The sequence below is a fragment of the Nicotiana tabacum genome, chromosome 10, assembly GCF_000715075.1.
Source record: "Nicotiana tabacum cultivar K326 chromosome 10, ASM71507v2, whole genome shotgun sequence".
In the NCBI taxonomy this organism is placed as follows: Eukaryota; Viridiplantae; Streptophyta; class Magnoliopsida; order Solanales; family Solanaceae; genus Nicotiana; species Nicotiana tabacum.
In genome coordinates, this window is record NC_134089.1 from 157,747,628 (window position 1) to 157,819,716 (window position 72,089).

Below are 72,089 nucleotides of genomic sequence, written 5' to 3' on the forward strand. Positions count from 1 at the left end.
TTGTCTTTGATACTTGAGTAGGTTTCACTCCTTTTTAGTCGATCTTTGACATTTCATCACTTTGTCGATCAAACCTGCAATCAAGCACAACTTATGAGCCTTTTGGGACTATTTTGTAATAATTTATAATCAAAGCATAGGCAAGAAGGAGCATGAAACATGTTAAAATCCCTACTTATCAACTCCCCCAAACTTAAGCCTTTGCCTGTCCTCAAGTGAACAAAATAAGACCCACCCCTTAAGGGAAAATCCAAGTATTTCCAACTATCCTAAAGTAACCTCAACAAGCATCAATTGGGATTAACAATTGCCCTCAATACAAATGAATCATTAACAACATTTAAACTTTGAAAAACTATGGATCAAGTGTGACACAGAGCATCAAGAGTTGACTCATTACATCAAAGAACTCTCTTAATTACTTTGGTCATTGTGGAACCCAAACTCACACATCCTCAATTCTACCTAAGCAAACCTCACCTTTTAGAGTATTAGCACACAAACCGAGGTTAATGGGAATTCACTCATCTCTCTCAAGGAAAGGCCACAAGTCCGGCTCTAAGTATTATATGCTTGCCCCTCATGTAAGTATCCACTAATGTAAGCGTCATTCAACTCAAGATCATATAGGGCTTTTGAGGAGCCAATGTGAAGGTTTTTGGTTCAGGGTAAGAAAAGTTTTTGGTCTAAATGGATTTCATCTTCCCTTAAGCACTTCTTTTGATTCATTTGGCACAATTCTCTCGACTCTTTGAGTATCTCACTTCTTTTTAAGGGGTTAGAGAGACATAATGTCACTCTTTCTTATGCACTTCAAAGCGTTTCTCCTTTTTCAACTTTTTTCACACCTTTTTCTCTTTTGTTTTTCTTGAATCCTTTTTTTATTCTTTTTCACATTGGGCTTTCTTTTTGTCTTTTTCTTTTCTTTTCTTTTCTTTTTCATTGCCTTCCCTTTTTTCACTTTTTTACCTTTTACCACTTTGTTCCCTTTCTCGTCTCTCCCTCAAACTTAGACTTTTGCCATTACTCAAGGAAAGATCGGGTGCTAAGAGAGGGTATATTTTCGAATGGGTATAGGCTTATAGCATTGGTTTTTGGAAGAAAAAGGTTTAAGGCTCAAAAGGGTTAACTAGGGATTATATCATTGGTAGGCTATGGAATTGTTCAATTATCATTTGGATCAAGGAGAGCCTATAATCATTTCTCAAGTCAAATTTCACTTAAGATTTTGCCTCAACAGATATTCAGGGCAAGTTCTAGACCATTGGCTCGGGACTTGGACTCACAATTTGATTTCTCACCACACAAGCTCAAGGATTGCTAAAGACATAGAGTCGGGGGCCCATAACAACCTTAGACACGATTGAGCACACAATAGTCCCGAAAGACCATATGATGATTGTTTGGTCAACACAAGAGTCTCAAGGTCACGACTTTTACCATCCTAAACACAACAACTTGTCTTTGACCATGGGATCAAAGGCAAATGTGTTAGACCCAAGTGAAGCTTTGCTTGATGTACCCTTAACTACAAGCTACCAAAAATAAAAACAAAAACGGACTCAAACCCTTAAGAAGGTTGTCACGCCATCCATCATCGGAAAGAGCCACCCGGTTCACACAATACTCCACCTTTGGAAAGAACTGTGGCATTAAGAAAACCAAAGACTTATTGAAAGCGCCAAAAACGAAACAAAAAGCTACGAGCCTATCTAAGAAGCTAAAACGAAAAAAAATTACGAAAATAGAAAATAGAATGAATATGTACAATAGGGGATTTGAATATACAACGGGGGATGAATATATACAATAATGTAACTTTATATACAGACCAAAGGGAAGATAAAAAATGCGATAAAAGTAGCTAAATGTTAAGTTATATACAGACCAATAGATAAACAAAAAGGCATAAACTAAATCAGTATATATATACAATCATCCAAAAATAAAATGTAGGGCGCACCCACTCAAATAAAAGCTGGCATTGGGGAAATAAGCACCAAAAAGTATAAGGAAAGGATATGAGGACTCCCTAAGCCATGTCCGTCTGCATAGGATCATCAGTGGTCCCCGGGTCCTCTATATGTGCGGGAACCTCAGACTAGTTCCCGGTATCTGCTGCTCAGCTGCTAGGACTGGGGCCTGGACCTGGAAAGGCTGTATATCACGTACATCCTGTGGCTAACTGGAGGAGGCCTCCGGTGGGTCCGCCAACTGGATGATGGCCTCATCTGCACTAGGGAGCTTCCTCTTCTTCTTTGGAGGCCTCTGTGTCTGCTCCTGTTGTGGCTCTATTGCTGGTACTGTTGTTGGAGCTGGATCCTCAAATAGCAAGTCTAAAGGCAGCTGGTCTGCCTTCAGTTTGTCCACATCCGCTCTAAGCTCCTTCACAGACTCCTTGGAAGCCCGTGTTTTGCGTAGCTTCTTCTGCTCCCTGGCAAGCTCCTTCAATGCCTTGCCAAGTGAATCCACTGCCTTAGCCAAGGCAGCCTGAGAATCAAGGATCTTCTGTTGGTTGGCAAGAATCTCCTTAAGTGAATCCTCGATAGATTGGGGCACCTGCACTGGCTGTGGTACCGACTGAGCTGCAATGGTGGAGGTTACTGTAGACAACTTGGACGAAGCAGTCGCCATCTAGTTATTCAAGCTATGAAGTGTATGGCTCAGCTGGTGGGCAGTGATAGGATGGGCCCAGGAAGATGGAATCCCCGGGCCAGCTGAAGTAGATGGACCAGCAGTAGTGGAAGGTCCGGGAGGCATGTTAGAAACTGTGGAGGCAGGCTCAGTGGAGATAGGCTCAGTGGAGGGCTCTATCACAACCGGTTCTTCAGACTGGCCAGTTGGGGCAGAAGCAGGCGGCTTATAATTCTTGTCCTTGAGGTTGTCTGTCCCCTTCAAACTATACCATGAAAATGGAGCCATAGGTTTGACCTTGATGTCAAAAGGTCTCTTTCCACCTTCAGGTCCCGAAAATACATAGTGAGGGTGTTGGGAAAAGGGTAGTTCCGGTCATGCTCAACCCCCACTGCAGAAATGACGTGGGACATCACATTGCCCACGTTGATAGGGTATCTCGCCATAATAGATGCAACAAGAATAGCCCAGGCAAGTGGAATAGTCTGATCATGGGTAGTGGGGTCAAGCCGACTGCACACAAAAGTCAACCACCCCCTAGCCTCAAAGTTAAGGGTCCTCCAAAGGATTTTGTCCCCTGTTGTCAACCACTCTGGAACAGTACCCGGGATTTCCAGGTATGAAGCTAACCACGGACGAACCTCCTCGCCCATTGCCAACTTTTCATTGTAAAGGGACTCATCTTTTTCATTGAAACCTAGGTATTCATTCAGCGCCTTCCCGGTAAACACCACATTTTTGTTTCGCACCTTGGTCACTTTGGTGCCCTTTAAGATGTGGTCCATATTGCAATAAAAATCCTTGACCAAATGCTCATTCGCCTTCACACAATCATCTATAAAGTGCTCCCAACCCACTCGAGCTCGAAACTGTCTATGCACATTGGGGTGTAGGGGTAGAAGGTCTCTGTCAATGAAGCTCCACTCAAGAATCAACTTTCGTGACGGCCACCATTCCCTAAACTTGTGGAATGCCACCTGGCTGACGAATCTATATTCCCAAACAGCGGGATTTCTAGTCCGGTCAACACCCCCAACCTGAGGCACACCACCCCCAGCTACCTCCTCATCTCTCCCATCCTCTCCGTCTGCACTCTCTCCGGATAATGAAGTTGTAGGGGAAGTGGAGTAATCACCGTTGTCAGCTGCTGAGCCCTCAGACGACTTAGAATGTATATGCTCTAGAGCTTGGGCAGGGGGTAAAGGAGGAGGAGAATCATCAGTCAACCCAAATTTGGAAACGAAGTGAGTTGGCACTAAGTCGGAGGAGATGTCTTGAGAAGGCATGTACTCACTCCCCAATTGGTCACAGGCTCTATCAGCAGCTTTGATTGCTTTCCTCATGTTCTTTATGTTTTTTGTAGCCTGGGGAGTGAGTTTTACCAACCTTTACTTCCTTCCCCGGGAGGAATCACCTCGGACGGGTTGTTTCGAGCATTTGCCTCTTTGTTTGACCATTGTATGCAAGCACAAACATCTAGCTTTGTTAGTATCAGCACAGACAGTGAAATATATGTGGAAAATGAATTGCAGAACAGAAGCCACAAGTTGCAGAAAATGTTGCAGAAACAGTGCAGCACGGGCCGCACAAAAAGGAGTGCGGCCGTACTGGGGGCACCGCAGACCACATAAAAGCAATTGCGGTCTGCACTGAGGCAAGGTCTAGAGAACCACTTCTCTGAATCTAACCACCGCGGCCGAGGTGAGCCAGCGCGGACCGAACAAAATGCATTGCGGTCGCGCTGGGCAAGAGGTCAATTTCCTGAAAAATCCTCACCGCGGTCCGCACAAAGTGTTACTACGGACCGCATCACAGCACCGCGGACCGCACAAGGATGACTGCAGTCCACAGAGGGTGCTAAGTCAAGGCACTGAGTTAGGGTTCTCAAATCTTGCAATTAGTTCAAGTTTTTGCCTCATTAATGTCCCTACTGAATTACCCATTTCATTACACTCACAAAGCACACAAAGATTAACAATTAAACCAAACTAACCTAGAAATTTAAGAATTACAGGAAGAAGAAGAAGCTACATGCTAATAAACATGAAAATAACATGAAATTATAAAATTAAACAAAGAAAAATGAATGAAATGTTACCAGATGTGAAGATGGAATGCAAGTAATCAATCTAAGAAAGGATTTACGTGAAAAGAGATGATGAACAGTAGATTTTAGGTCTCTGAGAGTCAATTTTTCGAAAAGTGTAACCGGTGACCCCTGAGGTATATTTATAGAAAAACACGTGGGACCCAGCCTCACCTGCCAGCGCGGCCACACAAAATGAACTGCGGACTGTGCTGGGTTTGTTCAGAAGAAATATAAGAAGGCAACCTTCGCGGTCCGCACAAAACAGACCACGACCGCGGAGGTCCACCGCGGTCCATACTAAATGGAATGCGGCCGCGGTGGCAAACTTCAGAGAGTACCTCACTTGTCCTTCACCAGTGCGGACCGCAAAAAGTGCAATGCGGACCGCAAAAAGTGCAATGCGGACCGCAAAAAGTGCAATGCGGCCGCACTGGCAACTTCAAAGACTGTTCAATTTTTTCCTCATATTTTTGCACTGCATCAACATAATCCCTGCAACATCTCACAACCAATTAGTCCAAAAAACAAACCTAAACTACAAACAAAATCAAAGAAAACAAGAAGAAAAAGACATGGGTTGCCTCCCAAGAAGCGCCTAATTTAATGTCGCGGCATGACGCATGTTACCCGCACATCACTTTAGATGAAGAAGTTCCACCACGTGGCTGTCATCAAATTTTTCAAGATAAAGCTTGACCCAGTGCCCATTAACTCTGTAAACTTCACCATTTTTGTTCCTTAGATCAAGATCACCAAATGATGTCACGAACACAACTTCAAATGGCCCACTCCACTTTGACTTGAGCTCCCGGAAATAGACGTAACCGGGAATTGAACATGAGAACCATATCTCCAACCTTGAACTACCCTAGTGCCTTTCTACCCATTAGATTCAACAATAGCAATTTTCTTATTAGCATAATTTAGTTCTAATTAGTAATTGATAATATTAGTTTGTTAAAGAAAATTCAAAAGATGTTTGGAAGTGACATTTGGAATAATTACACAACTCTAGTCTAGATAGATACTCGACTCCATTCCTAGCTCCCTGTGGAAATCGATCCCGACCCTCATATCGGGTAAAAGCTATTGCGACCCTCTCTTCCTACTTTTTAGTAGTGTGGAGTTGGCTGCGATCACTTTTTGGCACCGTTGCTGGAGAGATAACGGTTTTGGCTATCTGTTTAGTTAGTTTTGTGTATTGTTTTCTTTCCTTCTTTGTTACTTACTTGTTTGTGTCATTACTCAGGTACCAACATGGCTTTAAACAACGTTAATGATCCTCTTGGAAACATGATAGCGGGGGAGGAGGTAGATGATCTTGAGCAAGATGAGGTGCCTCTTGCACCTCAAGGTCAATGGAGAGGCCGGAATGCCAATGTTAATCCAAATGACAATATTCCAGACCCTCCCCCGATTCCTCCAAGAGTGGTTCCCAGAGTATTATCGAACTAGGGCTACACAAGTGCTATTGTCCCACCCCGAATCCGGGCGGGCAACTTTCAGATAACCAATGTGATGTTGACCTTACTTGAGCAGCGTGGGTACTTCACGGGCGCTGCAAATCAAAATGCCTACAAACATCTCAAGGGGTTCGTAGATACATGCTACGGGAGCAAACAAATGAATGTGTCCGAGGATGCGTTGAGATTGAGACTTTTCCCGTTCTCACTTCGGGGAAAGGCATTGGATTGGCTCGAGAGACTCCCCAACCATTCCATCACAACCCCCGATGAGTTGGCGGATAAGTTTATTGCCAAATTCTTCTCTCCTAGTCATATGGCGGCACTTCGAGATGAAATATTAGCCTTCAAGAAAGAACCAACGGAACCTTTTCATGAGATTTGGGAGAGGTATAGAGCGATGGTGAAGGAGTGCCCAAATAATAATATGACCGAGGCCATGATCCAAAAAACCTTCTACCGGGGCATAAATACTACAAATCAATGCATTGTTAATCAATTGGCCGGGGCAATTTTATGAAACTTTCTTATGAGGAGGCATTTGATGTACTTGATGAAATGGCGGACACTTCTTCAGCATGGCAAAGTAGAGCAAATATGTCTCAAGGTGACCCTACGGTTATCCATTTGCACAAGGAATTACATGATCACGGGCAAGCGATAGCTGAGCTTACAACTACTATGAACCAATTGGCTAAGGCACAGTTGCAACAAGTTCAGAATCCTCGCCAAGTGAATGCCATGGAGGGTGTTAGTATGCTTGTCAACAAGAGAAGGCAAGGGAGGAAACAAAATCAAGGAAATTCTGAGCAATTTGTTGATGAATATGATGGGTGTCAAAATGATGGTTATGATGATCAAAGTGAAGAGGTACAATATGTCAACAACTATCAAGGCAATAGAGCCAACTCTTCAAACCAACAATGGCCACCCCAAGGAAATTGGGGCAATCAACAACAAAGTGGTGGCAATTGGAACAACAACCAAAACAACAATTGGGGTAATCAAAACAACAACCAAGGCAATTGGAATGGAAATAACAATAATTGGGGCAACAAAAACAATCAAGGCGGGTGGAACAACAATGGAAACCAAGGCATCTGGGGGCAAGTCTTTCAAATGCCCCCAATGTACCAACAACCGAATAATCCACCCCCTTTCCCTCCTCAAGGTCCTAGTTCTTCTGGTAATGATATGGGTAGAATTGAAATGATGTTCGAGTAGATGATGAAGAGGAATGCGGATTTGGTTGCACAGTTAGCTTCTCACAACACCTCTATCCGAAACTTGGAGGTGCAATTAGGCCAAATCTCTTAGTCATTGAATACTCGCCCAAATGGTGCTCTACCAAGTGATACGGTAGTGACCCCAAAGGGTGGGAACAATCATGTTATGGTGGTCACAACAAGAAGTGGGAGAGGCGGTGATGTGAATGCCTCTAAGCAAAAGCAAATCGTGGATGATGATGTTGAGTTGCAAGAGGATGAAGTCCCTTTGGTAGTTGAAGATGTGATTGATGAAAATGTGAACAATGAAGTGAGGATTGATATTCAAGAAGTCGAAGTGGAAACCCAAAATGATGTGAAACCGTCTAGGGAACACATAATTGACATGCCGGAGCCGGTTGTGCCAAAAGAAAAGGCTCCTTTGCCAAGACCACCTCCACCTTATCCTCAAAGGCTCGCAAAGTAGAAGAATGATAATCAGTTTAAAAAGTTCATTGATATGATGAAGAGCTTATCTATTAATGTGCCTCTGGTGGAGGCACTTGAGCAAATGTCGGGTTATGCAAAATTCATGAAAGACTTGGTTACAAAGAAGCGTTCTATGAATTGTGAAACTATAAAGATGACTCACCAAGTTAGCGCTATAGTGCATTCAATGGTCCCGAAGCTTGAAGATCCCAGTGCTTTCACCATTCTTTGCACCATTGGGAGTGCGGATTTTGCCAAAGGTCTTTGTGACTTAGGAGTTAGTATCAATTTGATGCCCTGCTCGGTTTTCAAAACTTTGGGTATCGGGCAACCTAGGCCAACTTCAATGAGTCTTCAAATGGCAGATCGATCGATGAAGCGACCTTTGGGCATTATTGATGATGTGCTTGTCCGGGTGGACAAATTCATATTGTTGGCCGACTTTGTGATTTTGGAATGTGAGGTGGACTATGAGGTTCCTATTATCTTGGGCATACCTTTTATTGCAACGAGGAAGGCATTGGTTGATGTTGAAGCGAGTGAGCTCACTTTCCGAGTGGGAGATGAAAAGGTCATTTTCCACTTTGCAAATCTATGAAGCAACCCAATAGCACCGAGGTGTGCTCATTTGTAGACCTTGTCATAGCTGTGATTGTGGATGATACCAGTGCTATGATCAATGTGGAGGATCCTCTTGAAGCAGTGCTCTTAAAAATGGATGTCAATGATGATGCTAGTAGAGTGGAGTACCAGAATGCCCTACATGGGATGAGATCTTATTCTTATGATCCAAGGAAATTATCTTTGGATCTTGAAAATCGGAAAACTCTACGAACAAAGCCATCAATTGAGGAGCCACCAGTGTTAGAGTTGAAACCACTTCCTCCACACCTCAGGTATGAATTCTTAGGCTCAAATTCAACTTTACCAGTTATTCTTTCTTCTTCCCTTACTAACATGCAAGTTGAGGCCACTTTGGTGGTGCTTCAAAAGTGGAAAAGGGCAATTGGATGGACTCTAGCTGACATTCGGGGAATAAGCCCCGCATTTTGCATGCACAAAATTATCTTGGAGGAGGATCCAAAGCCTTCCTTGGAGCATCAAAGAAGATTGAACGAGGCTATGAAAGAAGTTATGAAGAAATAGGTGATCAAATGGTTGGATGCCGGGGTTGTGTACCCCATTTCTGATAGCTCGTGGACTTCTCCGGTGCAATGTGTACCGAAGAAGGGTGGTATAACTGTGGTGACCAATGACAACAATGAACTTATTCCTACTCGGACAATCATAGGTTGGAGAGTTTGCATGGACTACCGCAAGCTAAACAAGGTGACCCGAAAGGACCATTTCCCATTGCCATTCCTTGACCAAATGCTTGATCGTCTCGCGGGGCGTGCTTTTTATTTCTTTTTGGATGGTTACTCGGGGTATAATCAAATCTTAATTGCCCTGGAGGACCAAGAGAAGACCACCTTTACTTGTCCATATGGAACCTTCGCCTTCTCTCGAATGTCGTTCGGATTGTGTAATGCTCCGGCGACATTCCAAAGATGCATGATAGCTATTTTCACCGACATGGTGGAAGATATATTGGAGGTCTTCAAGGATGATTTCAGCGTAGTTGGTGATTCCTTTGAAGAGTGTTTGGGTAATTTGGATAGAGTGTTGGCCTGGTGTGAAGACACAAACCTCATACTCAATTGGGAAAAATGTCATTTCATGGTTGAAGAGGGTATAGTGTTGGGTCACAAAATCTCAAAGCATGGAATTAAAGTTGACAAAGCCAAGATAGAGGTGATTTCAAGGCTTCCTCCCCCTATTTCTGTCAAAGGGGTGAGGAGTTTTCTTGGGCACGCGGGTTTTTACCGGAGGTTCATAAAAGATTTTTTCAAAGTGGTACACCCTTTGTGCAAGTTGCTAGAGAAAGATGCAAAGTTTTTGTTCGATGAGAGTTGTATGCAAGCATTCGAGCTTCTCAAGATCAAGTTGACTTATACCCCCATCATTACCGCACCAAATTGGAGATTGCCTTTTGAGCTCACGTGCGATGCTAGTGACGTTGCGGTTGGGGCTGTTTTGGGCCAAAGGATCAATAAGATGTTTCATCCGGTGTACTACGCAAGTAAGACCATGAATGAGGCTCAAAGGAACTATACAGTCACCGAGAAAGAGTTGTTGGCTATTGTGTTTGCTATGGAAAAGTTTCGACCTTATCTTATGGGGGCCAAAGTTATAGTGCACACCGATCATGCCGCCCTTAGGTACTTGATGACAAAGAAAGACTCCAAGGCAAGATTGATGAGATGGGTGCTACTACTCCAAGAGTTTGATCTAGAAATTGTGGACCGGAAAGGTAGTGAGAATTAAGTGGCGGACCACTTGTCCCGTTTGGAGGAGGAGGGGAGACCTTGTGATGGCCTTGAGATAAATGATTCATTTCTCAACGAAAAACTCCTTTCGGTGTCAATGAATGATATGCCATGGTTTGCCGATGTTGCCAATTACCTTGTGACCGGAATAATTCCGTATGAGCTCTCTTCTAACCAAATGAAGAACACTACTAAAAAAACCAAGGTTTAGCGATGGACAAAATCTGTAGCTAAACAAAAAAATCCGTCGCTAATCTCATTTAGCGACGGATTAGCAACGGATTATCAAAAGATTCTTCTAGCAACGAGCATTTTAGCGACAGATTAACGACGACGTTCGTAGCTAAATCTAGTTTTTTTTGTAGTGGAAGCTCAAGCGGGATAGCTTGGATTTTTATTGGGATGAGCCATACTTGTTCAAGATTTGCATGGATGGTGTGATTCGTAGATGTGTCCCGGAGGAAGAACAATTGAGTATCTTAGAGGCTTGCCATTCTTCAGCCTATGGTGGCCATCATGATGGGGTAAGGACCGCCTCGAAAGTTCTTAGTTGTGGATTCTATTGGCCCACCTTGTTCAAAGATGCGAGCGATTTGGTGAAGAGGTGTGATGAGTGCCAAAGCATGGGCATAATTTCAAAAAGGGATGAGATGTCTCTCAATACCATTCTTAAAGTGGATATCTTTGATGTTTGGGGCATCGATTTCATGGGTCCATTTGTTAGCTCTTGTGGGAATACTTACATTCTCGTGGCGGTTGAATATGTCTCAAAATGGGTTGAAGCCGTGACTTTGCCTAATAATGAAGCCCGGAGTGTTGTTGCATTTCTTAAAAAGAGCATCTTCACAAGGTTTGGCACTCCTCGTGTGATTATTAGTGATGGGGGGTCTCACTTTTGCAATAAAGATTTTGACACATTGCTTTCCAAGTATGGTGTCAATCATAAAGTTTCGGCCCCTTATCATCCTCAAGCTAGTGGTCAAGTGGAAGTCTCCACCAGAGAAATTAAAAGTATCTTGTCAAAGACAGTCAATGCAAATAGGACCGATTGGTCGAAGAAGTTGGATGATGCTCTATGGGCTTATCGGACGGCTTACAAAACTCCGATTGGGTATATCTCCGTATCTGTTGGTGTTTGGAAAAGCTTGTCATCTTCCGGTTGAGTTAGAGCACAAGGCCATGTGGGCTTTGAAGAAGTTGAATTTGGAATGGGATGTTGCGGCAAATCTTCGTGTTGAACAACTCAATGATCTCGATGAGTTTAGATTCCATGCCCACTCAAGTTCATCCTTGTATAAGGACAAAATGAAGTACCTTCACGACAAATATGCTTTCACCTAGGTGGCTAATTGACAGATAAATGCTTCTAAAGTTCGATTGACATGATTGGGGAAATATGCTATAACCGTTGCACAATTTTACCCACTCTCACACCTCTCGGTAGAGAGAGTGATTTTGTCTAATTGACTCTCGAAAGACCAAATGGGTAGGCAAATTAGCTCAAGCAACTAGGGTTCAAGTTGGGTAATTACTCTCTCGAGGTTTAACCCTTTAATTGGGACTATCAATTCTCTTGAGTCCATCCCAATTCCTTGTTGGGTCAATTTTGGAGACTTAGGTTCTCTTTCTCAAGAAGAGCCAAGTCAACTTAGTACAAACCAGTGTTTGCAACCACCAATTCATAGATTAAACCATAAAATTGACCCAAATAACAAACACCCATAGTCAATCTAACAATAGTTGGCAACACCCATCAATTACACACACTAGGGTTGAGCCACAACCCTAGCTAATGGGTTTAGCTACTCATGCTTGAAGGAGAAAATAGAGAAATAGATGAACAACAAGACATATTAATTTAAAAGCTAATGTAAATACAGAGAATCTATCGTAAAATCTAAGTTAAGATGCCAAAAAATGGCTACACAATATCTTCTCACGAGCGCAGCTACGTTCTGGAAATAACTGATGACCTAAAAATGGTAAAATATTCTATTTATACTAGGCTAGAAAAACTGGACAAAATTACCCCTGCAGGGTCAGTGCGGGCAGTATAAAATGGACAACGGTCGCACTAGGCTCTTGGACTTCAATTCTGGGCTCTCTGAGCTTGGGCTACGCGGACTGCGTAGAATGGACCGCGGCCGCAGAGGCAGCTGGCGCGGTCTGCACAATCATGACCGCGGACCGCATGGCTTGAACTTTGGCATTTTCCATCTCTCTGAATCTCTCTTCCGCGGACCGCTCAAAAAGGTAGTGCGGCCGTGGAACCTTTACTGCGGACCCCGCAATGTATACTGCGGCCGCGTTGCCTGAAGCCTGGTTTTGCCATCTCTCCGAATCACCTAGTGCGGCCGCATTCGACTTTGTGCGGTCCGCACTAGGCTTGTTTGCCGTCATTTTACTTTGTCTGTGATACTTGAGCAGGTTTCACTCCTTTTTAGCCGATCTTTGACATTTCGTCACTTTGTCGATCAAACCTGCAATCAAACACAAATTATGAGACTTTTGAGACTATTTTGTAACAATTTATAATCAAAGCATAGGCAATAAGGAGCATGAAACTCGTTAAAATCCCTACTTATCAGGCATATAGAGGCTTTTACATGCTTTGGCATAACAATCTTTATTCAAATTGACTTGAAGTCTAGGCATTTGTAGCGCATATTCTGTATTTTAACACACCTTCAAATAATAAGATAACATGATGAAAGCCTTGGGACATATATGTTTTTCAACACAAGAACATTTCGAAATAGTAATTTCTTAACGAGCAATTTGGGACTTACACTAATAGCATGAACACCAATGGGTGCAATTCTAAGAAGAGGGATTTTTAGCCATACATACCTCAATAGAGCTTTCCTTAAATTCTACAATAATTCTGGAACTCTTAGAACCTTCAATCTTTTTTAGGAATATAACAAGTTGATTCAAGAATTAGAAGGATAATCAAGATTCTAGATCATTTCAGCACATTATCAAACACTAGGTGTGCATTACGTTTTAAGACCCTTTTGTGCAAGATTCCATCATTACACCTCCCATCTTTTACCATTTTTAGCTCACAATCCTCCCACATTCTTGCACCACACATCATGCAAAATAGACAACCCTCAAACCCATGAACCATCTTGCTAATTACCCATTTTTAGAAGAAATTTTGAAATTAAGAGCTAGGGCATAAATTCTTACCTTTAAGATGAAGACTTAGTGAACTTTACTTGACAATCGTCAAGGTTTTAAGCAAGGATTGAGTAATTTTTTTTACGAAGAACCTTTCTCCCTCTAGGACCCTCTTTTTCACTTTAAAGGTATCAGAAAATAGGCTCAAAATGAGCTATAGCATATGATATATCGACATAGGATCGGGTCTGAAAATTAAAAATTTGGAGCTCCGACACGGATCTGCGGTTGCATATGCGAGCGCATAATGGCTATGTGGTCCGCGAAAAATGGCCCTCAGGGACTTGAATTTTCTGCTCCGGTTTGCAACAAATATGCGGTCTGCAGACCTGTTCTACGTTCGCATAATGTGCCGCAAAACCTCCCTTCGCAAAAGTTCAAGGACGATTATGCAACCAAAGTGTGCCGCGCGAAATGGTTATGCGTTCGCATAATTGTCCACGAAACTGACCTCAAAATTGGGCAAAAAGACTGCCTCACTCTGCGGGCCAAAATGTGACCCGCAAAGTTATTATGCGGCCGCATAATGGCCCGCAAAAATGTACACTTCTGCAAAATATTTTTCTTTAACTCTGAAGTGTACTGTTCTATCCAAAAAGTCCGAAGAGTTTCTACTTATTATAACTCATAAATCTAACTTTGCACCACGAAATTCCGAATTTTAAGTAAAATTTTACGGAGCCTTACAAAAAACTTAAGGTAAGACTTTCAAAATTTGTGATTTAAAATAAGCTATAGACATTTGTATAGTCATAAATCATCTCATTACGAATAAAATAAAATTCTAAAATTAAATTATTTTTAAATAAGGAAATTAAACATTCTTTTTTACGACCAATTAAAAAAAGTATGTCACATAAATTAGAATAAAAAAATAGTTGTTTAGTGGTCAATTAACATAACAGTTGGTGATAATTATACATGGTGAGCTAACCTTCTAAAGAAAGAAAAGCGAAAAGAAAACGGGTGAAATTTAAAAATAGCCATATTTACGATTGGTAATTGAAAAATAGCCACAATTTCAAAAGTAATCAAAATTTAGCCACTTTTATGTAAAGATAAATCTGAACGAAAACACTATTCGAAATATAGAAAATATTCCAGCATAATATACTAAAAATTTAGCTGACCAACCGAATATGTTAAAGAAGAATTAACCCAAATAGTCGTCCACCCAACCTCTTAAACTAAAAATAGCCGGTGAAGGTATAATATATACATAATTTATATATTATATGTGTATAATTATGTATAATAAATTTACAAACTATGTACATGGCTAAAAAAAGTAAACAGTGAATATGGACGGCTCTTTGTGTAAAGATTCCTGCTAAAAGCCCCCAACTCCTCGATAAAAATAGCACGGTATAGCCAGTTTTCGGACTGGTCATTCAAAAATAGCCAGCATTTACGAAGTCAATAAAAAATAGCCACTATTTTGCTGCAACAGAGAACGGTCCAGCATAATATACTGGAGTTCGGTGCACCTGTGTATGAACTCCAGCATATTATGCTGGACCAATATACTTTGCTGGCTCTAGTATAATATACTGGAGACTGGAGCACCGATGCTCCAAACTTCAGTATATTATACTGCACAATTATACTTGCTGGAACTCCAGTATATTATGCTGGAGTTCTAGTGCACTTATGCTGGAACTCCATCATATTATGCTGGAATTCTCATACTTATCTTGGAACTCCAGCATAATATGTTGGAGTTCAAGCATACTTATGCTGGAACTCCAGTATAATATACTGGCGTATTTTTCGGGTTTTGAACAATGTTTTCGCTCGGATTTATCGTTACATGAAAAGTGGCTAAATTTTGATTATTTTTTAAATTGGGCTATTTTTAAACGACCAGTTATAAATCTGGCTATTTTTGAATTTCTCCCCGACCGGTCTGAAGTGAGTCAGCCCAGGAGGGAGACTAGTGGGCCTCCCAGCCCAATTACAATTAAAGTTTTTTCTTGAATCTGTTCGTTAGCTAACCGCTACAAAACGGACATTTTGCAAAGATGGTCGTTTTAAGTTGTTGGCTAACGACCCTATATATATAAAAAAAAATATACATTTTGCTTGTTATTATTTTGAAAGCAGCTATTCTATGTAATTTTTCCAAATATTTAGCATAAATATGCATAGGTGCCAATACTACGTACAAACTTTCAGGGCTTAATTAATTAAGTAGTTAAAGCTTTTGGATTAAATAGGGAATTAATAAGTATTTGGTTCCTATTTCGACATTGGTCCAACATAATTTTTATCATTTTATTGATCATTACGCCACAATCTTTTGTACTTACATATTTATACTTTTTATTAATGTCAATGAATTAATATCCTTTTTTACAAGGATAATTTCGATAAAGTACTTAATATAAAAAAGTTAGGTAATAATTTCTCTTTTATATTCCTAAAACTAAAATTTTATAACAAAAAGAAGCACATGGAAGCTAAGATGCGAACCACATGTTCCCTTAAATTGTACGATATAATTGATACTTCTAACTTTTTTTCGTAATAGACGCATTCAATAATTGAAACAAGACACTGTAGTACAAGAAAATAAAATATATATATTTATAGGCAAGACTTCTTAAAATATATAATTCGTAATCTTAAAAATAAGACGTCATATAATTTTTATAGTAAGGTGGGTTAAAACATTTTTACATTCCTTCCCGTCCGTCCCTTTGTTGATTTTTATATGTGAAAAGAGTGAGAGTATGAGTTGTAAGGAGAATAAAATGAACACGTCAGAGCACCAGTAACAGTCAACCAAAAGAAATAAAAGGAAATTAGGTGGACAACGCAATGGAAATGGTGGTGGTTATTCATTTCAATATCCCATTTTCTCTTCTTTGTCTGTTAGTTAGTTCCTTCACTGAAAATTGTCAAGTTTATGATTTTGTGAATAAACTGAAAAGAAACAAAAATATCAAAAGGAAGTGCCAAGAGTGCACGTTAAGTGTTTGCTCTTTTTTCAGCTTTTCTTTTGAGAGCAAACAGACCAAACTAAGTGACCCAACAATTTGGCAGCAGAAACTATAACCAAACTCACTTCTTTTAAAAGTGTTCAATTTTTTTTTATAGAAGATTGATTAACAATTTGAAAGGCTCTGATTGTGATTCTTGTTCTTCTTCTTCTTCTTCTTCTTCTTCTTCTTCAATTCACTGTAAGTGCTTCTGCTCTCTCACTATTTTAGATCCTAATGCGTATTTTGGTAAGTGGGGTGGGAAAAGTTTGACTTTTTATTAGGATTGCTATGATGGGATTTGTATGTGAAACTTTAGAGTGTGAGTTCAAGATTGATGTTTTCCCTGCTTTTGTTGTTAATAGAATCTATTATTCCCTTTTTCTTGGATAATATGTTTATTGGTTTCACTGACTCTGAATTATTCATGGCTATGTTTATTTTGTCATGCCACTGTCTGTTATTTTGTGTCAAATACAACTGACCAAAGTGTTGATATGCGAATGATAGGCCCGCCGTTTGTCTGTGTCTTTTTGTTCTGGTTAGAGGCTTGTATGTACATGAGTTGAGCGTACATGGAGAAATGAGGATTCATATAGTCAACTCCAACTTGTTTGAGACTAAGACGTAGTTGTTATTGTTGTTGTAGAGGCTTGTATGTCCATGTAGGGTCAGTGTGAGATTTAAAGATCGAATCTTATTTTCCTTAAAAGGTCAGGTACTTAGAATTGGGATGAAATGGTCCTGAATAGAGCGGAATGGATATCGGCGATTCATAGACAAAACCAAATTAATTCAGGATTGAGGAGTAGTTGATTGACTAGATTGTGTCAAGGGGATGCATAATTTAGTTCCTGGGGATAGGGGCTGATGAATCAGAATGTGCAAAGGAATTTCTTAATATTTTAAATCTAGCTGTTCCTGAACAATTGTGTTTGAACAAACTTGAGTGATCAAATTAAAGATAGGAGGGAAACAATTGTTGTGGTTATAAAGGAGGCAAGTGATTTGGTAAAGAATTTGATGTTGGTTCAACCAAAAAAAAACCAGTGAATTCTCACAAGTGGGGTGTGGGGTGTGGGGTGGGTGAGATGTACGCAGCCTTACCCCCTACCCTGGAAGGCAGATTGCGCAATACTAATATTCTCATGCAAATTGCTCGTAGTTGTAGATGTAAAATGTTTTATGAGCTACCATGTATGACCATTTTGTTTAATTATATTGATTATAGTTTCTTTATTCTTGATGTAATAGCTCTTTCTTTACTACTCCTAGTGAAGGAGTTGAAGTTTGCTTATTGCTGGCTCTAATAAACATTTTTGATCTCTTAATTGGCTCATGTTCAGGTTTCATATCATAAATGGCGGCAATGTTAGCTTCTCAAAGCTGTTATTGCCGCAGAGGAGAACTGATAAATCATGGAAGCAATGTAAACAACCTCAGTTCTTCAGGCTCAATCTCTATCCTATTCTTGTCAAAATTTGATAGACAATATGGTAAACCACCTAGAAAGATTCACCGGCTAAAAGTGCAAATGCAACAAACTGAGTCCCCTGAAAAAGTTGGTATAAATGGTCGTCCAGTTAAAATGGTACCTACGAGTGAAGTCACAAAGAGAAAAGTGCAGTCGGTAAATGGTGCTGAGATAGTCAATGGTTCCACACAAAGAATTAATGGCGCAAGTATAGTTAAGCGAGTTGCTGCTCCAGCCCCTGTGAAGAAACAAAAATCTAAAGAACTTCCGCCCGTTGAAGGTCTAAAGGTTTTACCTTCAGATGAAGGTTTCAGCTGGGCTAATGAGAACTACAACTCAGTCCAAAGAAGTATAGATGTGTGGTCCTTTGTCCTTTCATTACGGGTTCGTGTATTCTTGGACAATGCAAAATGGACATATGTGGGAGGCTTCACTGAAGATAAACAGGTTAGTTTTTCTCTTCTCTCTATATTCAATTTGAATTGATATTTGAGGGTAACACAGCACCAAGTCCGGAGAAGAAATCATACAATCATACTCTCACATCACTTCCTCGTCTTCTCGGATTATGTGGTTTTATGAGTATTATGAGTTACAAGCTTTGTACCTGCAGAAAATCAGAAGACGTGGAACTGCGTCATGGTTAAGAGAATGTGTGCTGCAGCTTGGTCCTACTTTTATCAAACTTGGGCAGTTATCCTCTACTAGATCGGATCTATTTCCTCGAGAATTTGTTGACGAGCTTGCTAAGTTGCAGGTATAGCGTGGCTTCTCTCTGAGAAAGTGAACCTGCTCTCCTCAATCACTTGCAAAATTATCTGTGTATTAGTTCACGCTTGAACTGAATTATCCGAGCATGACTTTGATTTTATATTTCATTGTAATCATTCAGGACAGAGTACCTGCCTTCTCCCCGAAGAAAGCAAAAGAGTTTATTAAAAAGGAGCTGGGAGTTCCAGTTGATATTTTGTATAAAGAGTTTGAAGATCAACCCATTGCAGCAGCTAGTCTTGGTCAGGTGTTTGATTTATTTATATTTTTCTTTTGTATCTTAGAAGTGAAATGTGTTCTTTAAGCTCTGAATTGATGTTATACATTCCATCAAATGGTTAACCGTTTATTTAGATTGTAGCTAGACATTGTGCAACTAGTCTTCGATGTGCTGCAAGTAATTCTTCCTGATTTTCATGTTCCTAAAATGCTGTTAGGTGCATCGGGCTATCTTACATAATGGTGAGAAAGTTGTTGTAAAAGTTCAGAGACCCGGCCTAAAGAAACTATTTGACATTGATCTGAGTAAGTATTATGCGCTAAAGTTAGTCAATCTTGCTTAATATTTACTGGAAATTCAAATCATTCTTCTTTTGATGCAGAAAATTTGAAGTTGATTGCGGAGTACTTTCAGAAAAGTGAAACTCTCGGCGGTCCAACTCGGGACTGGATAGGAATATATGAAGAATGTGCTAAGTAAGCCAGAATTTTCTAATCCATCCTCTTAAGAAGCTAAGACTAATTGGCAGTAGCTAGAACAAGCAATTTTCTCCCCTTTATGCTATTTTATTACTCATCCCACTTCCCTATCTCTTGTTGAATTAGTTAAACAATTCAACCTTTCTTTTCATTCTAGCCAATGAAGTCATCTAGTTGTCGAACCCCTTCCATTGATATTGGTTTTCACATTATTTAAAAAAAGAGGAAGTTTCAGAAAAGAAGTTTGAGGGTGAAAATTGCGCAAGACCATGTGACCTCAGGGACGATAAAGGTTCAGAAGTCAAACTTAAAGAATGCACATCTGTTATCTGGCAAGAACTGCAGACCTTGATTCTCAGTTAGAGTTGCTTTACTCAGTATTCTATATCCTCTACTTATTTTCAGTATTACTTCTCATAAGCTTATCTTTGTTTTTTTGGATAATTCAGTGTCCAACAAGTCACCATTTGGTTGAGATTCAATTAGAATCCTCCAATGTTATGTTAAAAAGAAAGGATAAATGTCTTCTAAACTTTGTCTTCATGAAAACTTTCAGGATATTGTATGAGGAAATCGATTATATAAATGAAGGGAAGAATGCTGATAGATTTCGTCGAGACTTTCGCAATATAAAGTGGGTCCGAGTGCCTGTATGTTTCCTTCCAAGTTCCAACAATAATTTATAATTTTCTGTTTTTGTTTTTCACATTAGCAGTTAATTATTCGGCCTCTATTTCATCAATCATTTTGTGGGGAAAGGGTGAAGGAGAGGTGGGCAGTGCAAACAAAAGAACATTTCTGTCAATCTGGCATTTTTCGTGACAGTTTCTTCCTTCTATTACTGGTTGTTACTATAAGTCATTTTGTAATACTTTCTTTCTTAACTTTACCTTTCTCTGTTCCAAAATAGCTGGTATACTGGGACTATACAGCAACGAAGGTTTTGACTCTGGAATATGTCCCAGGTAGAATTCTCTCTGTGCTTTCTCCTCCTTTTTGTTCAATAAATACTTTCATTTGATTTATCTGCTTAAGATTTCATTACCGTAATGAGCAGGGATAAAGATCAATCAATTAGATCAAATAGATGCACGGGGTTATAGCCGATCCCGAATTGCTTCACGTGCCATTGAAGCCTACTTAATTCAGGTGAGTTACTTAATTTTGTAAGCAACCTCCACTTCCAACCAAGAGGTTGTGAGTTCGAGTCTCCCCAAGAGCAAGGTGGGAAGTTCTTCGAGGGAAGGATGCCGGGGGTCTATTTGGAAATAGCCTCTCTACCCCAGGGTAGGGGTAAGGTCTGCGTACACATTATCCTCCCCAGACCCCACTAAGTGGGATTATACTGGGTTGTTGTTGTTGTTGTTACTTAATTTTGTGATCATTCTAAATTAGCAGGATAAATGCGAATCAGCTACGTAGTTGCTATTTTCCTGTGTTTGGTACTACTTTTCCTGACATTACCTAAATGCAGATACTGAGGACTGGTTTTTTCCATGCTGATCCACATCCGGGAAATCTTGCAATTGACACTGACGAAGCTTTAATCTATTATGACTTTGGTATGATGGGAGACATCAAGAGTTTCACAAGAGAGAGATTGTTGGGTCTTTTTTATGCTGTTTATGAAAAGGACGCGAAAAAGGTCAGTCTAGTGTTTCTTTTGTTGGATTATAACAACCCAGTATAATCCCACTTAGTGGGGTATGGGGAGGGTAGTGTGTACGCAGACCTTACCCCTACCCTGGGGTAGAGAGGCTGTTTCCAAGTAGACCCTCGGCATCCTTCCCTCCAAGAACTTCCCACCTTGCTCTTGAGAAGACTCGAACTAACAACCTCTTAGTTGGAAGTGGAGGTTGCTTACCATCAGAGCAACCCCTCGTCTTTTGTTGGATTATACTTTAAAAAAATTAGGAACCCAAATGCTGAGCTAAGCTTATACGCTTTAGTAGTCTTAGTCCAAGCTGATGCAAAAACACCACCTGCTATGGTTATGGTCCCAACCAGCTCTATGTTTATACATATTTTTATTAAAAATTATTTTTTTTCTTTTTTGTGTGGTTTTCCTCCTGTCTGTTGAAGGACATTTACTTATTTTTCTTGCGTTCGGAGATTGCTAAATGCTATGGAGTAGATAGAGCCAATCCTTTGTATACATTAATAAGACAAATATTATGTCTACACAGGTTATGCAAGGACTTATTGATCTGGGAGCACTTCAGCCTACAGGAGACATGTCAGCTGTATGCTATATATCCTGACCCCCAATCCCTGCAAAGAAAAAGGAAAAAAAAAGATCGAATAAATTTAAGGTATTATCTAATACTGGCTATCTATTGACACTACCTAAAACTTTTTGTTCTTCTTAGGTGAGGAGATCTATTCAGTTTTTCTTGGATAACTTGTTGAATCAAAGACCAGATCAACAGCAGACTTTGTCTGCAATTGGTGAGGTACGCAGAATTTGCAATTTTTTCTTTAAAATAACAAAGTTTCTTAGTACTTCTGGCACATTAGGATATCAACTAGAATAATATATGGTGGATTATATTTGCTTCAAATATTTGTATGATTCACTCGTTCAAAAGGTGCTTACGTCGATTAGCCCTAGTTTCTCATGGCATCCCTTTTTGCTTGAAACTCACATTCCCAAGATCCTAAATCGTCTTTTGCAAAGTCTACATCAGAAATTGGAAAATGGTTTAAGAACTTAGACAGACGTGTTGCATTGTTTTTGTTCCATGTCTAGGCACTTACTTTTTGACATTTTTTTACGCGCTGCTATCAAATAAGAAGTTATATTCATAGCTGAAGAAATTCTTATTCGCACACGCCATAGAGGCTTGCATTTTTTCTTCGTCCGCTATTAATAGTTAGTATACCAGTATTCTATATTACATATTAAAGGACTTGAGAGGTTGTTAATAACTGTCAAGGATTAGAACTTAAGAGGTGGCTAGTAAAATATAATCTAGTTGGCCAACAAGTCAAGCAAACAAAACAAAGCATTGATTAAGCAAAAAGAATTAGCTGGTGTTGGCATTAGTTCTAATGGTTTTCTGAATCATTAGCTGTTTTGTGAAGCCGGTTGGATCACACACACTAGACTTTTCAACTAACTTGAAACTTGAACTCAAATAATTAATTGCGTAGCTCTGAAATTTGAAGAACTAGAGGTTACTTTCATTTCAAACTACCTTTGCATGTTTCACAAATGTAACAAGAGGATGATATTGCAGGATTTGTTTGCTATAGCGACTGATCAACCATTCCGTTTTCCGTCGACTTTTACATTTGTGCTCAGGGCATTTTCCACACTTGAAGGTGCTCTCTCTCTCTCTCTCTCTCTCTCTCTCTCTCTCTCTCTCTCTCTCTCTCTCTCTCTCTCTCTCTAGAAAAGAGCAGGGGAACTTCCATTAGTTTAATATAAATGTCAAGATTTCCTCATCTTTTATCAATCTTAGACTTGATACTGAATGTTTCCATCTGTTGTTGTATTATTGCAGGAATCGGCTATATATTGGATCCTGATTTCTCCTTCCCTAAGATTGCAGCACCATATGCACAGGTTGATGATCAAACATCTACACCTTCAGACAATAAAATGCAGCCCCTTTTATCATCTAATGTTATTGGATTTACTCTGCAGGAGCTATTGGACTTGAGACAGAAGCAGCGCAGTGGTCCTCAGCTTGTTCAGGAAATAAGGAAACAAGCCGATGATGTACCTTGTCAAACCTTAATTTGCTTCTTGCTAACAATTTCTTGTTTTAAGATCCTCTCACATAAGCATCACTGATGTATATACCACCTTATGTGAAATACTTTCAGGCACGGACATACACTATTTCCATGCCTTACAGAGTTCAGCGGATAGAAGAGATCGTTAAACAGCTTGAATCCGGAGATTTAAAACTCAGAGTTAGGGTCCTTGAGGTAATTAGTCCAATAGAAATTAGTGTGACTTGCATCAATTATTCGATTTGGTTAACGAGCTTATGGTCTTAGACTGCGATCTACATTGAATGAACATCTCTAACAAATAGTCTAATGCAAATCATTTCATTTTTCTAATACTTCTTGAAATTGTGACCTTTTTAAGTCTGAGAGAGCAGCTCGAAAAGCTACAATTCTTCAAATGGCAACCATGTACACAGTTATAGGGGGTACGCTCCTAAATCTTGGTGTCACATTTAGCAATCAAGGAAGTCAAATATTTGCAAATGGATCTTTTATTGGTGCAGGTGATCTTTTAAAGACTATCTTCAGGTTTAGTAAATTTTAATTGCACTTGTTTTTGCTGCCAAATATTAACCTTATCTTTCTGTATGCAGGTGTTTTCCTTACTCTCTTTATTAGGTCCATGCAAAGAGTGAACAAACTTGATAAATTTGAGAAAATGATTTAAAGTCATTATACATTTCCTCCTTTTCCCCCTTTTGGCTTTTGTCTATTTTATTTTATTTTAATTATTATTTTTGTGGGGGAGAGAGGGAGGGGGGAGCTGAAATGTTCCTCAAATTTGTAACCATGTCCAGATTTATGTATAGCAGTAAATTCATATTTTATACTTCAAAATTAAGGAATGCATCTTTATCTCCAGACTGGAATTACTCTCTCACAATGGTTAAAAAGCTGATATTCTAAAAACATCAGAATAATGTAATTTGAATTCTAATGTTCAGAGTCCTGATGTTGTTGAGAGGAATGATAGGTCATATCCTTTTCAGAATTCCAACATATCAAGAATTCTGTGATGTTCTATCTCATTTTATTTGGCTTTATTCAACACTTACTCTTTGTTCCAACAAAAAATAATGAGAACACTTTAAAGTCATGTCCATACTATGTAGATATTTGTAAATAAGATGAAAATATGAGAAATTACTACTCCAATAAAAATAATTAAAATAGGACAACACTAAGTAGGCAAATGTGAAAACAATTTAATCCAAGAGCTACGGGCCTTTAGCTTTAAGAATGCCTAGTCAATATGGAGAACCAACAAGCTGCACCACTTAGCACTAACGCACGTTAAAACCTGGGCGTGTTGGGCTGGTCAAATGGGTTTGGGCTACTTTTGCCACCCCTAAGCATATACATTGCAACAAGATGTTGCTATGGTTAAGTAGCCTTCTTCCTCTTTTTGGTGAACTTCAAGAAGAGTAAGAAAATGTAACAGCAAGTTAACTCTATTCTTTACTTTTCTTGTTTGTTATGAAACCACTCCTGAAGGGTTTAGGAAACTCTCTCCTTAACTCGAGCGGAACAAAATATGCTTCCTCTTGTCTGAGCTAACAGGTCCGGTTGTTAATGGAGACCTGAAAAATGGTAAAGTTAAATGGGGGATGAGCTCAAGGTAAGCTAACAATACAGTAATGGTTAAACAGCTCTTATTCTAAAAAAATCAGAATATGAACAAGACTAGTCACTTACCTCATGAAGTGATCAACATTTTATGTACTAGAAGCTGCCATTCATTTTAGCCTAGAAGCCTCCAAATTGAAATGGTTCTAGTGTAGCTACGCCCGTGGTGAAATCTCTTGCTGTCTTCCACTTCCAGAGAAGCAGCTGTTCTCATCGCCTTATGAACACACAGCATTTAACCAACTTGCTTCAAAACATTCTTTGCATCCTCTGAAGAAGCAGTACTTTGGTTTCTCACAGCATGCTCCTCGGGCGAATCATTTTCATCATCATCGGTCACTAACGAACCTACTTTACTATCCTTAAGTAAATCAGAGAAAGTAGTGGAGTCTGAAATCCAACCAAATCTTGCCATAGCCGTGATTACCTGGCATACTACGTCTGTATCAGTATCACCTTTCAGCGAAAAACTACGAGCTATAGCACTACAGCTCATACGACTGAGCACAAACCCTTTCTCCCCCAACTCAAGAAGAAATTCCAATGCTTTATCATACTTCCTATCCAAGCATAAAGCTTCAATCAGTAACTCACAGGCACTTACGCTTAGAGGCATGCCCTTCTTCAACATTTCTATAAATAACTCGAATGCATCAAGTAAGTTCCCTTGCTTAGAGAAAGCATCCAGAACAACAGAATGAGTGCCATTCTCAGGATGGACACCCTTTTTCACCATTTCTCGAAACAAGGCACAAAGTCTTGATCTCTCACCTATCACATGATAGCCATGAAAAATTCTACTGTAAGTTGCACTGGTAGGCAAGAGATGCCTTTGTTGCATTTCTGATATCAGCAGTTCTGCTTCCTTCATCAGTCCATCCTTGCATAGGCGCTCAACGAGCATCGCATACGTGTCCTGATCAATTTCAACGCATCCCTCTATCATATTTTCCAGCAACTGCATAGTTTCCAGCACATTTCCATTCTTCAAGAGTCTATCAATCAATGTGTTAAAAGCTTTAGTAGAAGCTATTCCCATTTGCAACATTTCCTGAAGCAAGTCCTGAGCTTTCTGCAAGTTCCCAGTCTTACAGCATCCATCAAAAAGAGCATTATAAATGATCCTACGTGGAGAGATCCCCCTAAGTATCATAGAGTCAAACAGGCCAAATGCCTCGGACAACTGTCCTCCTTCAGCTAAACCAGATATCACAGCAGTGTATGTCGCTCTATTTGGTCTTGAACCTTCTTTAAAGATGACATCTAATATCATTTTAGCTCTCTCCGTTTGACCTGCTCTAAAGAGCCCAACAATTAAGTGATTGCGAGTACGTAAGCTGGGACGGATACCTCTCTTTTGTGTTTCCTCATAAAGGGTAAAGGCCATTTCAATCTCACAGTGTTCAACGAAATAACAGATGAGAGCTTCATACGAGGAAACGTCAGCAACCAGATGCTTGCCGTGAAGTTCTGAAATGACTTCAGCTGCTTCTAGCATTTTTCCATTCACCAACAGACTACGAAGGAGGACAAGGTAGGTGTCACGCACTTCCAAAACCCCCAGAGCAAGCATACTTCTAAATACCCCAAAAGTTTCACTTATCTTACCTCTTTTGCAGTTCGCACTGATCAAAGCACTATAAATAGATTTGTTGGGCTTAAACCCATGATGTAGCATCTGAGACAAGTAGCTACCTGCATTTTGCAAGTCCCCCGTTCCACAATATCCAATAATGAAGGCTTCATAAGTATACTGGTCCGGTTTCAGGCCTCTATCCAACATTTCAACCAAGCAAGCGTGAGCAGTTTTCATCTTCCGTGCCCTGCAGAGGCCCTTTATAACAATATTGTAATGGGGAGTCGCTGGCTCAATCCCCTGCTCGTGCATTGCCTCCAAAGTCATCCTCAACCGTTGTGAGTAGCCTTTACGAGAATAAGTCATTAACAAAGTTCTCCAGGTATGAGCATTTCGCTTCCAATTCTCCTTTATCAAGTCTTGAAGAAAAGATCTAGCCGTGTTCAGATCTTTATTGCGGCAGAGACAATCAATTATCAAACAATAACTTGACTCAACAGGGGCCAGATTTTTCTTCTTCATTTCTTCAAGAAGCTCCAAAACAGTAGCGACATTACCACCTTGACAACAATGTCCCTCAATCAACAAGGTATAAGTTGTCAAATCAGGCTCGATACCTTCTTGAGTCATCTCATCCACAAGTTCTTGTGCCTTCTCCATCTTACCACACTTGCAAAGCCCACGAAGAAGTGTATTACACAGGGCTAAATCAACGCCCTTAGCGTCCTTTATATCCTTCAATTTGAAAGCCTTGCCCACATCATCATGTTTCAAGTAATAGTTAAGTAAAGCTTCATAAACAACTGTATCAGGCTTCACTCCCCTCTCATTCATCTCAGTTAATACCATAATCGCCTCTCTAAATCTATTCGCAGCACAAAGGCCATCAATAATCGTGGTATAAACATAAATATTAGGGACTAACGACTTGGCTAACATGCAATTTTTAAGCTCAATTGCCTCATCTACATGTCCACCTCTAAACAACCCCTTCATCAAAAAATTGTAAGTAAACATATTCGGACAATGCCCCTTCTCTTCCATCTCAGCAAACACTTTCTTGGCCTCGCTAACATTCCCCTCTCTACAATGAGCATCCACCATGTTCGTATACGCAAAGGCATCGAACTTAACATCCGCTTCATGCATTGCCTTACAGACTTGCCAAAACAATTTTAAGTTGCTAGCTTTCAACAGATCAGTCAATAAACGATTAGAATACAACAAACTAGGCACATAACCAAGATCTTTATGAGCAAAAACAACACTAGAAGCTTCAAACAAGAACCCCTTTTCCCTATACTTATCCATCAACAACCCAAATATCCCAAGATCAAATTTTTTTCTTGACCCATCAAATTCTTTTTTACAATTATGAATAGAACTCAAAACATCTGAAGGGGGCAAACCAAAACTTATCACAAGTTGAAGAACAGTATTAGCAGGACCATACAAGCTATTACTACATAAAAGAGAAGCTAAAAATGAGTGAATATTCAAATCCGAGTCAATACCAACTTTATGTTTTGACCATTGGAAGAAGCTGAGGAGACGTTCAAGGTGGTTAGTCAATTGATCTTGACCAAGAACAGAGCGAATTACATGTGGGTTTAGATTCTTGCGTAGGTTTGAGTATGAGGAGGATTCAATGAGGCTTTTCCATTTCTTGTGTTTGAGAATTTGAGTGAGTTCTTGGACTAAGATTTGGTTATTCTGAGGAAGTTGAGGAGAGTTGCAATAATAATTTGTGTTGTGAAATGTAGTTTTTTGTTCAATACATCTTGTGATTTTTCTATGCAAATTCCTCCACATTGTTTTTGGAATTTTTCAGTTCCTACTGGAGAATTTGGAAGATGGGCTTTTATCTTTTCCTTTTTCGTTAGTAATAGAATGCAGCAGAACTAACAGTGAGATAGTGTAGTGAGAAATGGAGTAGCTCCGCATCAACTGTTATTGAACCCTAGAAGTGTAATTCCAAGTTTCCTAGGGTGTTCATCATTGCAGTTTTAAAAGGTTTTATTTGGTATTTTTGGCTTTAAAAAATCTATGTCAATATTGGAGGGTGTTTGGATTGGCTTATAAAAAATGCTTAAAAGTAAAAAGTCACAAGTTGGTAATACACAACTTTTGTGCTTATTTTTTTACTTTTTATTTGCTTGAAAGTGAGTGTTTCTTTTTATTATTCTCAAACACCACACAAACTAAAAAAGTTTAAACACTTAAAATAAGTCAATTCAAACCGCATCTATTTCATATTAAGCTAGTGTTTGACATAAATTTGATTGAAACTTCAAAAAAAAGGTTTTTAAAATTATGTTACAAAATAAATTTTGGAAATTGAAGTTATATTTAGACATGTATTTTATTTGAGAAAAAAAATTGAAGTTTTATGAGTGAAAGAAAATTTTAGAAGTTGAACTTGAATTTTTTTTTTTTAAACTGATCATATTCTACGCACAAATAATATTTTTAGTTTTTTTAGTTCCGTCCAATTCGATCTTTTCTTTTCGATTCCCAGTAAATTCGTTACGCACTTAAAATTATATTTTGCCAATCAAATATAGATTATACAAACAAATTGTGAAACTGGCCGAGAATTTATCAAAAACAAGTGCACAGATAATCATTCTTAGGGATACTATTAAGATATTATCTTGTACTTATTTTGTCGTGAACTTTTAAATCAAAAATATTAACTTGGGATATTTTTGTCCTGAAAATTTTGAATTGAAAAACTGAAATTCAATACGCGCTAACTAATTCCTAAATAGCAGCCCTCTAAATTAGCTTCGTGGTGTCATTTCTACTCCTCTCTATCCTATAAAGTAGGTGTAAGATCCGTTTATACATTATTTTCTTAGACCATATACTGTGAAAATATACTAGGTATATTATTGCAATCAAATTGTGAAACTGATTTTTCACACTTGACGATTAAATCAAGCAAAAAAGAAAACAAAGCTACAATAGTTAAAATTAAACCGCAACTTTCTTCCTTTGAAAATAAGCAAAGAAAAAACATGAGACACAATATTATTAGAAGCCAAATCATGAACTATCAATTTAAAGTGAATAAAATTTGTCGATATTCAACAAATTAAAGATCTAAAGAAATGCATCTCTGTAACTGAAACATTTCGGAACAAAAAAAGTAATAAAAGACGACTAATATTCGAAATGGAAGTAGTAAATATCTACTCCCTTTGTCTAAAATTATCTATCGTAATTTCTAAAAATAGTTATCTCAAATTATTTGTCATTTAGAAATTTAAGATAAAATTAATTATTTTATTTCTATTTTACCCTTAATAATAATTGTTCTTGAAGATGAAGATATCACATAAATAGAGTAAAAATTCAATGAAAAGAGATCATATCTTAAGACATAAATAAGAATAAAATAGTCTACAACCCTTCTAATTAATATTTTCTCAAGGGACGTGTAAACGAGAAACACGACAAATAATTTGAGACGGGGCAAGGACAGCCCGGTGCACTACGCTCCCGCTATGCGCGGGGGAGGGGGCGGTGGGTCCGGAAAAGGTTCAGACCACAAGAGTCTATGGTACGCAGCCTTACCCTGCATTTCTGCAAGAGGCTGTTTCTACGGCTTGAACCCGTAACCTCCCGGTCACATGGCAGCAACTTTAGAACACCACAAAACACAGACTGCCACTTAACTGCTTTCTTCAACCAAGCTACTAAACTTTACTGGGGTAAACTTAAAGAGGACCCTTGAATACCCATACCATGGTTATGGATACAGTATAAGCAGAATCAATTCCAACATAAAATCAAACCTTTAAGAAGGAAATATTATTCTTTGGCAGGGAGAAAGTTAGAAGAAATGAGAATTGGGAAAGACATTTCAAAGTCTCACAACAGAATGGACAGCATGTTTATGATCTAGTACAAATCTAATATTCTTTTCAACATACATCAAACACGAAAAGATAGATAGATAGCTTTGCCCCTATTTGAAGATCCATCTATCTGAATTAGAACTCTGTAATATCATATAGTTGATCTAATGCTGAGAAATTGCCCCCAACAAGCTAAGTGTGAGTAGTTGTGGTCATTGCTTCTTCTCTTCTGCCTTCTTTGGCTGAAAATATGAAAATAAAGTTAGAATGATAACCGTATAAATCATTACAAATAATAAATTTTCAGATAGACAGACTCGTTGTTGGTACAATTAGCTAGCGAAAAGATTCAACACTTTCCTCTTTATCTTCAGAACTGGTCTCTCTCTATCTTTCTCGAATAGGCAAGAGTTCGATATGGAACAAGGTCTTTACAATGACGAATAATTTCAAATTTTTGGGCAGCAGAATATTATATGTGCTAGACATAATTTTCTTAGAAAGCTTAATCATTTCTAAAAAAGAAAAAGAATAGAGAGATGATTTACAATTCACATCTCTGAAGAAAGAAATACATGTAATTTTAAATGTCCAAATCTCTTTCATATTCAGAAAGAAGCACAGTTTTGGGACAAGCAAAAAAGAGGAGAAAAAAAGGAAGTGAAGAGCAGGGAAGAAGAGGGAAAAGATGAAGAAACCCCAAAGCAGCCCGTAGCAATAGCCAAACTCGGTGTACAAATGGTCCAAACATAGGACAATGCGACCAAAAATTCAGAAATACAGAAAATACACACATTAGGCTAGTGTTTAAGTCATTTTCAAGACGTAAAAGTATTGATTGACTGTGTGAGTTTAAATTTGGCATCCGTGCTTCATGGGTTTCAACATCTAAAATCGCAGATCTTTTCCTAACACTTCCTATTGCCTTTTCCTTTCAAGAGTCTTGTCTTGTCCTCGGGTAACTTGGCCTTTTTTTTCTTTTGCGAAAAAGACCTCGGGTAACTAAACCTAATCAACCACTATATGGACATAATAGAGAGTTCCATTCTGTTATGAAGAAGGAAGTGCTCCCAGACTGCATCACCTACTTCATAAATGTGCTATCTTTCAGTAAGCAATGTCTTGCAAATTTTCTAATAAATGATTCAAAAGCTGGGCCCCAAGTTTTCACAAAATCTAATTTTTTTTTCTTCCACAATTTCCTATCTGCCATACAGCTAAGAGTGGAACTCCTTAAACATAGCTGAGTCTGAATCAGCCATGGATATTTTTTAAACACACATGTGATCTTACATAGTTTTAAAACTTCACAATGACATTCTTTAGTCTCAGTCAAGCTCTTCAAGAAACATTTAAGTACAAGTGCCTAGTAACTCATAAAGCTTGGAAGCCCCCGTCCTCACCTCACCATTCATATCCTATCAAGATGTCGGCAGCCTACATATTGTTGGCATCACACTTCAGCCCTGTGGCCATGTCTTGCTCATTATTTGACACTCTGCATCAAGCAATTAGCTGTTATGACAGGAGCTTCTAAGGTACTCGCCTTCATAGACTAGTAACTAGCAATTGATCTTGAAGCATCCCAACAAGAGTAACTCTTTTGATGACAACAAAATACAGTACAACCACCAAGAAATAAATTCTTGCTCTTATCAAATGATCGGCTTAAACACAGAAAGCTCCTCGAAGTCTCTTACACATTTATCATCATTTTTCCCAAGGGTCTGGTTTTAATCCACAAAGACCCTCAAAACCACTACATTACCTGCATTAAAGTAATAAGGGAGACATAGAACCCCTTTATTGCACTTTTAGTCACAACTCTGGACATCATCTAGAGTCCACTGAAACTTGTGGGACCAACTGATTAATGCGATTTTAGATCCATCTAAGGTAGTGTCTACCAAATGCCGTACTTATGGTCCACCCACCGTATTAGGAGGGGAATATAAACATACGCCTGGCCTCCGCTGCCTAACAAAGATGAATACCTTGGCTGCATCTCCTTAGACCCCGTTGTTAATGATGGTTGATTACTTCCCACATGATAAACATACTTTCAGCTCTCTAAAAAGTGCTGCTCCAACACCTTTAATACTACAAAAAGTTTCACTTTTTCATCCGATTTTGACAAGCCAGTAGAGGATCTCACATATAAATTCTCGCATATATAAAACAAAACAATAAATTCTCTAAAAATCAGAAAAGATCAGATTTTTCTACGCATAAAATAAACATAAGCAGGTCTAAAAGCTATGCAATCAATCTGTTTGACGAATTGCCTCAACCACATCAAAACGAAAATCAAATAGCAATAATGGAAAAGGGAAAGCTTGCACCTTTATACCAAGAAATGGTTGTTGGAGCTCTTCATCAGGAATAATAACAGGCCACTTCTCACCAGCTTCACGGAACATCTGTTCAGTCTCAAGATACTGACCCTTTTCAAGAATCATGGTACGGATGTTCTGTGCGGGTGTAGAAGTGGCATCATAGGTTTGCTCGATTCCGTTGACGAAGGTGACAGTGATTTCGGGAGGTTGGTCATCCGTGCGGCGCTTGACCTGTACTTGACAGCTTGGATTAGATTCTTTGGCTTTAGGAGCATTACACTGAGCCAAAAACTCCATACATGAAGCTGTGCGTGGGTCTAGGGCATTGAACTGGATCTTCACCTTTGACAAGAACTTCAACATCTTCTGTTTTGCTTCCTAGATAAGTTAGAAGAAAAGCTCAATAATCAAACCCGTCAAGATTAATTAAATCTTTCAACATGGACAACAAAATAACTAAAAATGCAACCTTTATTGTACAACCAACCTAAAATAAAGCATACATCAAGAATACTGAATGTAGATATACACTTTTTTTTTTTACCTTCAAATAATTATATATGTTTCAAGAAGAATGAACAATACCAGATAAAGCTGGACATAATACAGTGAACAGAAAAGAGAATGCAATACTAAAATATGTTACAAGAAGAAGTCGAGATTAATTAAATCTTTCAACGTGGGCGACAAAATAACAAAGATGCAACCTTTATTGCTATAAGTCTATAACCAACCCAAAATCAAACATAAACCAAGAATACTGAACGCAGCAGGTATACACTTTTTCTTTGAGATGGAAATGAATTATCATAACAGCAGGTATACACTTTTTAACTTCAGACAATTATATATGTTTTGAGAATAATGAACACTACCAGCTAAAGTTGGACACAATACAGTAGCAGCAAAGAGAATGCCGAGATAAATTAAATGTTTCACGTGGACAGCAAAATAACCAAAAGATGCAACTTTTATTGCTACAACCAACCTAATTCAAGCATAAATCAAGAGTACTCCAAAAGATGCAACCTTTATTGCTACAACCAAACTAAAATCAAGAATACTGAATGCAGGTATACTCTTTTTAACTTCAAATAATAGTATAATATAGATTTCAAGAAGAATGAACAATCCCAATTAAAACACACAATATAGTGAGCAGCAAAGATAATGTGATATCAAAAATCTAGGTTTGGGGTTTAAGGAACAAATACAAAGCAATTAAAATAAAGATAAACTAAAAGCACAAATCACAAGCAATAAATGTGAAATTGATGAGATCAGAACACCTGATATAAGAGGTAATTCGATTTAAAAAAGTTTGCATCTAAAACTGCAAAAATCCTAGTGATGCTTATTCATACCGGCGTTGGGCTCCGGAGCTATCTCCCCAACGATTAACTACTTCTCCTCGACAGCTTCTTCTCTGTATTGGAACTGAAAATGCCAAGGTTGCGGGAGTTTTGCAGAAAATATATTGGTAAATCTTTCCTTATTCAGTAGCATAAAAAATAGCGGATGGAAGGGTATCGTTTGGTCTATATTTGCAACATGTTTAAAAACTGTGTTAGAATTATATTACCAACTCGCAACAGGAACACCTCGTGAAATTTTCGTAAAAATAGCACGGAATAGCTAGTTTTCGGACTGGTCATTCAAAAATAGTCAGCATTTCCCAACAATGAAAAATAGCCACTATTTTGCTGCAATAGAGACCGGTCCAGCATAATATACTGAAGTTCGGTGCACCTGTGTATGAACTCCAGCATATTATGTTGGACCGGTATACTTTACTGGCTCTAGTATAATATACTGGAGACTGGAGCACCGGTGCTCCAAACTCCAGTATATTATGATGGACCGGTATACTTGCTGGAACTCCAGTATATTATGATGGATCGGTATACTTGTTGGAACTCCAGTATATTATGCTGGAGTTCTAGTGTACTTATGCTGGAACTCCATCATATTATATTGGAGTTCGAGCATACTTATCCTGGAACTCCAGTATAATATGCTGGAGTTCAATTATGCTTATGCTGGAACTCTAGCATAATATACTGCGTATTTTTCGGGTTTTGAACAGTGTTTTAGTTCAAATTTATCTTTACATGAAATGTGGCTAAATTTTGATTACTTTTGAACTGAGCTATTTTTGAACAACTAGTTGTAAATCTGGTTATTTTTGAATTTCTCCAGAAATTTTCTGGCTGCCAATGGACTTACATATGGGCGAAAGTCTAAGCTAGCATTTGGTCCGGAGAAATTCAAAAATAGCTAGATTTACATGTAATCATTCAAAAATAGTCATAGTTTCAAAAGTAATCAAAATTTAGTCACTTTTCATACAAAAATAAATTTGAACGAAAACACCGTTCAAAATCCGAAAAAATACTCCAGTATAATATACCAGTTCAGCATAATATACTGGAGATTGGAACACCAGTGCTTGATCGGCTCCAACCCTATACCACTATAGAATGACAAGAGTGGTCGATGCAGCTTTTACTCGAAAGGCCGGGATCGAATCCACAGAGAGTTAATATTGATTTGAAATCGGGTTTCTTCCAATAGAGCTATGTGTGTTGTTCTTAATTACACTTCTAAACATGTTTGAGTTTGTTATATTCTAATTTAATGCTAATGAACGCTGAAATGAATCTAAGTATAATATTTTTGTAAGGTTTTCTCAATTGGTAAAAAGGCACTAAGGAAAATGAATTACACCTAGGTGAGTATCTAACGGGATCTAAAACTTAGGGCGAACTTGTTATAATTGAGATAACCATTGCACATAATTACTCACTCTATACCTCTCGGTAGTTTGAATGACTTTGCCCTAATTGGCTTTCTCAAGCCCAATTGGGTGTTCAAACAATGCAAGCAAGATTGGCTCAAGTCGAGTATTACTATCTCTAGGTTTAACCCTTTAATTGGGGCTATCAATCTCTTGAATGCACTCCAATTCCTTGTTAGCCTGAATTTCCTAGACTTAATCTCTCTTTCTCAATAAGAGCCTAAGTAAAAAAAAAGCACAAATTAGTGTTTGCAACCACCAATTCAACAATTAAAGCATGAATCAAGCTAAATATCATTAACTCATAAACAATTTAGCCCTAGAATTGAAGACTCATTAAATACCCACACTAGGGTTGGGTCACAACCCTAGATAATGGGTTTAACTACTTATAATTAAGGAAGAAATCAAAGATGAAGATGAAATATAAGCCATAAAAAGTAATTACAGAAGTAATATCTTAGATTAGTTGCTAAAGATGTTCTAAAATTACTCTAAAAAGCAAAAAACGGTTGTTCACATGTTCTACAAAATAACAGATACCCTAAAAATTTGAAAAAGATCTATTTATACACAGCTGAAATTACTAGACAAAAATGCCCCTATGACGTTGCCGCTGACATCGTAAAATTGAGTGCCTCAAGTTGGGACTTCTGCAGCCTCGCAAAAGAAAGCGCATACCGCATTTCTTCTCTTCTGAGCTTGCTCTGGACTTGGTTTTGCTAGGAGCGGAAAATCCACTGCCTCAGTGTAGTCTTCAACCGCGGCCGCGAAATAAGTTTGCGGACCATGCTTTCCATCTGAGCACAAAATTGCAGTCCTCTGATTCTAATTTCCTCCCTCAGCGGAATATGGACCGTGGTTGCGTCAATAATTCTGTTGCCGCGCAATTTCACCACGGTCAGCGGTGTCTGTTTAGCCCAAAATTGCATTCTCTGAACCTCAATCCGTTGAGAGCGTAATTATGTTCGCCTCAGCGGTTCAACTTTCGCGGCCGCACTATTTTTTTGCTGTCAATGTTTTTAGCTCAGCTTTGGACTTGTGCAGGTTTCACTCCTTTATGAGTTGGTTAGAACTTTCTTGCCTCATTTTGACCAAACACTGCAAAGCACAATAAGTTAGTTTTGGTAATACTTCTACACATTTTTTATCCAAAACTTAAGCAAAAAGGAGTATAAGATAGGCTAGAATTCATAGTTATCAACTCCCCCAAACTTAAGCTTTTGCTTGTCCTCAAGCAAACAAAGTAATTCCCACCTCCACAAGGTAAAAGAAAGAAGAATTTTAGTTGTTTTAAGGTGACTTCAGCAAGCATCAATTGGGACTAACAATTGCCCTCAACACAAATGTATTATCAATAACGCACAACCTTTTCAGCACTATGACTCTAGTGCGACACAAGAGCTTCAAGAGTTGACTTAACTCATCAAGAAAACTCGCTCTACTATGTAGGTCATTGTGGAACCCAAACTCCTACTCCTTGACTCTCCATATGAAAACCTCACTTAAGATTGTAACACTTAGAACAGGATTGAGGAAAATTACACTCATCTCTCTCAAAAGAAGGTCACAAGTCCGGCTCTAAATACCATAAGTTTGCCCCTCATGTGAATCCCCACCAATGTAAGCTCACTCAACTCAAGATTATATAGGGCTTTTGCGGGAATGTAATGAAGGCTTTTGGTTCAAGATAGGATATTTTGGTCTATGAAGTTTTCATCTTTCCTTAAGCACTTCATTTTCTTCATTCAGCTCACATTTTATTGACTCTTTGAGTCTTTTACTTCTTCCCTAGGGGACTAGAGAGACACACTGTCACTCTTTCTTATTCATGCCAATTCTTTTTCTCTTTTCTAATCATTCCAAGCCTTTCATCTTTGCTTTTATTGAATCCCTTCATTTTTGCTACATTGTTCATTTTCTTTTTGACTTTTTGGCTTTTCTTTTTTTCTTTTTCTTCATTTTGCACCTTCTATCACTTTTTCATTCCTCATCTTTCTACCCAAACTTATACTTTTGCCAATTGTGCTAAGGAAAGCTCAGGTGCCAAGAGAGGGTCATTTTGGAACGGATAAAGGCTTGTATCATGGTTATTGAAAGAACAAGGGCTATGGCTCAACCGGTTTGACTAGCGATAGCATATTTTGTGGGCTATGGATGCTTTCAAGTCTCAATTTAGATCAAGGAGAGCCTATAATCACTTCTCAAGTCGAGCTACACTTAGGATTTTGCCTAGACAAACATTCAGGGCAAGTTCTAGACTTATTGGTACGGGACTTGGACTTGCAAATTAATACCTCACCACACAAGCTATTGGATTGCTAAAGAGATAGAGTCGATGGCTCACAACAATCTTAGCTAAGATTTGAGCAACACAAATGGTCCCGAAAAACCACTTGATGATTGTTTAGTCAACACAATAGTCTAAAGGTCACAACTATTACCATCCTTTACACATCAATTTGTTTCTAACTATAAGGTCAAAGGTAAATGTGTTAGGCCCAAGTGAAGCTTTGCCTGAGACACTTTTGTTCACTTGCTACTATTTACACAAAAACAAAAAGAAAACAGACTCAAACCCTTAAGAAGGTTGTCATGCCATCCATCATCGGGAAGAGCTAACCCGGTTCGCACAAACTCCACCTTTGGAAAGAACCGTGGCATTAAAAAAACTAAAGGCTTATTGATCACCAAAACTTGTAAAAGTAAGAAGCTATAAATTGAAAAAAAAAGCTACTAAATAAAATAAGAAGCTAAGCTATTAAGGAAAATTGCAAAAGAAGTTATAAAGTAAAATACGGAAGGTAAACTGAATATGTACAATAGGGGATTTAGACGAATATACATAACGGGGAATGAATATATATATGGAAAAGTAACTTTATATACATACCGAAATTAAAAAATAACAAAAAGTGAAAAATAAATGGTAAAGTTATATACATACAAAAAGTGAAAAATAACAATAAAGAAAAATCAGTATCATAATTACAATCCAGTTCAAATCATCAAAATAGGACCACCTCTCCCCCCTTCCCGAATAAAAACTAGTATTGGCCTCAATGCTAAAAGCAGAAAATAAGATCAAGGAGGGGTTAGAGAGTAAAGAAAACTCCCTATGGGTCCTTTGTCTGCATGGGGTCCGGAACACCAATGGGATCCTGTGGCTAGATCCTTGGGTCACCTCCCTCGGGGTCCTCCAGCTGTATCTCCGGGTCATCAGTTTGGGGAATCATCCATCTCCTTCTAGACTCTCTATCAGCCTCCTACTCCGGTACCTGCTCTGCCTGAGCTGCTGGAACTTGGTCTTCTAATAATAGCTCCAATGGAATGTCCCCAGCCGATCTAATTTTGTCCACCTCCTTCCTCGACAGCTTCACCGACTCCTTGGAAGCCTGGGTCTTTTTCATCTTCTTTATCTGCTTGCTCAAGTCCGTGATTGCCTTTCTATGTGCCTCCAATGCATCCATAATCAGCTTTTGGTTGTCTAAGAGCTTCTTCTGGTTGTCCAGAAGTTCCTTGAGTGATTCCTCTACGGAAGCTGGCACTTGGGGCTGAGCTGGAACTGCCTGAGCTACCACTGTGCTGGATATGATAAACAGCTTTGATGTAGCTGCTTGCATCCAATTATTGATGTTGTACAGTGTCTGGTTAACCCTCAATGCAATGAGAGGGTAATCTGATGAAGATGGCACCGCAGTAGGCATGGAAGTAGATGGTCCGACAGAAGGCTGTGGTATGGCAGTAGGAGGCTCGGAACCAGTAGCCACCATCACTGGCTCTTCAGCCTAGCCAGTGGAAGTGGAGGCTTTTCCTTTTGACTTGGGGTTGCCTAGACCCTAAAGACTATACCATGAGAAAGACCTCTTAGGTTTCACCTTTGTATCAAAATCCCGTCCCGCGACTTCATGATCCTCCAAGTACATAATGAGGAAGTTCGAGAATGGTTAGGAGCTCTTCTTTTTTTTGACCACTCTGGTGATCACCCTGGATATGATTGCCGCCACTATAATTGCCCGATAAACCGGCATGTCAGTGTCATAAGTAGTGGGGTCTAGTCGACTGCACACGAACATTTCCCAACTCGAAGCTCATGGTGTTCCTATATATTGGGACCCCCGGTGTCAACCAAGCTGGAGTGGTCCTTGGGGAGAGCAATTATTGATGTCAACCATGGGCGGGCCAACTCATCCATGTCCACCTTCTCCAAGTACAACGAACCATACTCATTATTGAATCCGACATAGTTGTTCAGAGTCTTCCCATCAAATTTAATCTTCAAGTTCCGTACCTTGGTCACAAATATTCCTTTTTTGATGTGGGCGACATTGGCATGAAACTCTTTCACTAAGTGCTCATTAGCATCCAGGGGATTGCTTGTGAAGTGTTTCACCCTACTCTTTTATCAAATTGCCGCTTTACACTGAGGTTGTTGGGCAGAAGATCCCTTTCTATAAATTGACGCTCAAGTATGAGCAACCTCTAAGGCCACCACTCCCGGAATTTATGGTAGGCTTTTTCACTGACAAACCTTTCCTGCCACACCACCGGGTTTCGTGTTCTCTCCAATCCTCTAATCTGGGTATCACCTCTCTCCCATCATCCGGTGTCTCAGCATCTACATCAATGGGCTCCGGTTTATGGGGAGAGGCTGATGTTGAGGACTCAATACTCCCCTCTGAGCCATCAGACGACTTAGAAGAAACAAGATAAGTAGGTGAAGCTTAAGGTGTAGGCACGTCTCTCAATCGAAATCTCCCTAGGAAGTCTGGTACATGAGTGGGCACAAAATCACCCTCTAAGGCTTCCCGGGAAGGAACATAATCACTTCCCTCAGAGTGGGATGCGACTCTGTCTGTAGCTTTGATATCATTCCACATTTTCCCAATGGATTGTCGTACTGCTAGGGGTAACTTGATTTGACCTCGTCCCCTACCCCGGGAGGACTCTGCTTTCCCTTTTTGTTTCTCACTGCCACCTTTAGATTTAACCATTGTCTCTATACACAATCAGTGAAGGATCATTAGTATTTGTGCTAAAAGAATTATTAAAGAAAAATAGATGAAAAAATTTGATAGTGTTTTAAAATCTCAGATCCCCTAACAGCGAAAAAAGAAGCACGGTCGCGAACTCGGTACCGCTGAGAGCGGAATTTTGAATGCAGACATGGAGGATTGGAAATCAAACTACCCATTCTCTGATGTTGATCAACCACTGAGAGCAAAATTCAAGGCGCGGACGCGAAAGTTAAACTATTGTCCGCAGAAAACCCACGCGGCCACAGACCCACTTTGACACTTCTCTGAACTTTAACTCCGTTGATCGCGAAAAATGAAGCGCAGACGCATAAACAGGTCCGCTGATAGTGTATTTTCCACCACTGAGAGTGAAATTTAAACCACTTGCAGCACAAGATTTCACAAGAACGCTGACCGCGGAATTCAAAAATGAACTGGGCAAACCTAGGGTTTCAATTTTTCATGCCATTATCGGATATCATCTACACCATTAACCCCTACTAGGTGTTAACTAATCAACCCTAACTATTTAAGCATAATACAATTAATACTAACGAACCCTAGTTGACATTAAAAGAAAGAAAGAAGAAATTAAAACCAATAGAAAAGAAAAGCGCAAATTTTAAAAAACAATTGATGAATTGATCATACCAATTGTGTATTGAGTGATGGAAATGGATTCTAATTTGGTGATTGTGCGAATTAGGGCTCAGTTGGGGAAGATGAACAGTAAAAAATTCTTCTAAGATCTCAAGGAGCGAAAAGGGTAAAAGGTCTCAGGACCTTCTATTTATACTAAATAGCACATGGGTCCACAGAGCTTACCTTCCGCGGTCCGCGCTTTTACCTTTCAGAAGGGTTGTATGCTCAACAATTTCGCTGATAGTGAAAAAATGGACGCAGTTGCGGAACTGCTCCGCTGACCCCAAAAAAACCTCCGCGGACACGGATGAAACTTCAGAGAAGTCTCATTTTAGACTTTTCAAGTCCGCGTCCGCTGCCAAATTACGCATTCGCAAAATGCTTCCGCTGACCGTGAAATTTTGAGCGCGGTCAGCGGTTCAGTTACAAACTTGAGCCAAAATTTTCCAGTATTGTTTTGCATTACATCAATCATTTCTACACACATCTCACAACCAGTTAGTCCAAAATAAATCTTACACTAAGAAGAAAAACACATGGGTTACCTCCCAAGAAGTGCCTGATTTAACGTCGCGGCACGACACAAGTTACCATCAATCATTTTAGATAGATCATTACCATCACGTGGTTGTCATCAAATTTTTCCAGGTAGTGCTTGACTCGGTGCCCATTAACTCTGAAAACTTCACCATTTTTATTCTTCGAATCAAGAGCACCAAATGGAGTAACATGTACCACTTCAAAAGGGACACTGTATTTTGACTTGAGCTTTCCCGAAAACAGTCATAACCGAGAGTTGAATAAGAGAACCAAATCACCCTTCTTGAATTCCTTTATCCGTGCATATTTGTCATATAAGTACTTCATCTTGTCCTTATACAAGGACGAGCTGGAATAGGCATGAAACCGGAACTCATCAAGTTCATTGAGTTGCTCTACCCGGAGATTTGCTGCAACATCCACTCAAGATTCAACTATTTCAGCGTCCACATGGCCTTGTGTTCTAACTCAACCGGAAGATGAAACGCTTTTCCAAATACCAACTGGTACGGAGATATACCAGTTGGAGTTTGTAAGCAGTCCTGTAAGCCCATAAAGCATCATCCAGTTTCTTTGAACAGTCAGTCCTATTTGCATTGACAGTTTTTGATGATATGCTCTTTATCTCCTTGTTGGAGACCTCAACTTTCCCGCAAGCCTGAGGATGGTAAGGAGTTGATACCTTGTGACTGACACCATACCTTGCAAGAAAAGTGTCAAATGCCTTATTGTAGAAATAAGAACCCCCATCACTGATGATCGCCCGAGGAATGGCAAACCGTGTGAAGATATTCTTCTTGAAAAATGCCACTACACTCCGGGCTTTGTTGTTAGGTAAAGCCACGACCTCAACCGACTTAGAAACATAATCAACGACCACCAGAATGTACGTGTTGCCACATGAACTCACAAAAGTCCCCATGAAGTCTATGTCTTAAACGTCAAATATGTCAACCTCAAGAATAGTGGTGAGAGGCATTTCATCCTTCTTTGAAATTCCACCAGCTCTCTGACACTCATCACATCTCTTCACAAGCTCACCTGCATCCTTGTACAATGTCGGCCAATAAAAACCAAAGCTAAGCACCTTTGAAGCCGTCCTCGCCCTACCATGATGAGCACCGTATGGAGAGGAATGACAAGCATCAAGAATATTCATTTGCTCCTCTTCCGGAACACATCTCCGGATCACACCATCATTACAATTCTTGAACAAATAAGGCTCATCCCAGTAGTAGTCCAAGCTATCCCATTTAAGCTTTTTCCTTTGGTTAGAAGAGAGCTCACACGGGACAGTGCTGGTCACAAGAAAGTTGGCAACATCCGCAAACCAAGGCATGCTATTCACAGATACGAAGAGGAGTTGCTCATCAGGGAATGAATCATTAATTTCGGGGCCATCACGGGGCCTCCCCTCCTCCTCCAAGCGGGACAAGTGGTCCGCCACTTGGTTTTCACACCCTTTTCGATCAAAAATCTCAAGGTCAAACTCTTGAAGCAATAGAACTCATCTCGCTGTTGATACCCAATTTTTCCTCATATATTTTTAATACATATATATACTTTCAAAATAGTACATATGCAGTTATAAGCATGCATAAGCATTTTTTTTATAATTTTTCTATAGTTTTTAAAAGCTCCAAATTGATTTATTTCTTCTCTTTTTTATTTATAAAATTCCCAATAATTATCCTTCAAATTATTTTTTGCAGCAATTTAATCATATAAATTCTTTATTTATACCAAAATATTGTTTAAATATTTTTAGAGAATTTTTTATAATTGCATTTACATTTTTAGGCTAAATTGCTTATCTTTGCAATAATAGTCCTACTAATGCATAATTACATTATTGATGCATAAAATAATCTTTTATATTTTTAAAATGTTAAAAACTATTTTAAATCATTTTAGTACACGAAAGTATTTTTTTAAAAATCATTTATTATTTTTTTTATAAATTATATAGTATTAAAATGGCTATTTAATATCTAGCCTATTTTATCTTCAATTTCAGCCCCAATTTAACCCAATCCCCAAATACATTACCCATCCCAAACTCTGAAGACCCGATCCGGCCCCAATACCTTTTAATCTCGACCATTGATAATCAACGGCCACAAACGAGCCTTCCTAAAATAAACCCAAAAGATCCCCCAAAACCATGTTATTCTACACTACCCGCCGCTCTAAAACCCTCTCTGTTCTCAAATGCTCTCAAACCTAATCCTAATCAAATCTAACTAAACCTCGTCCATGGATGTCTACGATGATCTCTCACCACCTCTCAGGCCTCCAATGGCCTCCCTCACGTTAATCTTGCCATCTCCAGTGACCTCAAGGGATCAAGGCTAGTTGGCTTGCATCTATGGTTCCTTTCTCGCTTGTTTCAGGTTGTTCCAATGCGATTTCGAGTAAAATCGTCCTATATTGACTACGATCTATGGGTCTCATATGTTTTGATTGATTTTATAAGTCTGCTACAACCTTAGCTCGCTTGTACTGAAAGCCCTAATTTTTTAGGGTTCTTCGTTTGGTTTCTGAGCACTGGTACATCTGAGTGTGTTCTTGCTTTAGGTTCTTGTGATTTCTCGTGATTTTCTTGTCCTAATGTGCTCCTACTAAATTTCTTAGTTCAACCCTTTCACTGATTCTATATGCTTGTGTTCATCCTGACTATTCATGTCAAGACCTGTATTTTTCTCATTGAATCAGTGTCGTTTAACTTTTTGTTTTGTTAAAGTTATGTGTCGATTCCTGACTATTCATGTCTTGCCTTATTTTATATGCTAAACTTGTTGACTCTTTCATGACTTCTCTCTTTAATTGAACCTTTGATTATTCTGAATTCCTTATTTTCTGGTTTGATTTGAACATTTTCCCTTAAACGTTCGATTCTTACCTCTCTATTCGGTTTGATTGAATTGCCTGCCTTAATTAATTTTCCCTTGTCTTGTTTGTATTTTTGCTGATTCTTACTGATTGTTTCCTTAATTGAAACTTTTGTTCATTTACCCCTAATTACCTACTCCATACCCAAACCTTATTTGATTCTTTTCCTTAAATACTTAGCATGTTTTTACGTTGATTTGATTATCCTTTGGTTAAGGGAAGGACTTGTTGATTTACATATGTGATTGATTCCACAAACTTCCTTGATTTGTTTCTTAATTGATCTCTTACCTTATTTGTTAAGGTTTTGATTACTATATGAACCCCCACTTATTTTAAATTCTGGACACCGGACATAGTTCAAAAAATCACTATTCCTTACACTCTAAAGTTCTCTTTTTCTTCTGCTACTTGTGATACTCACTGATCTAGCCGACTGAAAGCCAAGGCTAGATATTGGAACTTTATTTGCTTTACATTCTACACCCTTTTCTTCAACTGGTATGTCTTTAGTTTAAGTTTTGAAATCCAAACCCTATGTGTTTCATTCCTGCACTAGTTCATTAGTTATGAATTCAACCTGTATTCCTGTTTACTTCTTTGCTCAGCATGTCTAAACTCTGTCCTGTTCAATGCATGCCATATATTCTGCACTCTTTCGTGCTTACTTCTTTGCCTAGCATGTCTAAAATTCTGTCTTGTTCAATGCATACTTTATATTCTGCACTTTTTCCTGCTTACTTCTTCACCTAGCATGTCCCAACTGTATGTTTAATCCTGTTTAAGATATGCCAACTATTATCTATGCCTTAAGTACTTACTGTCCATGATTAGCCTGTTGAGTCTTTAAGATCCTAAGTGTTGTATGTAGTTTGTTGACTATATGTTTCCTTTATACCCTATCCATGTATCCCAATGTGACTCTTATGTGCCCCAATCCCTTTATCCCCATGTGAGATCTATTTGTTAAGTGTTCTTTTCTGACTCCGGATGTCTCTTATGACCAATTGATTGTCTGTTGTTTTGGTACTCTTCTCAAACTGTATTTTACCACCAAATTATTTCCTGTTTCTGAAAAACTTTTTCTACTTCTAAAAGTCATCTCTGTGCTATTTTCAAAACAAAAATATGTCAAGCACTCTCACTTTACTCTTAGAATACTAGGTTCTTCCCCTCTAACATGTGTACTGCCTTGACATCCTTGAGATCTCTCTGAACTCTGACATGTCAGAGCTGGCCTCTCCACACTGCACATAAATTAGTTATTGTTTGAGAAAAGGTCTAGGTGTGAGTACTGCCCAGGATCATTGAGGTCCTTAGGGAAATCTGACATACCTAGACATGATATTGGCTATGGAACTTTGGCATTTGAGGAAATTGGAAGCTTGGAAATCATTTGCGCCTACTGCAGGCTCCCTATAGATTAATTTTTGCAATTTTCTATTTTCAATTCATTGGTTTGTAATAATTATTGTAAACAATATTGGGGTGATTAGTGAAAAGGGGTGGCTGTTATAGTTATATATATATATATATATATATATATATATATATATATATATATATGCTGGGGAAATCGGGTAGATATCATGCCTATAGGGTTGTGTTAATATATTTGCTATGTTTGCTTTACTTCCACAATATTAGAAACCATGCCTATAGGATTTAAATGGCTTTAATAAAGATCATGCCTATAGGGTTGTGTTAATTCAAATATATTTGCTATGTTTGCTTTACTTCCACAATATTAGAGACCATGCCTATAAGTTCAGAAATCAGCTTTTAATAATAGAGATCATGCATATAGGGTTAAAATCATCTCTAATAGAAATCATGCTTATAGAACTTAAAACTAATTTAGTTAGATAAATTAATTTAACTCATGTTTGTTTACTCTGAATTGGTTTGATTAATCTGTCTGTTTCCTTAATAAGTTTTCAAATGTTGCCCTAAACTAATACTGCTAGGATCTCAAGTTGTCGTTTAAAAATTATTTTACTATTTTACCGCATTTCTGATCAATATAGATACCATATTTTTAGGACGTCATTGTTATGCGTTTAGGCAAGCCTCTAGGGCGATTAAAATTCTGCAACTATAAAATTGCGCTTTGTTATTTCAAATTGCTCACATTCTCAGGTCTAAAATCAGTAGGCAAGTTAATAGGTCTTTGACACTTAATGCTGTATAATCCCTCGTCACCTATATATCATGTTCTAGGATTTTCTCTTAAATACTTGACTGTTATTTGAAGACGTGCACTTACTTGTTATATTTGTGGAGGCGACTGTGAGCCTGTAATTTGTTCTCTTTAAATGTAGTCCTAATTGTTTTTGATTGACGCCTAGAGTTTTATCTTTTAAAACCTTAGAAAGTTCTAGAACTACCTAAATTAGAGGTCCTAAATACCTCCAAGGCCACAAGAAAGGGACGGGTAGTTCACGCATATGATATTTTATCAAGATTACTAGAACGCTTTAGGCTATGACCAAGGGGAGGGAATTGGGTAGTAAGGATATGATGACTACGCGCTAATGTCACGTGTAGCCCCTAATTGAGGAGTGATTACCGGGCATCGTGTGGGGTGATCCTGCAGGCTAACCAACCTAGGACCCCCCTTTCGCAATATTTAAACTTTACTTTTCTTTATATATGCAACTTGTTCAAGTCTTTTCCTTTTGTCTCATTACTTGAGTCATACAATGTCCAAAACCTGCCTTTATTTGCAAGAACGTGTTTAAACTATTTATTTATTAAAAAGACTAATTCATAAGTATAAGTTCGGCCGAGACCCACCGTTGTGGACTGAGAGGGGTGCCTAACACCTTCCCCTCAAGGTTATTTCAAGCCCTTACCCTAAATCTCTGGTAATGCAAACTAGTCTAAGAGTTAATCGCTCTAGTGCCCTAACACACCACAATCCGTTAGGTGGCGACTCTTCAAAAAACCCAAATCCCAAAAGGAAATGAGTTATTACCCCCATGAACATCGGAACCCAGACTTCTCTCTCCGCGGAGGGAAAAAAGGGGGCGTGACAGCATGGCGACTCTGCTGGGGATACCTTTAGGCTCTTACCATGACGAACTTATCTTTTGTGAATTAGTCCAAGCACGCCTATCTCGTACCCTTTCCCCTTATTTGAGTTTAACTGTCTATTTTTTAAATAAAAAAATTATTTATGATTTCTTTTATTCCTGAAACTGACTTGTCTCATTGTTTTCTTTTCCTATAACTGTCTTTCAATTGTTTAAATACTGTATTTATTATTCTTATGTGCAAATACTTGACTACATGTTATTTATTGCTGCATAAATCATGCTCCACATCATATTCCACTCGTGCGTATCAAATCCTATAGCAACGCTTGATGAGTGGTTGCGCTCTTCCTATTTATTACCCTTAAATTTGGAAAGGCTTATTCGTAGTAAAACTAGTCGATCAGCGGTGCAGGCGACGGTTCCGTGCCTTTCCCCCTCAAGTTGTCTGCTTGAGGGTACTAGTCTAGGCCCTCATAATAACCTTACTCTGATTGAAATTGTGCATGCATCATGGTCAAACCTAGTCGGATTAGTATGTTGTCCACATAATAATCCTTTAAGACTAGCCTTATTCAAAAGTCCATCGGGGTTTCCACAATCCCAACGGACATAACCACGTTCTGTGCATTAATTTAGAGAACTAAATGCCAATATGCGAATCATGAATGTATAAATAGTCGAGTTTGGTAGGGGAGAAAAGCCTAACCTTTTTGTTTTGCAAACAATGAGGCACGAGGTCCCCATATTCGGTATGGTTAGCAACATTCCACCATTACTGCTAGATTGGTGGGAGGACCTTTCCTCAAGTGATGAGAAACATGTAAGAAAGTATATGTGTAACTTGCCTTCTTTACTAGACATTGAGCCAAACAAAAGGTTGATCGAGGCTGCCATTTTTTTCTGAGATAGTGAAAGGGCTATGTTCTTTTTCGGCGACATAGAAATGACACCACTTCTAGAAGAGATTGGAGTGTTTGCGGGATTGACTTGGGATAGCCCCGGGTTATTGGTGCCAGAGAACTGTACTAGTATAGGGTTTTTAAAGATGATGGGGCTGAAGAAAAATGCTGACCTAGTATGCCTGAAGGAATCTTACATACCCTTCAAATATATGTATGAGAGGTATGGCCATAGCAAGTCCTACCATACCTACCATGATGACATCTCTCTCACTTCTATGGGCCACATCCACCGCAGAGTGTTCGTGTTCATTGTATGCTTCTTAGGCCTAATAGTATTCCCAATGAAAAGGGAAATAATCCAAACTAGGTTGGCCATGGTCCCTAAGACTTTGATGGAAGGGATCAATGGACAGACATACACCATAGTCCCTATGATCATAGCCGACATCTACAAGGCTTTAGAGCGCTGTCAAAGGGGGGTCCTGTATTTCGAGGGTTGAAACCTGTTGCTGCGGTTGTGGTTATTAGAATATCTTCAAAAGGGCCAGTATCGCCAAGAATTCCCGCGAATGGCTTGGAATGACCATATCACCTTCCATCATCCCAAGCGGATGACCTACATTCCAGACAGTTTTGCTCAACCAGAAAGTGCCAAAGAGTGGGTGGAGTTCTTCGACAATCTGACCGAAGAGCAAGTGCAATGGATGTTTGAATGGTTCCCAACAGACGAATTCATCATCATGTCCAGGGATGCCCCACACCTGGTGCTGATTGGGTTGAGAGGGATATACCCTTATGTTCTTATCCGAGTTATGAGGCAAGCAGGCAGGAAACAGGTTGTACCAAGGGTTTCCAAGATGAGTCATTTCAGAAGCATACTTTCAAGATAACAACGTCCCTTACTAGTGCCAAGCTCAGCACATGTGGCACTGTAAGATCATTGTTGAAAAGAACACCATCGAGCCATACAGGTATCATGTAGGGTATTAACCTCTCTACCCGGCATGGTTAGAAGACAATCTGAAGGAAATGGTGACGCTAGAAGCCGGTCGAGGGAATAGAATCATAGACGAAGAAGTTGAAGCTCAAGTCAAATATAACAGGTTGCGCAAGAGGGTTTACGACTCTGAGAATGAGCACCGGGAAATACATGAGAGGAATGTGAGGTTGATCGAGGAATGGAAAGAAATGGCAGTAACTTCCAACAGGAAGTTGGAATATCTAGAGCGAGGAATAGTGGAGGTAGAAGGTAAAGTCATAAAGAGGATCGAGGATTGCTAGAACACTGAAGGAACTGAAGGAGGACATCTGGCCAGAGCCTACTTGCTACTGGGTCTGTGCGAGCTGGGGGGCCTGTATGATGGAGTTAGGAAGATCGAATCTGGGGAAGGTCATTCTGGGACCAAATGGGTTAGACTTATTTGCTTTCCTGAAGTGTAATAAGGCCAAGTGCCAGTAGTGACTTATTTTTTCTATTATCTTAGTGTCATTTGCGATTCGTCTATTTTTTATGTTATGAAATGAAGCATTTATTGGCATCTAAAGTTATCCAAATCTATTTGTCTCCAGTCCTACCTCGGGCACAACGAGGCTCCCAAATTAGGACGCAAATTTACATTCCCGTAATATGTGTTTGCATACCGCAAACATTTCAAAATCCTCACTGACTTGTTACCTTTTTATTTTTCCTTATTTTGATTACTCCCATACCTTTAGGTTGGTTCACTCATACTGGCATCATCAGCATATCATACCAGATCTAGAGGCCATCTACCTCCTCTTCCTCCAAGAAATACAAAAGGCAGAGGAAAAGCAAAAATGGACGATTTAAGTGGCATCTGAAAGGAGAATGTTGAGAACACAGAAACTTCATATGGACGGAGTACTCCGACACCAAACGACCTAGTCTTGAGATTGGAACAAAAGATATTGGAATTGCAAGGAGAACTTGAGCAGGTTCACAATTTAGCAAACTTGTCACTCACCCTGAATGTCCCCGACATCGACCAACAAAATACAAAGAACCGAACGCCTCCCCAAAACGCACAAAACCAACATCCACAAAATCCTTCTGCACCAAATCAGTACGCAACTCCACCCCAAAATCCCAATCCATTACTAATACCAACTCCGCCACAACATCTCCACCAACCAATTCAGTACCCACCAACCACCACTTACAACATTCCCCAAAACATACCACAACCCATTCACGATCCCCAAAACTCCACCAATGACCATCATTACACCCAAGTCCCTGGCACCCATAAGAGCAACCCTATATATGTGGAAACTGTACCTTACCCTATGCAACCAATCTCCTATACACTGGAATCTTCCGAGAAGGATGTGCTCATTAAAAATATAGCCGAAGAACTCAAGAAGTTGACGAGCCGAGTTCAGGGTGTTGAAGGCATCAAAGGAATAGAAGGTTTGAACTATGAAGACCTATGTATACACCCAGATGTAGAACTGCCAGAGGGGTACAAACCTCTCAAGTTTGAGATGTTCGACGGTATAGGTGATCCCAAGGTTCATCTGAGGACCTATTGTGACAAGCTTGTCGGGGTCGAGAAAGACGAAAAGATCCGAATGAAACTCTTTATAAGGAGTCTTACTGGGGATGCTTTGTACTGGTACATCAGCCAAGATCTCAAGAAATGGTCCAATTGGGTGAGTATGGAATCGGATTTCATGGATCGGTTCATGTTCAATACAGAGAACGCGTCGGATGTTTTCTATATTCGAAATCTTAAGAAGAAACCTACTAATATTTTTCGCAAGTATGCTACTCGTTAGAGGTCGGAAGCAGCCAAGGTCAGACCATCTTTAGATGAGGAACAGATGAACAAGTTCTTTGTCAAAGCACATGATTCGCAGTATTATGAAAGGTTGATGATTATCGAAAATCATAAATTCTCTTATATCATCAAAGTTGGAGAAAGAATCGAAGAAAGAATCAAGATCGGGATGGTAATGAATTTTGAGGCACTACATGCCACAAATAAGGCATTACAATCAGGCAGCATATCAAATAAGAGAGATGTTGGGGCAGTAATGGTGGCTCAGGGCCCTAAATATCCACTTACCTATCAAACACCTCCACCCACATATCAAACACCTCTACTCATATACCAAGCACCATCGCCCACATATCAACCCTTATCTCCCAGATATTTCCAACCAGCCACTGTCCATCATACCTATAACTCCCAACTGTCTCATTTCCAGTCACCACTGACTCTCCAAAATTATCTAAGACCAAGACCCAACATGACCGCAAGCTACCCAAACAATACACCGCCATTGCTGAACCCATCGACCAATTGTATGAGAGGTTGAAAGCTGTGGGTTATGTCACTCTTGTTCCTACTGTGGCATTAGAGAATCCATTACAATGGGTCAATCCAAACAAAGCTTATGTGTACCATTCCGGTATGAAGGGGCACACCACTGATGAGTGCCAAACACTGAAGGATAAGATCCAGACGCTAATCGACAACAAGGTCATACAGGTCAAGGAAGCCACACCTAATGTCCGCAACAACCCCCTCCCTAATCATAGAGGTGGTGGGGTACATGTGGTAGAGACGAATGAAGAATGGGATCCTGAGGGGTCGATTGGGCTTATTCGAGAAGGCGATGACTTTAAAGTTACAGTCACACTTACTCCTATTGTGGTACAGACTCAGTCACCAATCGAGGTTGAGGTAGTTGCACCGGTTCCATTTGAGGTTGAGTTAGCTCCACCTGCGGCCACCCCCGCTCCATTTGAAGTAGAAGTGGTTACACCTTTCACAGTGACAATATCAAACACACCTCCCTTCAACTCAAAAGCAATACCATGGGATTACGTTGCCGAAGCTCGGCGAAAAGGGAAGGAAAAGATGGAGGAATCCGATGTTGCACAAGGGATGACTAGAACTGGAAGAGTCTATACACCTAAATACTTGGGAGGACCAAGTAAGGATGCTACTACCAGGTAGACTTCCATTGAGACAGGGCCAGATGACCTGTAGAGGAAAGTACAAGCAAAGAAGTATTCTGTCGTTGACCATCTGAACAAAACCCCAGCTCAGATATCCATCCTGTCACTGTTACAAAATTCAGAGGCACATAAGAATGCTTTAATGAAGGTGTTGAGAGAGACTTATGTACCCAATAACATCAATGACGGAGAAATGGCCAATATGGTAGGGCAAGTACTAGAAAGTCATAAGATCACCTTCCACGAAAATGAGCTACCACCTGAGGGGTTGAATCACAACCGAGCATTGTATATTACAGTGCAATTTGAAGATAAATTCATTGCCAGGGTCTTGGTTGACGGAGGTTCAAGCCTCAATATTTGTCCGTTGGACACTCTGAAAAGGTTGGACAAAGGTTTTCATGAAATATGGGTAGGAAGCATGAACGTGAAAGCTTATGATGAGTCTCAAAGGGATACAATCGGGGAAATCAACCTTTGCTTGTAGATGGGGCCAACTTGGTTCGATGTTGAGTTTCAGGTGCTCGACATACTAGCCTAGTATAATCTTCTGTTGGGCCGACCATGGATCCATGCCGCTAGAGCCGTGCCCTACACATTATATCAGGCCGTGAAATTTGAATAGAATCATCAGGAGGTGATCATTTACGGAGATGGGAGTAACCCTATTTACACCAATCAAACCATCCCGGTTATTGGACATAGAAGAAGGCTAGGAGGGGAAACCTATCATCACATTGAATGTGTCAATGCCGTTGAGAAGGATAAATGGTGGAGTAATAAAATATAAAGCATATTGGCATGGTCTGGGTATGAACCCAGCAAAGGGCTAGGAAAGAATATCCAAGGTATCACAAAACCAATACGGCTGAAAGGTCATGGCATTACCTTTGGGCTCGGATATCAATACACATGGAAAGAATACAATGATTGGTCGTCTCTATGACGCAGACTGTATTACCCTCTCTAGCAACCCGTACCACGTTTAGATCAAGCTTTTCACCAAGCTGATACAATATGGGGGACTGCAGAAGAGGAAGTATTAGCTGGGTTGAAGAATCTGTTCTTGGAGGATGAAGACATGGACTGCAGTGCCATAATTGAGGAGGAGGATGCAGAAGGCCTCACTATTCAGACCATAAAGAAGGGAGTTGTTCTCAGAAACTGGACCGCCACACCATCCCGAGCCCGCCGAGTCTCTGGGTAGCTTGGCAGATTTTACTTCTATAGCCATTCTAGGCATTTAAGATTTCCAGTAATTTTGTTTTAAGATTTACTTGTTTCAAAATAAGTGCTCGATTCATCGAGTCGTACTTGTCTGGATGATTTTTCGGTTTTAATCAAATGCATTTGCACTTTATTATTCATTACTATTTTTTACACTTTTTCTTTCTACGACGTTATTATTACTTTTCCTGATGAACCAATGACTGTTACATGTAATGAGGCAGCGCAACATGAGAATAGCAATTTAGATGAAGAGGATGAAATACCCGAGGAAATTGTCAGGGAGGTTAAAAACTTTGAGAATAAGCCTAAGTCTAATCTGGATGAAACCGAAGCAGTAAATTTGGGGGACGCCGAGACCATCAAGGAGACTCGCATCAGCATTCACTTGTCACCAACAAATAAGGAAGAGTACATCCATTTCCTAAAAGAATATAAGGACATTTTCGCATGGTCATATGATGCCATGACCGGTTTGAGCACGTCTATAGTGGCTCACAAGTTGCCTACTAATCCCATGTGTCCGCTAGTAAAGCAGAAACTTTGAAAGTTCAAACCAGATATGAGCCTGAAAATCAAGGAGGAAGTTACCAAGTAGATCAAAGCCAAAGTTCTCAGGGTTGTGGAGTACCCAACCTGGTTAGCCAACATTGTGCCAGTTCCGAAGAAAGATGGGAAAATCAGAGTATGTGTTGACTATCAGGACTTAAACAGAGCGAGTACCAAGGATGACTTTCCACTGCCAAATATACACATCCTGATCGATAACTGTGACAAACATGAACTCTAATCTTTTGTAGATTGCTTTGCAGGTTATCACCAGATCTGGATGGACGAAGAAGACGCGGAAAAAAATAGCTTTTATTACACCATGAGGGGTATACTGCTACAAGATGATTCCATTTGGTCTAAAGAATGCTGGGGCTACCTACATGAGAGCCATGACAACTATCCTCCATGATATGATACAAAAGGAAATAGAGGTGTATGTGGACGACGTCATTATCAAATCCAAGAGGGCCGCAGATCACAAAGCAGACCTGAGAAAGTTCTTTGATAGGTTAAGGGGGTACAATCTAAAGTTGAACCCCGCAAAGTGTGCATTCAGGGTTCCCGCAGGAAAGTTAATGGGATTCATCGTCCCGTCGAGGGATCGAGTTAGATCCATCTAAATTCAAGGCTATTCAGGAGTTACCGCCACCTAGGCGCAAAAAGGACATGATGAGCTTCCTGGGATGCCTCAACTATATCAGTCACTTCATAGCACAGTCCACAGTCATATGTAAACCTATCTTCAAGATGCTGAGAAAAGATGCTGAGACAAGTTGGACCGAGGATTGTCAGAAAGCCTTCGACATAATTAAGGAGTACCTATCCACACCACCAGTTTTGGTCCCGCCAGAGCCGAGCGGCCTTTGCTACTTTATTTATCTATATTAGATGGAGCCTTCGGATGTGTTCTGGGACAACATGACGAGACAGGAAGGAAGGAGCAAGCCATATATTACTTGAGTAAGAAGTTCACACCTTATGAAGCGCGGTACTCTCTGCTGGAACGCACTTGTTGTAATTTGACCTGGACGACTCAAAAATTGAGGGATTACTTCTGTGCCTACACTACATACCTCATATCTAGGATGGACCCTCTGAAGTACATATTTCAGAAACCCATGCCGACTGGGAAGTTAGCCAAGTGGCAAATACTATTAAGTGGGTTTGATATCGTCTACGTAACTCAAAAGGCGGTCAAAGGACAAGCATTGGCAGATCATCTTGCTGAAAACCCAGTGGAAGGAGCATACAACCCTTGAAAACATATTTTCCTGATAAAGAAGTGACGTTCGTAGGGGAAGACATTACCGAAGCATACAGCGGTTGGAGGATGTTCTTTGACGGAGCTGCAAATTTCAAAGGAGTGGGCATTGGAGCAGTTTTGGTATTATAAACAAGTCAACATTATCTGGTATCTGCTAAACTCAGATTTCCTTTCACCAACAACATGGCGGAGTATGAAGCCTGTATACTAGGGCTCAATATGGCAATCGACATGAACATTCATGAGCTATTGGTAATTAGTGATTCATATTTGCTTGTGCACCAGGTACAAGGAGAGTGGGCCACCAAGATATTTCCATATCTGCACCATGTGCAAGAATTGAGAAAGAGGTTCACAAAGATAGAATTCTAACATGTGCCCAGAACTCAGAATGAGTTTGCCATGCATTGACCACTTTGTCATCTATGATACAACATCCAGATAAGAATTATATTGATCTCATTCCAGTGAGGATCCATAATCAGTCGGCATATTATGCTCATATTGAAGAAAAAACAGATGGAAAGCCTTGGTTCCATGACATCAAGGAGTATTTGTCGAAGGGAGAATATCCGGAGCATGCAAATCACACTTAGAAATGCACACTCCGGAGATTGTCCAATCACTTCTTCCACAGTAGAGGAAATTTGCATAGAATAACTCACGATTTGGGATTGCTAAGATGTGTCAATGCAAAAGAAGCTTCTAAACTACTTGAGGATTGCATGCCGGAACCTGTGGCTTGCACATGAATGGTTTTGTCTTGGCTAAGAAGATACCCAGGGCCGGCTATTTTTGGATGACCATGGAGACAGATTGCATCCATTATGTCCGTAAATGCTTTCAATGCCAGGTGCATGCCGATATGATAAAAGTGTCGCCAAACGAGGTCAATGCAACAACCTCACCTTGGCCATTTGCTGTCTGGGGAATGGATGTCATTGGTCTGATTGAGCCCACTTCTTCAAATGGACACAGGTTTATTCTGGTAGCCATTGATTAGTTCACAAAATGGGAAGAGGCTGCATCTTACAAAGCTATAACCAAGAAAGTTATCGCAGATTTTGTTAAAGATTGTATTGTTTGCCGATTCAGAATTCCCAAGTCCATTGTTACTAATAATACCGCCAATCTCAATACTGATTTGATGAAAGCCATGTGTTAAACTTTCAAAATCAAGCACAAGAATTCCACAGCCTATAGACCTCATATTAATGGATTCGTAAAAGCCGCCAACAAAAACATCAAGAAGATACTAAGGAAGATGGTAGAGAACCACAAACAATGGCACGAGAAGCTACCTCTTGCTTTATTGGGATACCGCACTATGATTTGCACATCAACCGGGGAAACTCCCTACATGTTGGTTTATGGTACCGAGGCTGTCATCCCAGTTAAGGTAGAGATTCCTTCTTTAAGAATCATACAGGAAGTTGAACTCAGCGATGCAGAGTGGATAAGGAGTCGCTATGAACAATTGGTCGTTATCGATGGAAAGAGGATGAATGTGGTGTGTCATGGTCAACTTTATCATAACAGAATGTCCAGAGCTTTCAACAAAGGGTCAAACCAAGGCAATTTGCACCAGGACAGCTGGTACTGAAGAAGATCTTCCCACATCAAGATGAAGCCAAAGGGAAATTCTCTCCCAACTGACAAGGTCCTTATATGGTTCACAGGGTGCTGAAAGGAGGAGCACTCATACTTGCAGAGATGGATGGAGAAATCTGGCCAAAACCAATCAATTCAGATGCAGTCAAGAGATATTATGCTTAGATTATTTACATTTCCTCATCTAATGTAATTGAACTACGCTTGACCTGATTCCCGTTTAAGAGGGGATACGTAGGCAGCCTTATGGGTTCGATCATATCATAATAAAATTTCCATTTCCCCCCAAGATCAGAAACTGGGCCAGAATTTTGATGAGGACCCTCAAAATACTAGAGCAAGTCCAGCCAGCGCCAACATGTGTCATACGGTCAGAAGATCATCTGCTAAACTGGGGTAGAATTTTGAGGAGGACCCTCAAAATTCCTACATAAGAAACCTGCAGTGTCTCTGAAATGTGTTACAGTCACTAGTTCATCTAAAATTACTTAATATATCAATATGTTTCTAAAATGACTCTATTTTTATCAATAATTGCATATTTTTCGAAAACTTTATTTCCGTAACAGTCAGGTGTTACCTAGGGGAACTCAAAAAGGCCTCCAGAATGGAGCAAAGCAAGGCCAGCAGACAGAAACATGAACCAACCTCCCCTCACGAAACTTACAATTTTTCTTTGAACGCAGACATGTTTAACGTAACGATAACATTCGTAGATATGTATATACAAAGCAAATTTGCTATCAATCAGGACATCAGACACCGAATATATCTCCAACTAAGACATATATGTATACTCTTATTTGCTACTTGCTCTCTACATGAGGCTAATCCTTGCCTCCACACTTGCATGAGGTTAATCCCTGCCTCCATATTTTCATGAGGCTAATCCCTGCCTCCACACTTGCATGAGGCTAATCCCTGCCTCCATATTTTCATGAGGCAAATCCCTGCCTCCACATTTGCATGAGGCTAATCCTTGCCTCCCCATCTTGCCTGAGGCTAATCCCTACCTCCCTATTTGCATGAGGCTAATCTCTGCCCCCATATTTGCATGAGGCTAATCCCTGCCTCCCTATCTGCATGAGGCTAATCCTTGCCTCCACATTTGCATGAGGGTAATCTCTGCCTCCATATATGCATGAGGCTAATCCTTGCCTCCATATCTACATGAGGCTAATCCCTGCCTCCACATTTGCATGGGACTAAGCACTGTCCCTCTTTGCAAAAATATTGCTCTATTTCCAGTACTATCTATTTGCTTTTCTATTGGGCTAAGCTCTGCCCTTTATTTCACAAGACTAAGACTTGTCTTATTAACATCATATTATTGCATCTCATGGGCTGAAATATCGCCAATCTATCCAAAGGCGTCATAGTCTAAAAGGCATCATCCTCATAGCTGAAAGACACCATGCCATGGCATGAGGATCCCTCAAATTTGCATATCATTATTCAAAGGCGTCATGGTTTGGAGGCACCATCTACATGACCTGAGATGAAAATTTCATGGCCTGTGAATCCCTTACTAAACAATTCATGGCCTAGGACGTCATGGTACAAGGACGTCATTTTTAACCGTCCAAAGATAACCTTCATGGTCCAAAGGGAATCTGCATCATGATTAAATTTTTTCACAAATACATGTCAGCAACATCTTTTCATCTGCAGGTGATCGGCAAGCAATCGCTATTCTAGCAGGAGCGACCCACTCCAGTTTCTTCAACTATCTCAAACCTTAACCGTTCACCATAGCCACTCTTGCATCCCGTGTCTGTTCTTACAATGACTTCATCGGTATATTCCGCCAATGAATCCAGAACTACACATGGCGTGATTCCTGTAAAACTAGGGATATGTACGCAACTCAAGACCAGAATCTAGCCTCTGTCTTTCAAAACATCACGTCCAGTCAAAATGGACCATCATTTCTTTACCCGAAAACTCTTTCATCCTTCTTGGGTAAAGAGGGGCAGCTGTTAATACCCAGTTTTTCCTCATATATTTTTAATACATATATATACTTTCAAAATAACACATATGCAGTTATAAGCATGCATAAGCATTTTTTTATAATTTTTCTATATTTTTTAAAAGCTCCAAATTGATTTATTTCTTCTCTTTTTTATTTATAAAATTCCCAATATCAAATTATTTGTTTTGGCAATTTAGTCATCTAAATTATTTATTTATGCCAAAATATTGTTTAAATATTTTTAGTGCATTTTTTATAATTGCATTTACATATTTAGGCTAAATTGCATATCTTTGGAATAATAGCCCTACTAATGCATAATTATATTATTGGTGCATAAAATGATCTTTTATATTTTTAAAATGTTAAACAACTATTTTAAATCATTTTAGTATACGAAAGTATTTTTTTAGAAATTATTTATTATTATTTTTATATAAATTATATAGTATTAAAATGGCTATTTAAAATCTAGCCTATTTTATTTTCAATTTCAGCCCCAATTTAACCTAATTACTAGCCCAATCCCTAATTAAATTACCCAGCCCAACCTTGAAGACCCGAACCGACACGAATACCCTTTAATTAAAGATCAACTACTACAAACGAGCCTTCCTAAAATAAACCCAAAAGACCCCCCAAACCCTATCATTCTACACTACCTGCCGCCCTGAAACCCACCTATGTTCTCAAAAGCTCTCAAACCTAACCCTAATCAAACCTCACTAACCCTCGCCCATGGCTGTCTACGATGATCTCTCACCACCTCTCAGGCCTCCAATGGCCTCCCTCACGTTAATCTTGCCATCTCCAGGGCCCTCAAGGGACTAGGGTTAGTTGGCTTGTATATATGGTTCCTTTCTCTCCTATTTCAGGCTGTTCCAGTTCGATTCCGAGTAAGATCGTCCTATATTGACTACGATCTATGGGTTTCTTAGCATGTTTCTTCACCTCTGTGTTGTTCTCTTCGAAACCCTAATTTCTTTTCTAAACCTCTTAGATCTGTACAGATCTATGATGATCTGGGTTTGTTTCATGTGAGTTTTACAACAACCTTGAGGTTCTTTACAAGAACCATATGATTTTCAAGTAATTTTCATCTTTTTCTAAACTAGGGTTTCCGAAAATTCTTTTACAAAATGTTTGATTACTTTTTGTGTTTAATCTTCTATTTCTCATTTGTTTTGACTGATTTTATAAGTCTGTTGCAACCTTATCTCGCTTGTACTGTAAGCCCTAATTTTTTGGGGTTCTTCATTTGGTTTCTGAGTACTGGTACATCTGAGTGTGTTTTTGCTTTGGGTTCTTGTGATTTCTTGTGATTTTCCTGTCCTAATGTGCTTCTGCTGAATTTCTTAGTTTAACCCTTTCATTGATTCTATATGATTGTGTTCATCCAGACTATTCATGTCAAGACCTGTATCTTTCTCATTGAATTAGTGTCGTTTAACTTTTTGTTTTGTTAAAGTTATGTGTCGATTCTTGACTATTCATGTCTTGCCTTATTTTATTTGCTAAACTTGCTGACTCTTTCATGACTTCTCTCTTTGATTGAACCTTTGATTATTCTGAATTCCTTATTTTCTGGTTTGATTTGAACACTTTCCCTTAAATTTCCGATTCTTACCTCTCTATTCGATTTGATTGAATTGCATGCCTTAATTAATTTTCCCTTGCCTTGTTTGTATTTTTGTTGATTCTTACTGATTGTTTTCTTAATTGAAACTTCTGTTCATTTACCCCTAATTAACTACTCTATACCCAAACCTTATTTGATTATTTTCCTTAAATACCTAGCATGCTTTTACCGTTGATTTGATTATCCCTTGATTAAGGGAAGGACTTGCTGATTTACATATGTGATTGATTCCACAAACTTCGCTGATTTTCTTCTTAATTGATCTCTTACCTTATTTGTTAAGGTTTTGATCACTATATAAACCCCCTCTTATTTTAAGTTCTGGACAACGGACATAGTTCAAAAAATCACTACTCCTTACACTTTAAAGTTCTTTTTCTCTTCTGCTACTTGTGATACTCACTGATCTAGCCGGCTGAAAGCCAAGGCTAGATATTGGAACTTTATTTGCTTTACATTCTACACCCTTTTCTTCAACTGGTATGTCTTTAGTTTAAGTTTTGAAATCCAAACCCTATGTGTTTCATTCCTGCACTAGTTCATTAGTTATGAATTCAACCTGTATTCCTGTTTACTTCTTTGCTCAGCATGTCTAAACTCTGTCCTGTTCAATGCATGCCATATATTCTGCACTCTTTCGTGCTTACTTCTTTGCCTAGCATGTCTAAAATTCTGTCTTGTTCAATGCATACTTTATATTCTGCACTTTTTCCTGCTTACTTCTTCACCTAGCATGTCCCAACTGTATGTTTAATCCTGTTTAAGATATGCCAACTATTATCTATGCCTTAAGTACTTATTGTCCATGATTAGCCTGTTGAGTCTTTAAGATCCTAAGTGTTGTATGTAGTTTGTTGACTATATGTTTCCCCTATACCCTATCCATGTATCCCAATGTGACTCTTATGTGCCCCAATCCCTTTATCCCCATGTGAGATCTATTTGTTAAGTGTTCTTTTCTGACTCCGGATGTCTCTTATGACCAATTGATTGTCTGTTGTTTTGGTACTCTTCTCAAACTGTCTTTTACCACCAAATTATTTACTGTTTCTGAAAAACTTTTTCTACTTCTAAAAGTCATCTCTGTGCTATTTTCAAAACAAAAATATGTCAAGCACTCTCACTTTACTCTTAGAATACTAGGTTCTGCCCCTCTAACATGTTTACTGCCTTGAGATCCTTGAGATCTCTCTGAACTCTGACATGTCAGAGCTGGCCTCTCCACACTGCACCTAAATTAGTTACTGTTTGAGAAAAGGTCTAGGTGCGAGCACTGCCCGGGATCCTTGAGGTTCTTAGGGAACTCTTGTACACCTAGACATGATATTAGCTATGGAACTTTGGCATTTGAGGCTATTGAAACTTTGCTTTGTTTGCTTTACTTTCACAATATTAGAGACCATGCCTATAAGTTCAGAAATCATCTTTTAATAATAGAGATCATGCCTATAGTGTTAAAATCAGCTCTAATAGAAATCCTGCCTATAGAACTTAAAACCAATTTAGTTAGATAAATTAGTTTAACTCATGTTTGTTCACTTTGAATTGGTTTAATTAATCTGTCTATTTCCTTAATAAGTTTTCAAACGCTACCTTAAACTAATACTATTAGGATCTCAAGTTGTCGTTAAAAATTATTTTACTGTTTTACTGCATTTCTAATCAATATAGATACCATATTTTTAGGACGTCACTGTTATGCGTTTAGGCAAGCCTCTAGGGCGATTAACATTCTGCAACTATAAAACTGCGCTTTATTTTTCAAATTTCTCACGTTATTATGTCTAAAATCAGTAGGCAAGTTAATAGGTCTTTGACACTTAATGCTTTATAATCCCTGCTCACCTATATATTATGTTCTATGATTTTCTCTTAAATACTTAATTGTTATTTGAAGACGTGCACTTGTGATATTTGTGGAGGTGACTGTGAGCCTGTAACTTTTTCTCTTTAAATGCAGTCCTAATTGTTTTTGATTGACGCCTAGACTTTTATCCTTTAAAACCTTCGGAAGTTCTAGAACTACCTAAATTAGAGGTCCTAAATACCTCCAGGGCCACAAGGAAGGGACGGGTAGTGCACGCATAGGATATTTGTTCAAGTATACTAGAACGCTTTAGGCTATGACTAAGGGGAGAGAATTAGGTAGTAAGGATATGATGACTAAGCGCTAATGTTACGTGTAGCTCCTCATTGAGAAGTGATTACCGGGCATTGTGTGGGGTGATCCTGTAGGCTAACCAACCTAGGACCCCTCTTTCCCAATGCGTAAACTTTACTTTTCTTTATATATGCAACTTGTTTAAGTCTTTTCCTTTTGTCTCATTACTTGAGTCATACAATGTCCAAAATCTGCCTTTATTTGCAAGCGTGTTTAAACTATTTATTTGTTAAAAGGACTAATTCATAAGCATAAGTTCGGCCGGGACCCACCGTTGTGGACCGAGAGGGGTGGCTAACACCTTCCCCTCAAGGATATTTCGAGCCCTTACCCTATATTTCTGGTAATTCAAACTAGTCTAGGTGTGAGCACTGCCCGGGATCCTTGAGGTCCTTAAGGAACTCTGACACACCTAGACATGATATTGGCTATGTAACTTTGGCATTTGAGGCTATTGGAACTCTGCTATGTTTGCATTACTTCCACAATATTAGAAACCATGCCTATAAGTTCAGAAGTCAGCTTTTAATAATAGAGATCATGCCTATAGGGTTAAAATCAGCTCTAATAGAAATCATGTCAATAGAACTTAAAACCAGTTTAGTTATATAAATCAGTTTAACTCATGTTTGTTCACTCTGAATTGGTTTAATTAATCTGTCCGTTTCCTTAATAAGTTTTCAAACGCTGCCTTAACTAATACTGCTAGGATCTCAAGTTGTCGTTTAAAAATTATTTTACTGTTTTATTGCATTCCTAATCAATATAGATACCATGTTTTTAGGACGACACTATTATGCGTTTAGGCAAGCCTCTAGGGCGATTAAAATTCTGCAACTATAAAACTGCGCTTTGTTATTTCAAATTGCTCACATTCTCAGGTCTTAAATCAGTAGGCAAGTTAATAGGTCTTTGACACTTAATGCTGTATAATCCCTGCTCACTTGTATATCATGTTCTATGATGTCTCTTAAATACTTGACTGTTGTTTGAAGACGTGCACTTACTTGTTATATTTGTGGAGGTGACTGTGAGCCTGTAATTGTTTCTTTTTAAATGCAGTCCTAATTATTTTTGATTGATGCATAGACTTTTATCCTTTAAAACCTTAGGAAGTTCTAGAACTACCTAAATTAGAGGTCCTAAATACCTCCAAGGCCACAAGAAAGGGACGAGCAGTTCACGCATAGGATATTTTATCAAGATTACTAGAACGCTTTAGGCTATGACCAAGGGGAGGGAATTGGATAGTAAGGATATGATGACTACGCGCTAATGTCACATGTAACCCCTAATTGAGGAGTGATTACCGGGCATCGTGTGGGGTGATCCTGCAGGCTAACCAACCTAGGACCCCTCTTTCGCAATGTTTAAACTTTACTTTTCTTTGTGTTTGCAACTTGTTCAAGTCTTTTCCTTTTGTCTCATTACTTGAGTCATACAATGTCCAAAACTTGCCTTTATTTGCACGAACATGTTTAAACTATTTATCTGTTAAAAGGACTAATTCATAAGTATAAGTTCAGTCAGAACCCACCGTTGTGGACCAAGAGGGGTGCATAACATCTTCCCCTCAAGGTTATTTCGAGCCCTACCCTAAATATCTGGTAATGCAAACTAGTCTAAGAGTTAATCGCTCTAGGTGCCCTAACGCACCACAATCCGTTAGGTGGCGACTCTTTAAAAAACTCAAATTCCAAAAGGAAATGAGTTATTACCCCCATGAACATCGGAACCCGGACTTTTCTCTCCACGGAGGGAAAAAAAGGGGCGCGACACTCATCAACCGAGCCTTGGAATCCTTCTTTGTCATCAAGTAGCGGAGTGCAACATGGTCAATATGAACTATCACCTTGGCACCCATGAGATAAGGCCTAAACTTCTCCATGGCAAACACAATTGCTAGCAACTCTTTTTTCATCGCCGTGTAATTTACTTGAGCATAATTCATTGTTTTGCTTGAATAATACACCAGGTGAAACATCTTGTTTACTCTTTGACCCAAGACCGCTCCTACCGCAACATCGCTTGCATCACACATGAGCTCAAAAGGTAAGCTCAAATTGGGTACGATAATAATGGGAGTGGTTGTCCATTTTTACTTGAGAAGATCAAAAGTTTTCAGGCACTCATCATTAAATACAAGTTTTGCATCATTCTCTAATAATTTGCACAAGGGGTTCACTACCTTGGAGAAGTTCTTGATGAACTTTCGGTAGAACTCCGCATGCCCAAGAAAACTCCTCACTCATTTTGATGAAAGTAGGAGGAGGGAGTTTTGAGATCACTTCAATCTTTGCTTTTTCCACTTCTATATTGTTCTTCGAGATCTTATGGCCGAGGACAATGCCCTCCTCGACCATAAAGTGGCACTTTTCCCAATTAAGCACTAGATTTGTTTCCTCACATCGTTCCAACACTTTGTCAAGATTACCCAAACATTCTTCAAACGAGTCACCCACAACACTGAAATCATCCATGAACACTTCCAAGAAGTCCTCCACCATGTCAGTAAATGACATCATACATCGTTGAAAGGTAGCCGGTGCATTACACAAACCAAATGGAATCTTGGAAAATGCAAAGGTGCCATACGAACATGTGAAGGTGGTTTTGTCCTGGTCCTCTAGTACAATCATAATCTGGTTGTAACCTGAGTACCCATCCAAAAAGCAATAGTAGGAACGCCCATCAAGTCTATCCAACATTTGGTCAAGAAAGAGCAATGAAAAATGATCTTTGCGGGTCACTTTGTTCAGCTTCCGGTAGTCCATGCATACCCTCTATCTGGTGACAGTCCTACTGGAGATCAACTCATTTTGCTCATTTGTGACCACAGTCATACCCCCTTTTTCGGCACACATTGGACCGATGAAGTCCATGAACTATCTGAGATGGGATATACGACCCCTGCATCTAGCCACTTAATAACCTCCTTCTTGACAACCTCTTGCATAGCCTCGTTCAACCTCCTTTGATGTTCCATGGAGGGTTTGGCATCTTCCTCAAGTATAATATTGTGTATGCAAAAGGCGGGGCTTATCCCCCAAATATCAGCTAGAGTCCATCCAATTTCCCTCTTCCTTCTTTGAAGCACCTTAAGGGTGTCATCTACCTGCACGTCAGCAAGGCAAGAAGAAAGAATAACATGTAAAGTTGAACAAGGGCCCAAGAATTCATACCTGAGGTGTGGAGGTAAAGGCTTCAACTCCAACATGGGAGGTTCCTCTATGGAGGGCTTTGTTAGTGGAGTCCTTTTGTTCTCAAGATCCAAGGAGAGTTTACGGGGCTCATAGGAGTAAGAACCCATTCCGTGTAAGTCATTGACACACTCTACCCGGTCTTCATCCTCGGTCACATCATAGTTCAACAATACCGCTTCCAAAGGATCCTACACATTGATCATGGCACTCGTGTCATCAACTATCACCTCCGTCACCAGATCCACAAAAGAAAAAACCTTAGTACTATTTTGTTGCCTTATTGATTTACACACATGGAAGACAACCTTTTCGTCACCCACCCGGAAGGTGAGCTCCCCTGCTTCCACATCAACCAATGCCTTCCATGTTGCAGGGAAAGGTCTCCCCAATATTATCGGCACCTCATAGTCGACTTCACAGTCTAGAATCACAAAATCAACAGGCAAAATAAACTTGTCCACCCGGACAAAAACATCATCAATAATACCAAGCGGCCTCTTCATTGTTCTATCGGCCATTTGCAATCTCATGGAAGTAGCTCTCGGTTGACCAATACCCAACGTTTTGAACACGGAGTAAGGCATCAAAATTTATATTATCTCCCAAATCACACAATGGCTTTGCAAAATCCACACTCCCAATGGTACATGGAATGGTAAATGCTCCGGGCTCTTCAAGCTTTGGAGCCATCGAGTGCACAATAGAACTCACTTGATGAGTTATTTTGATGGTCTCACAATCCATAGATCTCTTTTTAGTTACCAAGTCTTTTATAAACTTGGTATATCCCGGCATTTGCTCAAGAGCTTCCACAAAGGGCACATTGATCGACAAACTTTTCATCATCTCAATAAATTTCTTGAACTGGTTTTCACTTTTCTACTTTGCAAGTCTTTCAGGGTAAGGTAGAAGAGGCCTTGGCAAAGGAGCCTTGGCTTTAGGTATAACCATTTCCGGCATGTCTATTGCATATTCCCTAGATGAGTTCATGTCATTTTGAGTCTCCTCTTCAATATATTGAATATCAGTTCTCACCTCACCATCCAATTGCTCATCACTCACTTGCTCAACAACTATAGGATCATCATCATTTTGCACTTCAATATCATCAGTCACAACTTCCTTTTGATTGGAGGTACTTGATTCACCACCTATATTGCTCCTAGTGGTCACTGCCATTGCATAAAGGGTATTGTTCCCGCACTTTGGGTGTACTATCGTGTCACTAGGTAGTGCCCCCTTAGGGCGAGTGGATTGCGAAATCTGGCCAAGTTGAACCTCTAGATTGCGAATAGAAGTATTATGGGACGCCAATTGGGCATTGGAGTCGGTGTTCTTTTTCATCATTTGTTCAAACATCGACTCAATCCTTCCCATCTCATTGTTTGACGAACTTGGAACTTGGGACGGAAAAGGAGGTGAATTGTTAGGTTGTTGAAACATTGGAGGTCTTTGAAAACCTGGCCCCCGATTACCTTGATTACCGTTATTACAACCTCTTTGGTTGTTGTTGCCACCCCAATTATTGTTGTTGCCACCTCAATTATTGTTGTTGCCCCAGTTCTGATTGTTGTTCCCCCAATTGTTGGAATTGTTGTTGTTATTGTTCCAATTTCCTTAACCTTGGTTGCCCCAATTCTGATTATTTCCTTGTGATCTCCATTTTTGTTGTTGGTTTGGAGCATTGGCCCGTTGTCCTTGATAGTTGTTGGCATACAATACTCTTAACTTTGCTCACAATACCCATTATACAGATTGGAGCCACTACCACCTTGATCAAACTGATCTTGATTGTTTTGCACTTGTTGACTAGACTGTCTCCTCTTGTTGACCAACATGTTTACTCCTTACATGGAATTTACTTGCCTTGGCGCTTGAACTTGTTGCAATTGAGCTTTTGCCAACTGGTTCATTGATGTAGTTAACTCTGTTATTGCTTCGCCATGGTCGTGGAGCTCATTATGCAGGTGAATTACAGTGGAATCACCTTGTGTCATATTAGCTCGACTTTGCCAAGCCTAGGAAGTATCTGCCATGTCATCCAAAATCTCACATGCCTCAGCATAAGGCGTGTTCATAAAGTTTCCCCCTGCTAGCTGGTTTGTTATACACTGATTGGTCGTGTTAATGCCACAGTAGAATGTTTATTGGATTATTTCTTCGGTCGTGTTATTGTTCAGACATTCTTTAACCATCGTCTGATATCTTTCCCAGATCTCATGAAGTGGTTCATTAGGTTCCTGTTTGAAGGCTAGGATCTCATCTCTCAATGTCGCCATATGCCCCCGCGATAAAAACTTAGCTATAAACTTGTCGGCCAACTCATCTCATGTAGTGATGGAATGGTTGGAAAGTCTTTCGAGCCAGTCCAAAGCTTTCCCTATAAGTGAAAAATGGAACAATCTCAATCTTAATGCATCTTCCGACATATTTGTTTGCTTGCTACCCCAGCAGGTATCCACAAATCCCTTAAGATGTTTATATGCATTCTGATGGGGAGCACCTGTGAAGTACCCTCTTTGATCTAATAAGGTCAGCATGACATTTGTAATCTAGAAATTGTCTGCTCGGATCCGAGGTGAAACAGTTGCACTTGCGTACCCTTCATTTGGAAGCACCTGGGGAGCTACTCGTGGAGGAGCTGGGGGTGGGGGCTCTAGAATGTTTTCATTGGCCTCGCGGCCTCTTCTTTTACCTTGAGGTACTAAAGGCACCTCATCGCCACCATTATCATCTACCTCCTCCCCCAGGATAACATTTCTGATAGGATCATTGTCTGCCATTTTGTACCTGAATCGATTAACTCACACAAGTTAGTAAAACAGAAGGAAAGAACAACAAGACAAACAACTAGTCAGATAGATAGCCAAAATCGTTTAACTCCCCAGCAACGGTGCCAAAAAGTGATCAGCTCCAACCCTATACCACTATAGAATGGCAAGAGTGGTCGATGCAGCTTTTACCCGAAAGGTCGGAATCAAATCCACAGAAAGTTAATATTGGTTTGGAATCAGGTTTCTATGCAATCTAGCTATGTGCGTTGTTCTTAATTACACTTCTAAACATGTTTGGGTTTGTTATATTGTAATTTAATGCTAATGAATGCTGAAATGAATCTAAGTATAATATATTTGTAAGGGTTTTCTCAATTGATAAAAAGGAACTAGGGAAAATAACTTACACCTAGGTGGGTATCTAACGGGGTCTAAAACTTAGGGTGAACTTATTATAATTGGGATTATGATATAACCATTGCACAATATTACTCACTCTATACCTCTTGATAGTTTGAGTGACTTTTCCCTAATTGGCTTTCTCAAGCCTAATTGAGTGTTCAAACAATACAAGCAAGATTGTCTTAAGTCGGGTATTACTATCTCTAGGTTTAACCTTTTAATTGGGCTATCAATCTCTTGAATGCACCCCAACTCCTTGTTAGCCTAAATTTCCTAGACTTAGTCTCTCTTTCTCAATAAGAGCCTAAGTTAAAAAGGAAATCAGTATTTGCAACCACTAATTCAACAATTAAAGCATGAATCAAGCTAAATATCATTAACACATAAACAATTAAGCCCTAAATTGAAGATCCATTAAATACCCACACTAGGGTTCGGTCACAACCCTAGCTAATGAATTTAGATACTTATAATCAAGGAAAAAATCAAAGATGGAGATGAAACATAAGCCATAAAAAGTAATTACAGAAGTAAAATGTAAGATTAATTGCTAAAGATATTATAAAATTACTCTAAAAAGCAAAAAGTGGTTGTTCACGTGCTCTACAAAACAACAGATATCCTAAAAATCTAAAAAAGATCTATTTATACACAGATGAAATTACTAGACATAAATGCCCCTACGGAGTTTTCGCTGACAGCGTAAAATTGAGCGCCTCAAAGCTGGGACTTTCGCGGTCGCGCAAAAGCAAGCACAGACCACGTTTCTTCTCTTCTGAGCTTGGTCTGGACTTGGTTCCGCTGGGAGCGTAAAATCCACTGTCTCAACGTAGTCTTCAACCGCGGCCACGAAATAAATTTGCGGACCGCGCTTTCCATCTGAGCCCAAAACTGCACTCCTCTATTTCTAACTTCTGCCCTCAGCTGAATAAGGACCGCGGCCACGACAATAATTCTGTTGCTGCGCAATTTCACCGCGGTCAGCAGTGTCTGTTAAGGGTGTACATTCGAATCGGTTTATCGATAAATCGAATCGATTATTTGTTATCGGTTTATCGATTTCGATTTCGAAAATTTTCTTATCGAGTTATCGATTTTGATTTTGATATTGTCCACTTCGGTTATCGGTTTATCGATAAACCGATAAGCTATACTAAAAAGACAACTATACCCTTATTCTATATAACATTTCCTTTACCCTAACTTATTATTTCCATTTTCCTCTACCCTTATTATTTCCTAATTTCCCTACCCTATTATTTCCTCTTCACGACTTCACCCGTTCAGTTCAGGTGCCGCTTCTACCTTTTGAAGTTCCTCAAGATTTTCCTCTACCCTATTATTTCCTCTTCACGAGTCACGACTTCACCCGTTCAGTTCAGGCACCGGCGAGCCGCTTCTGCTTCAGTTCAGAATCTAAAGTTCCTCAAGAGTCAAGCTCTGCTCAAGCCTCAACGTTTTTGGCAGAATTGTTCTTCTTCTGCCCCTTTAGAGCTGAAGCCTCAAATTTTCTTCACTCAAAATTCCTCGTTTCTCGGTTTCTCCCACAGATCTGGTAATTCTCTATCTCCAAATAGGTTCTCTCAGTAATTTTTTTCTGTTTGATAAGGGTAAATTACTAAATTTATAGAAGCTATGAACGTGATGCTTGAACAAATGCTTAATTTTATATAAGTGTACACACTAACAACGATTCTCAACAAGTCATTGAATTGAAAACACAAAACCTACTTAAGGCAACAATGTAAAACAAGGTTTGTATTTTATTTTGATATGTAGATTCAAGAGCGAGGAGTGCTGACTTCGTCTTGCTTTGGTTCATTCAATTCATTTAAGACTGTATGTTACATTCTTCATTCACTTCACATGGCTGAAAATGATAATATTGATAAAGTGCTGATGAAAGTAGAGGTTCCGAGTCTACGCCTGCAACTACTCACTCGACAGTTACAAAACAAAGGAAAAAACGATCTCGGGCATGGGATTTTTTTGAAGAAAAAGTTGATGCTAAAGGAAATAATAAATATGCTTGTAGATTTTGTGTACAAGAATATTTTGAGACAAAAGGCAAAAGTACGACACAAATGAATAGTCATATCGATAAATGTCCAAAGAATCCTTATAAAGTTGAAAAAGGTCAAAAACTATTACAATTTCAAACATTACAGGGGGGTAATAAAGGTGGACTTATTCCATGGAAATTTGACCAAGAAGAGTGTAGGATGGCTTTGTGTCGTATGGTGATTGTTGATGAACTTCCATTTAATTTTGTTGAGAAGGAAGGCTTTAGAAACTTTATGAAAGCGGCACAACCTTGTTTTCATATTCCTTCCCGTACTACTATTACACGAGATTGTTTTGCTCTTTTTAATGTGGAAAAAAATAAATTACTGAAGTTTCTTAAAGGAACAAGTCAAAGAGTAAGTCTTACCACTGATACATGGACTTCTATTCAAAAAATTAACTATATGTGCATCACAACCCATTGGATTGATAGTGAATGGATTATGCATAAAAGAATTATTAACTTTTCTCCAATTACTAGTCATAAAGGTGAAGATATGGCAAGGTGTATTATTGATTATTTGCGTGAGTGGAGTTTGCAAAAGATTTTCACTGTCACAGTTGACAATGCTAGTTCAAATGATGTGACCGTGGAGAGTTGTCTGACAAATTAGATGATTGGGGAACCAATTCCATGAATGGTCAACACCTTCACATGAGATGAATGGCACATATTGTAAATCTTATTGTGAAAGATGGTTTAAAAGAGTCAAGTATTTTTATTGCTCGTGTTAGATATGTAGTCAGATACATTAGACAGTCTCCTGCTAGATTGAGGAAGTTTCAGGAATGTTGTGAAAGTGAAAATATTGTCAAGAAGTCTTTATGCTTAGATATTCCTACAAGGTGGAATTCCACCTACTTGATGTTGAGCAAGGCTATTGAATATGAGCGTGCA

The 72,089-nt window shown here is 39.3% G+C and overlaps 3 protein-coding genes across 4 annotated transcripts; 1 reads left to right on the forward strand and 2 right to left on the reverse strand.

Moving 5' to 3' along the window:
- Nucleotides 1–16,243: 16,243 nt before the first annotated feature.
- On the forward strand, nt 16,244–23,962 carry LOC107831020 (protein ACTIVITY OF BC1 COMPLEX KINASE 7, chloroplastic). Of its 2 annotated transcripts, XM_016658731.2 has the most exons (18): nt 16,244–16,617; nt 17,763–18,337; nt 18,504–18,647; nt 18,783–18,908; nt 19,099–19,186; nt 19,264–19,357; nt 19,917–20,010; nt 20,271–20,325; nt 20,418–20,509; nt 20,835–21,005; nt 21,547–21,603; nt 21,730–21,813; nt 22,600–22,684; nt 22,867–22,928; nt 23,010–23,084; nt 23,192–23,296; nt 23,463–23,604; nt 23,695–23,962. In XM_016658731.2, exons 2-18 carry the CDS (start codon nt 17,777–17,779, stop codon nt 23,766–23,768), a joined length of 2,109 nt encoding a protein of 702 aa, XP_016514217.1. In that variant the 5' UTR covers nt 16,244–16,617; nt 17,763–17,776; the 3' UTR covers nt 23,769–23,962. The 2 variants fall into 2 exon arrangements, with proteins under 2 accessions (XP_016514217.1, XP_075079544.1); XM_075223443.1 differs by lacking the exon at nt 20,835–21,005.
- A 275-nt stretch (nt 23,963–24,237) lies between these two features.
- On the reverse strand, nt 24,238–28,293 carry LOC107831019 (uncharacterized). The gene is made up of 2 exons (XM_016658730.2): nt 24,797–28,293; nt 24,238–24,681 (listed from the first exon to the last, which is right to left on the reverse strand). Exon 1 carries the CDS (start codon nt 28,113–28,115, stop codon nt 24,963–24,965), a length of 3,153 nt encoding a protein of 1,050 aa, XP_016514216.2. The 5' UTR covers nt 28,116–28,293; the 3' UTR covers nt 24,238–24,681; nt 24,797–24,962.
- Nucleotides 28,294–30,084: 1,791 nt separating this feature from the next.
- On the reverse strand, nt 30,085–34,048 carry LOC107831021 (uncharacterized). Its single transcript, XM_016658732.2, has 3 exons — nt 33,867–34,048; nt 32,509–32,880; nt 30,085–30,408 (listed from the first exon to the last, which is right to left on the reverse strand). The coding sequence occupies exons 2-3, from the start codon at nt 32,863–32,865 to the stop codon at nt 30,379–30,381; spliced, it is 387 nt and encodes a 128-aa protein (XP_016514218.1). The 5' UTR covers nt 32,866–32,880; nt 33,867–34,048; the 3' UTR covers nt 30,085–30,378.
- Between the last annotated feature and the right edge of the window lie 38,041 nt (nt 34,049–72,089).

Coding starts and splice junctions, on each gene's coding strand:
- LOC107831020 (XM_016658731.2), top strand. CDS start 17,777: ATGGCGGCAATGTTAGCTTCTCAAAGCTGTTATTGCCGCAGAGGAGAA. Junction 20,510..20,834: donor TTGAAGCCTACTTAATTCAG/GTGAGTTACTTA, acceptor ACCTAAATGCAG/ATACTGAGGACTGGTTTTTT. Junction 23,605..23,694: donor TGGATCTTTTATTGGTGCAG/GTGATCTTTTAA, acceptor TTCTGTATGCAG/GTGTTTTCCTTACTCTCTTT.
- LOC107831019 (XM_016658730.2), bottom strand. CDS start 28,115: ATGTGGAGGAATTTGCATAGAAAAATCACAAGATGTATTGAACAAAAA.
- LOC107831021 (XM_016658732.2), bottom strand. CDS start 32,865: ATGTTGAAGTTCTTGTCAAAGGTGAAGATCCAGTTCAATGCCCTAGAC. Junction 30,409..32,508: donor AACCATTTCTTGGTATAAAG/GTGCAAGCTTTC, acceptor TCATATTTTCAG/CCAAAGAAGGCAGAAGAGAA.